Source organism: Benincasa hispida, chromosome 8, assembly GCF_027475165.1.
Source record: "Benincasa hispida cultivar pf3 chromosome 8, pf3_genome.v1.1, whole genome shotgun sequence".
In the NCBI taxonomy this organism is placed as follows: domain Eukaryota; kingdom Viridiplantae; phylum Streptophyta; class Magnoliopsida; order Cucurbitales; family Cucurbitaceae; genus Benincasa; species Benincasa hispida.
The window spans coordinates 36,596,344-36,668,432 of record NC_143485.1 but is presented as its reverse complement, the minus strand read 5'-3'; the positions used below and the strand labels follow the sequence as shown (position 1 = coordinate 36,668,432).

At 35.5% G+C, this 72,089-nt stretch overlaps 4 protein-coding genes and 1 pseudogene across 9 annotated transcripts; 1 reads left to right on the top strand and 4 right to left on the bottom strand.

Annotated features, from left to right (window-relative positions):
• Positions 1-32,981: 32,981 nt before the first annotated feature.
• On the bottom strand, positions 32,982-33,344 carry LOC150034549 (uncharacterized). The gene has a single exon (XM_090316778.1). The coding sequence runs from the start codon at positions 33,342-33,344 to the stop codon at positions 32,982-32,984; it is 363 nt and encodes a 120-aa protein (XP_090172904.1).
• Positions 33,345-33,722: 378 nt separating this feature from the next.
• Positions 33,723-45,072, bottom strand: LOC150034548 (zinc finger BED domain-containing protein RICESLEEPER 2-like; annotated as a pseudogene).
• A 1,786-nt stretch (positions 45,073-46,858) lies between these two features.
• On the top strand, positions 46,859-48,432 carry LOC120083291 (LYR family of Fe/S cluster biogenesis protein). The gene has a single exon (XM_090316200.1). It carries the CDS (start codon positions 48,045-48,047, stop codon positions 48,309-48,311), a length of 267 nt encoding a protein of 88 aa, XP_090172326.1. The 5' UTR covers positions 46,859-48,044; the 3' UTR covers positions 48,312-48,432.
• A 669-nt stretch (positions 48,433-49,101) lies between these two features.
• On the bottom strand, positions 49,102-51,942 carry LOC120083290 (SNAP25 homologous protein SNAP33-like). Of its 3 annotated transcripts, XM_039038966.2 has the most exons (7): positions 51,691-51,897; positions 51,480-51,540; positions 50,585-51,122; positions 50,294-50,387; positions 50,051-50,178; positions 49,485-49,582; positions 49,102-49,375 (listed from the first exon to the last, which is right to left on the bottom strand). In XM_039038966.2, exons 3-7 carry the CDS (start codon positions 51,044-51,046, stop codon positions 49,276-49,278), a joined length of 882 nt encoding a protein of 293 aa, XP_038894894.1. In that variant the 5' UTR covers positions 51,047-51,122; positions 51,480-51,540; positions 51,691-51,897; the 3' UTR covers positions 49,102-49,275. The 3 variants fall into 3 exon arrangements, with proteins under 3 accessions (XP_038894894.1, XP_038894895.1, XP_090172325.1); XM_039038967.2 differs by lacking the exon at positions 51,480-51,540 and having other exon boundaries at positions 51,691-51,942; XM_090316199.1 differs by lacking the exon at positions 51,691-51,897 and having other exon boundaries at positions 51,480-51,671.
• Positions 51,943-53,224: 1,282 nt separating this feature from the next.
• LOC120082552 (uncharacterized) lies at positions 53,225-57,215 on the bottom strand. Of its 4 annotated transcripts, none has more exons than XM_090316197.1 (5): positions 56,480-57,215; positions 55,197-55,322; positions 53,946-54,121; positions 53,762-53,852; positions 53,225-53,681 (listed from the first exon to the last, which is right to left on the bottom strand). In XM_090316197.1, exons 2-4 carry the CDS (start codon positions 55,204-55,206, stop codon positions 53,796-53,798), a joined length of 243 nt encoding a protein of 80 aa, XP_090172323.1. In that variant the 5' UTR covers positions 55,207-55,322; positions 56,480-57,215; the 3' UTR covers positions 53,225-53,681; positions 53,762-53,795. The 4 variants fall into 4 exon arrangements, 2 of the variants coding, with proteins under 2 accessions (XP_090172323.1, XP_090172324.1); XM_090316198.1 differs by having other exon boundaries at positions 53,225-53,617; XR_005483213.2 differs by lacking the exon at positions 55,197-55,322.
• Positions 57,216-72,089: the final 14,874 nt, after the last annotated feature.

Here is a 72,089-nt window from a genome sequence, read left to right as displayed (position 1 = left end):
CTAATGTATATGGAATAATGATTAGGAAAATTATGCATTATTTTAAGAAATCACAAACTATCCATGCTTTACCATTACAATCAAACATGATTGTTATTAAAACTTGAAGCTGGAAGACCTTAACCAAAATCAAATTATAATTGTCATCTATTCCACCCCTAAAGGATCTATTTGCAAGAATTTTTAATTGATAATGGTTTTAATCAGAATTTGCATTCACAGATGGATAAATTGTAAACCCTGTCCCTTGTTTTCCCCACTTAAGCATCATTAATTAAAAATATTGAGCATGGTTAACTTATGGTAATATTATGATTGTAGGAAATATTCGAAATGTTGAACCTAAAGCTCTTAGGTTTTGAAGTGTGTATGTGCCTAATAGGAAGAAGGAAATTCGGCTAAGAGTGGGAAACTAAGTATGGATAGCCTTCTTGCGTTGAAGGCCAGAGTATAGGTGTGCGGCAACCATATGCATCTAAGGAGGTTATGAGAGGTGTAAGTCATGTGTTGATGCAAGGCTAAGTCTAGGTGTGCATTGGCTAAGTGATGGCCAAGAATTAAGCCATGCAACAGCCACTAGTCTAAGGCATTGGCATGAGGAGGCGTTGAAGCATGCGCTGAGGTTAGAGAGCTGTTGGCCGCACGTAGCAATGGGCGAGGGTGCCTCAAGTGCTGATGGAGCAAGCGCATGCATTGGACGAGCAAGGGGCATACGTGCTAGTGAGCCATGTGATGGAAGGAAGGCCTTGCGTTGGTGAAGAAGTTAAGGATTTCAGCTTAAACGCCAACCTTAGTGAACCAACTGTCGTGATTAGGAGGTTTAATCTCACTTAGTGTGCAAGCTGGCACCTTAAGCTTGATTTGAGGCATGCATCTTCAACTATAAAAAGAGAGGAGCATAAGAGGCTTTAGGTTTGGCCATTTCACTCGTGCCAAGAGGGAAGTTCTTGAGCTAACTTGAAGATTGAAAAGTGCAGATAGTGATCTTAGGCTGCCATAAGCAATCTTCCAAGAAATCGAGTTGAAATTTGAAGTTTTCCTAAGTGGTTCAAGCTCTCGAGTAATCTTGAGCAATGTGGGAAGATTTAAGGTTTTCAGGCTAAATAAGAGGAATCTAAAGCTCAAATTTTAAGATAAGAGAGCTAAGACATTTATAAATCAGTTTGTAGAAGGAAGTTTTCTAAAATAGTGTCGGAAAAATGAGTTAATCGAGCTTAAAGTTGAAATTTGGAATTTTGGGTTTAAACAAGCAGGCAACTGCTTCAGTTGAACAAGCAAGTAGCTCATTGGCTAGGTGGAGGTGCTGGTAGGCATGCACGCAAGGGCAAGGTTGGGTTCAAGACGTTGTGCCATGTCGCGCACAAGGGTTGCATTGTGAGGTGCAGGCGTGCTGTGGTGTGCGAGGTAGCTCACGCAGCTGTGTTGAGGTTGTGTGCGTTGGCACATAGGTGAAGCACGCAACGCATAGGCGTGGTAAGTGTGGCATAGTGCAATGGATGAGCACATGTGACCCCAAAGCCTAGCAACTCAACCTAAGATGCTAAGGATGGAATTTGTTAGTTAGTATGCATTGAAAAGAGAGATTGGTACCTAAGTTAGATGTTAAACTTGTTCTTATATAGATGTTAAACTTGTTCTTATAAGTTAGGCTCATTAGGGAGCTAATGACATTGACCAAATTTGTTTGTCATTTTCATAAGACAAACACCAATAGGGAAGGCCTACCAACCATTAGAAGGATGCCCAAGATAGTGAGTGAAAAATTCAAGTATTTTCCAAATGCTTTAATGAACGCATGATTTCCCTTAAGATAGTTTAACACTTGTTTTTATTTCTAGTATAAAGAGAAAGATTTCCAAGCAAACTAGTTTGAAAAGTTCTTTTTTAACGCATGCTTAAGTACAATGATGATTCTATGAAAGCATGACTTAAGTCTTTCCATTCTTATGTTTTATGAGGCATGCATTGAAGATTTCTTAAGTTATGTTATCTTACTTATGTTTTCAAAGTATGCTTTTAATCCATGAATGAGTTTTATGTCGATTTGATGATGAACCCGATACTAAAGAATTTTGAGAAGGTATCCAGGCTCTAGTACCTAAAGTATGACAGTACTCAGTTATTACCACGTGCACGTAGGTAGAGTTGATGTTGGTTGTGTTGAGATTACTCCACACCAACTAAGGATTGACATTGAGGGATTGAGCAAAAGAGTTCTCTCTCAACTAAGGATTATGATGTCTAATGATTTTTAGTAGTTTTATGTTTAAAAGTTTTGAGTATGAATAAAGTTTGTGTTAATGTCATGTACATGGTTAGGGACTAGTAAGAAAGTGTTGGGATCCACTAAGTTTTGTGTTGTAAATATGTTATGTATGCTTGTGTGTTAAACCCTTGATGTTCTCAATTAGTATGAAAATGCTATTGGTATGTTTTATGTTGTGTTTGTATGGCAAGGGTTATTTAAGCAGTTCATGAAAGTTTAGATGGGTAGTGGATGCCATAAGAGGGCTGGTAATTCTTGCGTCACAGTCTCTTCTAGATTAAAAGAGTAATCTGAGAGGAGGTATGACAAGTTGGTATCAAAGCATAAGGTTTTGGGAGAAAGAATTCATGCATTAGTTCAAGATTTGTCGATGTTGTATGACCCTAATATGTGTACTTCATAATTAGGTAAAGATGCCAAGAACAAGTGACAGGCAAAGCAAGCAGACAACTAACGAGAACCCTGACCCTACCATTAGAGATCCCGAGGTTCGAAAGGATCCAAATCCAACCAAGAGAAAGGGTAGAGATCTAGTAGTGCAGGAAACAACGTTTGAGGGTGAATCGAGTATCCTACAGATTAAAGAAAATCCTCAATTAAAGGATAGGGTGCTTGATAGGATTGCCCAGCGGTTAGCGGCAAGTGTAGGATTTGTAAAGGCAGATTGAGAGAAGAAATATGGCATTGAAAGGCTAAAGGCCCTAGGTGCAACGACATTTAAAGGTGCAACAGATCCAACAGATGTTGAGGTCTAGCTTGACTTGATAGAGAAGTGTTTTAATATGATGCGTTGTCCTAATGACTGGAAGGTCGGGTTAACAGTGTTCTTACTTTAGAAAGAAACTAAAAAATGGTGGAAAGTTGTAGATGACAGAAGGAATACATCTGAAGCCCTAACTTGGGCAGAGTTTAGAAATGTTGGGTTTTATGTCCTAAAAATCATGGTTTGTAAACAATAAAACTTATTCTAAAAAAATTCAATAAGTTGTTATTGAATATATGAATTGCTTATTTTGTTTTAGAAATAAATCCATTAAACTAAAAAATCCATGACTATTACATGAATACTTGAACTTTATATAGAGACATAAAAGTGGACCAGGTTCGAATAAATAGTCAAAATGGTCTATAGTATATGAATAAGGTTGGGTGTCTTATTTTGGTAACATTATTGGATGCGACCCACTCTGTAGTTGTTACAAGAAGTTGTAAAGTGCTATAGAAGAAGTGATCCTAGTTCGTACATGTTATGATATGAGGACTGGGGGTGTCTTGTGTAATGGGTTTGTACAAGATCAGACCATAAAATAAGTTACTCTTACTTTATAACGTTGTTTACTGTTTAAGACTGGCTATTTCAAAGCGATGACCTAGGTAACTTGACCTTAATACTGAGCTAACTATGAACTCCTGTTTATTCAGAAATATCCTTAGATTTGCATAGGTGAGGGTTGGCTCAACAGTGCCGACTCAATAAACCTCCATTTCAAGGGTAAGACCGGGTAGATAGTCAAAGACATAGGGTGCAAGATGGAATTCACTCCTACCCACTTTTAAGGATAGTAGGGAGGTTGTTCCCTTAAGTACTGACTCATGGTCTTGAACAAGGGAGCCAACCCCCTTATTGGCCTGAGAGGGACTCGGTTTGATGATCGGATCGTAAATCAATTGTTCATTAGAGGATCAGCAGAACTTAAGGAACAAGAAGTAATCTTGGGGGTAAAATAGCCATTTGACTTAACCGTTATTACGAACAACCTATGAAGGGTTTAACTTACTAATTATGGTTATATCGAGTGGACATAATATATCTATAGTGAAGGGAGTGCAACTCTGTACTTTAATGGAGTGGCCCAGTAGTTAATGAATGTGGGTTAATTTGGTGTAAAGAGTTTGACCAATTAATCTCGAATCGTTGGAGCCCATGATGTGTGGGTCCACGAGGTCTCCCTACTAGCTCACAAATGGATTAGCCTTAAAGTAACGTGATAAGTTAATTTGAAACGTTCGAATTAGAATTAAGGAAATTAGTAATTATATGTGATATAATTACGCATTTAATTTTGTAATTAAACAAAATTGGAGAATCAATTAATATTTAAATATGATTTAAATATTGAACTCATGAATAGAGATTCATGTTGGTGGAATTAGTGTTAAATTAATTTAATATTTGATATTGAATTAATTAGAATTAATTAAATTGTTTAATTATTTATTTATTAATAATTTTATTAAAAATTAATTAATGAATTAATTTTGTAAAATTAATAAAGATTTTCATTTTTTAAAGCAAAATTTTATTTTAGAAATCAAATTAGAAATTCAAAATCGAAAAAGATAGAAAATGAAAAATCCCAAAAAATGGGATTTCTCCACTTTCTATTCAACTTGCTCACACATTCTTCACCATAAACTTGAGCCAATCTTCCAAGTATGAGCTGCAATACATGAAACAATCTCCTTTGCATGAAAGTCATGCAATAAATAAAGAAGATTGAAGTGGAAATCGGGGATGCAACTGAAAGGTTTTTGCTGAAAATTTTGAGGTTGAAGAAGGTCTTCAGCCATGATGATGCAGTAACCTCATCTCTAAATTCCCTCAATCCAAGCTTATTTTGAGTTCCACAACTCAATCTAAGGCACCAAGAGGATAGTAGGGAAGGCCTTGAGGTGGTTCACAAGCAGATTTGGAGGAGATTTGCAGCTAGAATTCGAGTTTTAAGTGGTTCTTAAAAGGTTTGTCATGAAACCCTCTTATTAGTTTATGAGCATGCTAAATTCAAAGCCAAAATTAATGAACTAGAATGCTTAATAATCTATTTTACTTTCACTGTGTGTTTTCTAACTCTAATAAGAAATGCCTTTGAGGACAAGTATTACCCCAATTTATTCAGAGAAGTCAAGAGAGATGAGTTACTTGGGTTAGTTCAGGGATCGATGACGGTTTTGAATACGAGCAGAAGTTTACTGAGCTGTCTCAGTATGCACTTTCGATCATTGTAGAAGAGAAAGAAAGACACAGACGATTTGAGAATGGCTTGAGAAAGAAGATCCACACTTCAATCACTTCTACAGCTAACTGGATGGATTTCACTCAGCTAGTTAAGACAACTATCAGGGATGAGAGCAGTTTAGCTGATGAGGAACAGTTGCATAAAGGAAAGATGGAATAGCGGAGAATTCCAGAAGAGTCGGGAGGTAAGAGTTTTAGACCTCGTTATTATGGATAGATAACCATGAGAGATCAAGCAAGAAGTGATCGAGACAGCCAGCTATTTTAGCCAATAGATCTGGGTTAGGCTATACTGGCGAGTCTGTAACTAGTACAGGTAGGAAACCCCCTTGTACGAATTGTGGTAAGCAACATTTGGGGACATGTTACAGTGGCAGAAATGTTTGTTACAGTGGCAGAAATGTTTGTTACCAGTGTGGACAGATAGGTCATTTTAAGAAAGATTGTCCTCAGTTAGTACGAGAGGCTCAGGTGGAACAGAAACTGACTTCTCAAACAATAGATCAACCAAAAGCAACTGGAGCCAGAGGTGAGAGTTCTAGTGAAGTCAAGTTGAAGGGAATAACAGGATGACCTCAACAACAGGGTAAAGTATATACAGTGACCCATCAGGAAGCTGAGGAGTCTTTAGACGTTGTAACTGGTAAAGTAACTTTGTGTAATCAATCTGCTTATGTACTACTGAATCTTAGTGCTACACATTTATTTATCTCTAGCATGTTTGCATTGCATATAGATAGAATGCTAGAAAGCATGCTTGATGAGTCATTTATCTCCATGCATGTTAGAGATGTAATGGTAGTGTGAGAATATTATAAGAACTATGAGGTAATGATTGAAAATTATAGCTTATGGGTTGATCTGATTCCTCTAGAATTACTTAATTTTGATGTTATTTTAGGTATGGATTTTCTGAGTAAATATTATGCCTATGTTGATTATTTTAAGAATGAGGTAGTGTTTAGAAGGCTAGGAGAAAAGGATATTATTTGAAGGAAGCATAAGACTTCTCTTTAACAGTTTGATATCAGCAGTTAAAGCTAAAAAAACTGTTGAGCAAAGGATGTGTAGCCTATCTGGCACATGTAACTATTTCACAAGATAAGAAGTTGAAACCAGAAGACGTACCAATCGTGCAAGAGTTTCTTGATGTATTTTCTGAGGAGTCGTCAGGATTGCCACCTGACAGGGAGGTTGAGTTCACTATTGACTTGATTCTAGATACAACTTCTATATCTCAAGCCTCATATAGGATGGCACCATCAAGCTAAAAGAGTTGAAAGTGCAGTTACAAGAGTTAGTAGACAAGGGGTATATCAGACCTAGTGTATCACCTTGGGGAGCGCCAGTTCTGTTTGTGAAGAAGAAAGATGGAACTCTCAGGTTATGTATTGATTACAAGCAATTGAATAAGGTGACAATCCAAAAAAAATATTCACTACCTCGTATTAATGATCTCTTTGATCAGTTAAAGGGGGCCATAGTGTTCTCCAAGATAGATCTATGATTAAGATACCATTGGCTAAAGGTTAAAGAAGTAGTTGTTCCCAAGACTGCTTTCAAAACCAGATGTGGACACTATGAATTGTTAGTAATGCTATTTGGTTTATCGAATGCCCCTGCAGGATTCATGGATCTTATGAATAGGATATTTCACCCTAATGTAGATCAGTTTGTAATTTTTTTTATTGATGATATTTTAGTATACTCTGTTAGCAGGGAAAATCATAAGGAACATTTGAGGACTTTACTTCAGGTATTACAAGAAAAGAAACTATATGCTAAGTTCAGCAAGTGTGATTTCTGGCTGGATCAGATTATGTTTTTAGGACATAGGGTGTCAGCAACAGGAGTTAGTGTAGACCTTCAGAAGACAGAAGTGATAGTAAACTGGGAACGACCTACTATAGTATCTGAGGTACACAGTTTTTTTGGGTTAGCAGGTTATTACAAGAGATTCGTGGAGGGTTTCTCAAAGATAGCTCTTCCATTAACTAATCTGACAAGGAAAGATGTGAAGTTTGAATGCTCACCAGAATGTGAGCTTAGTTTTTAGAAGTTGAAGCGAAGACTAGTGTCTGCACCGATATTTACTCTTCCTACCTAGGTAAAGAGTTTGAGATTTATTGTGATACATCTAGATAGGGTAGGATGTGCTCTAATGCAGGAAGGAAGAATAGTAACCTATGCTTCTAGACATTTAAAGAAGCATGAGCATAGCTATCCTACTCACGATCTGGAGTATGCAGCTATAGTATTAGCTCTGAAGATATGGAGGCATTATCTGTTTAGAGAGCGATGCCACATATTAATAGATCATAAGAGCTTGAAGTATATCTTTGACTAAAAGGAACTGAACTTGAGACAGAGAAGATGGTTAGAGCTGATCAAAGATTATAATTGTTCTATTGAGTATCATCTAGGTAAAGAAAATGTAGTAGTTGATGCTCTCAATAGGAAGTCGGGATCAGTGAAAGCTACCCTTTGTACTGTTCGAGGGGTGTTGTTGCAGGAGCTAAAAAGTGCTGACACTATTTTAGCAGTCGGCCAAGTAGGGAATCTGGTAGCTTTATTTCAGGTACGACCTACCTCAGTTGATGATATTCTTCGCGAGTAGTCAGAAGATTCTAGTCTCCAAAGAATAGCTAGGGAGATAAGTAAGAGTCAGAGATCAGATTATGAGTTAACAATAGATGTAGTTATGCAAATAAGTGAAGAAAGGATCTGGAGTTTGAGATAGGTGATCTTGTATTTCTTAGGTTATCTCCCTGGAAGGGAATACTCAGGTTTGGAAGGAAAGGGAAACTAAGTCCAAGGTATATAAGACCCTACGAGATAGTGGAATGAGTTGGCTCAACAGCTTATATGTTAGCCTTACCTATGGAACTATCTCGAATACATGATGTTTTCCACGTGTCAATATTGAGGAAGTATGAACCAGATCCTGCCCATATTCTACAAGAGCAACCAATGCAGTTAAAGGAAGATTTGTCTTATGAAGAGGAGTCGATGGAAATTCTCGATAGAAAAAAGCAAGTATTTAGTAAAGGTATTGTAGAGAAATCATGTGACTAAGGAAGCCACCTAGGAGATTGAGGAGAAAATGAAGAGTAGATACTCTCATTTATTTGTCTAATAAACTTGAAGCAAAATTTCGAGGATGAAATATTATAAGGGGGAGGTAAACTGTAAACCCTATGCCTTGTTTTTCCCACTTAAGCATGATTAATTAAAAATGTTGAGCATAGTTAGCTTATGGTAATATTATGACTATAGGAAATATTCTAAGTGTTGAAACCTAAAGCTCTCGGGTTTTGAAGTGTGTATGTGCCAAGTAGGAAGAAGGAAATTTGGCCAGCTGTGGGAAACCTAGTATGGATATCCTTGCAGCGTTAAAGGTCAGAGCATAGGTGTGTGGCGGCCATATGTGTCTAAGAGGTTAGGAGAGGTGCAAGTCATGTGTTGATGCAAGGCTAAGTCTAGGCATGTGTTGGCTAACTGATGCCGAGAATGAAGCCATGCGACAACCACTAGTCTAAGGCGTTGGCGTGAGGAGGCACTGAAGCATACGCTGAGGTTAGAGAGGTGTTGGACGCACGTAGAAACGAGCGATTGTGCCTCAGGTGATGATGGAGCAAGCGCATGCATTGGCCGAACAAGGGGCGTGCGTGCTACTGAGCCATGCGATGGAAGGAGGGCCTTGCATTGGTGAAGAAGTGAAGGATTTCAGCTTAAACTCTAATCTTAATGGGTCAGTTGTCATGATTAGAAGGTTTAATCTCACTTAGTGGGCCAGCTGGCACCTTAAGCTTGATTTGAGGCATGCATTTTCAACTATAAAAAGATGAGAACATAAAAGGTTATCGGTTTGGCCATTTCACTCGTTCCAAGAGGGAAGTTCTTAAGGTAGCTTGAAGATTGAAGAGTGTAGATGGTGATTTTAGGCTGCCGGAAGTGATCTCCCATAAAATCAAGTTGAAATCTGAAGTTTTCCTAAGTGATTCAAGTTCTCGAGTAATATTGAGGAAGGTGGGAAGGTTAAAGGCTTTCGGGCCGAATTGAAGCTCAAATTTTAAGATAAGAGAGATAAAACATTTATAAACAAGTTTTTAGAACGAAGTTTTCCAAAATAATGTTTGAAAAATGAGTTATTCGAGCTTAAAGTTGAAATTTGGAATTTTGGATTTAAACAAGCAGACAACTGCTTCGATTGAACAAACAAGCAGCTTGTTGGCCGAGCGAAGGTGCCAATAGGCATACGTGCAAGGGCAAGGTTAGGTGCAAGGCGTTGTGCCAGGTCGCATGCAAGGGTTGTGCTGTGAGGCGTAGACGTGTTGTGGTGTGTGAGGTAGTGTGCGCGGCTGCGTTGAGGCTGTGTACATTGATGCATTGGTGAAGCGTGCAACGCATAAGCGTGGCAAGTGTGGCAAAGCACAAGGGATGAGTGCATGTGATTGCAAAGCCTAGCAACCTAAGGTACCAAGGATGGAATGCGTTAGTTAGTATGTGTTGAGAAGAGAGATTGGTACCCTAAGTTAGATGTTAAATTTGTTCTTATAAGTTAGGCTCATTAGGGGGCTAATGACATTGAGCAAATGTATTTGTCATTTGCACAGGACAAACATCAATAGGGAAGGCCTACCAACCATAAGAAGGACGCCCAACATAGTGAGTGAAAAATTCAAGTATTTTCCGAATGCTTTGATGAACGCATGGTTTTCCTTAAGCTAGTTTGATACTTGTTTTTATTTCTAGTATAAAGAGAAAGGTTTCCAAGCAAACTAGTTTTAAAAGTTCTTTTAACGCATGCTTAAGTACAATGATGTTTCTATGAAAGCATGACTTAAGTCTTTCCATTCTTATGTTTTATGAGGCATGCATTAATCATCTCTTTATGTTATGTTAGCTTACTTATGTTTTCAAAGTATGCTTTTAATCCATGAATGAATTTTATAATGATTTGATGATGAACCCAATACTAAAGGACTATGAGAAGGTATCCGGGCCCTAGTACCTAAGATATGATGGTACTCAGTTATAACCATGTGCACGTAGGTAGAGTTGACGTTAGTTGTGTTGAGATTACTCCACACCAATTAAGGATTAACATTGAGGGATTGAGCAAAAGGGTTTTCTCTCAACTAAGGATTATGATGTTTAATGATTTTCAGTAGTTTTATGTTTAAAAGTTTTAAGTATGAGTTTGCTTGTTTTTCCAGTTCATGTGTTTTCAGATAATCACTCACTGGGCTAGTAGCTCATTCTTTTTAAATGTTTTTCTTTTCCCTAGGTAGTGGTCAACTCTTCGAAGGATAGTTGTGTTGCTGCTCTGTCACTCAAAAGACAGATTGAAGCGTAAAGTTAAAAGAGAAGTTATAGGTGTTTATCTTGGTTATGTTTGTATTAATGTCATGTACATGGTTAAGGACTAGTAAGGATGTGTTGGGACCCACTAAGTTTTGTGTTGTAAATATGTTATGTATGGTTGTGTATTGAACCCTTAATGTTCTCTGTTGGTATGGAAATGGTATTGGTATATTTTATGTTGTGTTTGTATGGCAAGGTTTATTTAAGTAGGTTATGGAAGTCTAGATGGGCGGTGAATGCCATAAGAGGATTAGTAATTGCTGTCATCACAGTCTCTTCTATATAAGAGAGTAATCTAAGAGGGAATGTGACATAAAACACTCATCAACCACTACGTTATCAAATTTAAGGTTATCCTTCAAACAGAATCACATAGACAAATTGATTAGCTTCGAAATTTAATATGATTCTAAAAGTGATTTCTCTGCTATAAGCTTTTCTTTCTCTTATCGATCTGGTGAGAGCAGTTTGTTAGTGTATATTTTGGAGTGATTTTGAAATCGTTAAAAACATTTTTGTCATCTTCAAAATCACTTCTAAACATGCCTCAATCAATTTAATATTTAATTTTACATTTTTATATTCAATTTTTATATCATTGAAATTGATCTTCAATTATTAAAAACATGTTCTAGAATGATTTTAAGACTATTTGAGAATTATTCCCGAACATATTCTTAGTGTCGTCCCTAAAGGAACACAAAAGAAGCATTTGAAGGGATATGAGAAGGTAATCATCCCTCCAATCCCATCAACACAAATGAAAACTGAAGAAAAGCTGGTAAGTCTTTTCTTTCTTTACTATTATTATTATTATTTTCTAAAAATAATTCTCTTCCAACCCATCTGTCTAAGGTCTTTTTGTTAGATTTTCAGAGTTCAGTTTAGTCTAATAATGGTGCCTGAAGAAGATAATCATTTCAGAGTTCAAATTTCAACATCTATTGTGGTTAATTCAAGAATAAATATTATGATTTTTTCTTTTTCTTTGAAAATTATATGGTGCGATTTGATGCCTACAGATTTTCATTTCAGTCAGGGAAAAATAATTTTGAACAAGTATTAATTACCTGATTCAGATTTGGGTTGCCAAATCCCTCAAAGTTTATCAAATATATAAGGTGCTATGCTACAAAGTTTATTGCAATCTTTCTATCAACATCTTAGAGGTATTTGTTTCCTTGGTTAGGTTTGGAATGAGTTAAGCATCATAAGTCCAATCTTTATTGGAGTAAGAGTTTAGGAAGCTAGGCTTCCTATACTCTTGCCCATTACTATTCAAACTCATGAGTTACACTTTTATTGTTCTTTTTTCTTTTGTCTAAATCAATCTAGGAAATTCGTCGGTCACCTCCAACAATTGCCGGCTGTCAATCTCCAATCATCATTTCCGACAACCCCGTCAGCAAACTTCCGGTCACCATGGGCCAACTTTGAAAAACATTAACAAAACCCCATTTAACATATAACAAACCAAACAAACTTGTATATAAAAATACTTCTAAAAAAGAGTTGTCAAATGTTTTTATTTTAAGGAATCTTTATCAAAAGTGTTTAAGTAAAATGAAATTAAAATATATATATATATATTCTTTTTCTAAGTCATTCCAAACAGACTCTAAATTATGATAATATTTTTAAAATACATTTTCTCTTTCTTTTAATTTTTTTTCTTTTGGAGTTTTTTTTTAAATTATCATTATTTATTAGATATCTTTTTTTAATTCTCTATCTTCTCTTCTTTGTTTAATATTATTTTTTTCTTTATTTTAGGAGATTTCATTTATTTTCTTTTATTTTATATAGCTGAAAATCGATCACCTATCTATAGGTTCTAAAAAAAAGCTGTTTTGGGAAGTTTATAACTAGAAGAAACTCCTTTTCATGCTTCTTTTCATATTAATATTGTTATATATATTTAATAAAAATTGAATAGTAAGAATGGTTGAAAAAGTAAATTGAGTTAGATTTTTGTGTACAATAATAACCAATTAGACTGCAATTGTGAAATTTGGTATATTTATTTAAGCTATATATGTAGAAAGTCCTAATTTAAATTAGTTAGAATGATAAAAGTCAGTGAAATTTTATTTCAAATTTAATAAAATCAAGATATCAAATTACTAAAATAATAAATTAAATAAAATTATAGTTCAAGTGAAATCTATATTTCAAAATTTAAAACAAAAACAAAAACAATTTTTTTTCTTTTTTTTTTTTTTTGTTTATTTTAAATTTATCTATATTAAATAAATTAGATGGTAGAAATTGCTCTATTATAATCTATTGAGATGTGTATATATTGAAGGCATTTAGAATATTCTTTATGCATTCTGTGTTTCTTTTAGCTTTACTTGTTTCAATAACCTTATTTTTAAGTTTTGATTCTGATGTATTATAAAATTCACTCGCATCTTATACTGTCAGTCTTCATTTGCTATCAGTAGGTGGTTGTCATTGGAGCAAAAAGCATAAGGTTCCAAAAGGAGGAGAAGAACTAGCAGGGAGCATAGGCACATTAGAATCCAAGACGGGTTGACAACACCATGTCAGCAAACAAACCCTCCACATTGGTGTCATCATGCCTCCTTTTAAGTTAGTATGTCACATCTCTATAAACAAATATTCTCCTTCTAGTAAGATCATATAGCCTATAAGCCTTCAAAACGCATGGAGTGGCCCTAGGGTCAAATTTTCACCTTTGAACCAACAAAGAAAGAAGAGGCTTAATAAAGACTTTCATTTTATTCTTAACCATGGTCTTGTGCAAAACAGTTAAAAGGAGAACTATCTAAGAAAAGAGGTATGGGAGTCCTACGGGTGTTCGTCGGTCGGTCGACATCGATTTTCGAGTTTTGGGCCAAAACTAATGCCAACCACAGATTGGTCGATTTTTGTTAGTCGGTGATGATAGATTTATGAAAGATAGGATGCGCCATTGGTTTCTACCTATTCTTTCCCTTTTTTTAAAAAAAAAAAAGATATTATTATTATTATTATTTAAACGTGGATTGATCGATTTTTTGGTGTAGCGAAGAAAAAATTGACTCCGACCAATGTTGGTTCAGTCTGTCGGATCGATCTTTGGTCCAATTTTGAACACCCTTATTAATGAGGAAGGAGACCGTCAAAACACAATCCTCCCAAAAATGAATAGGCATCTTGACTAAAAGAATAGAGCTCTTGCAACATTTAGAAGATGTTGACGCTTCCTCCCAACCACTGAATTTTGCTAGTGTCTTTCTACCCAAGAAACTAATGGATGGTACCCGTGGCAGCAAAACATTCCTCACGTCTAAATTATGGAGCATTGTTAGATCTAAAGGCCTTAATGACTTTGGAGAATTGAGTTTCTACTATGCAAAAGAAGTGAGGAATAATGGAACTAACATCACATTTATGTCCCATAAGGTACACTCAGGTAAATCTTGAACAGTCATGTACTAAGGCCAAAAAGTACTTAAGACCAACATAAGTTGGAACATTTAAAGGACCCCATACATCACAATGTATTAAATCAAAACAATGTGATGCTACATGATTATTGAAAGGAAAATTCAAACGCCTTTTCTTAGGAAGATAAGCAAGTGTGACTAGAGGTGAGCATCGGTCAGGTGGGGTTGGTTTTCAACGAAAAACGGTATCGAAACTGACGAAATCGGTTTAATATATTAAAAACCGATTTCGCTAAACCATTGAATGAAATCGATCGTCCGATTCGGTTCATTGGTTCGGTCAATTCTGCGTATTCGACCGATCTCTTTTTCCTTTTTTTAATTAATTTGGTACCTGGGCTGGGCAGCTGGGTTGTGGCCTTTTTAATATTTCTGGGTCGCTGGGTCTGTGGGTTTTTTTTTCTTTTTAGGTTAGTTGCAAAAATGGAATTCAAGCCTAAAATAATAGAATATATAGTATGATGATAAAATAATTTCATATATAGAACAAAAAATGGCAAAAGACTAAAAAGCTCACGCCTAGCCACCATTTTGCTCCCTTCTTCCTGATTTTCTCAAATTGAAAGCTATTAGTGATAGCCACTGATAGCCGCTATCAATTGCTATAACTGATAGTTGCTATTAGTGGTAGCTTTCAATTTAAGAAATGTTGATACAAATTGAAATATCATCTTTTAATTTGTTGTTGGTTATTAGTGGCTATCATGAATACACTTTCATCAATTGGAATCATTTTGGAAATATTAATAGTTGAAGCTATCAATGGCTATCAATGATAGACTTTTATAAGTAGTTATCAACATTGAAAGAAAACCAACGACTTTGAAAGATTAAGCTATACCAGTGATGGAAAACTATTAGTGGCTATCAATGATGGACTTTCATAGATGGCTATCAATATTAAAAGATTAACACAGTAGCTATCAATAATAATCTTCTATCGTGGCTATCACTGATAGTAGCTATCAATCACTATCGCTGATAGATTTTCATCAATTAAAATAAACCTTGAAATATTAACATTTAAGGCTAGCAATGACAGACTTCTATAACTAGTTATGAACTTTCAAAGAAACTCGATATAGATTTCACTTAACTTCTATCATCCATATCATTGATATCACTCGTATCGTGGTTATCAGTGATAACTTATTTCACTGATAAGATACTATCAATGATCTCACTGATATCATGCTATCAATGATCTTATTGATATCATGTTATTAGTGATAGCTCTTTGTCACCGATAACGTGCTATCGGTGGTAGCTTCTATCACCGATAACGTGATATCAATGTGTTGGAGTCAATAGAGTTAAAATAGCTGTAATTTCTTTATTCTGGGAGAGAGGACAGCACATGATGGAACTCGAGACATACGCAACGGAATAAGGACTAATTACACTCTAATTGCTTTTAATTTAAAGGAAAAAACATGCAATTTGAAGGAAAAAATACAGTAATTAACTTACCTTTGAAGCTCCCGAAAATTGCTTTTCCTCGCTGAATCTCTACCCGAACATTTTCGGACCACCACTAGAGTTGACCTACTATCCTCTGGACTCACAACCGGATTGTGGGACCCGATGGATGAAGAAAACGAGAGAGAGAAAGAGATGGAAAAGAAGATGGAATTTGGGTAGGGTTTGGGTTTTTTTTCAACCTAATTTTAGAAAATAATTTGGCAAAATTTTTTCATTCAAAATGAAAGTCCATTTTATAGAAAAAAAACCATGCAACAATTGCATGAACCAAATCCATAAAAACCCAACAGCTATAATCCACTATCTTAGTGGGCTTAATATCTCCACTATAAGCCAACACCTAACCCACTATTTTGTTAGTGGAATTATCCAACAAAAGTTCGGATTTTCCCACTAACTATGGTCAAAGGGCAAAATAGTCATTTGGTCAAAGTCAAACTTTGACCAAAAAGTCAACATTTTGACTTTTTATGATTTTTTCCGTGTTGACTAATTTTGACATCCCGAGCATGAATCCGCATTCATTTTCTCGAAATTCAAATCATATTTGAATATAAGGTCGGTCAAAGTTTGGCTTTTCAAAGTCAAAAGTCAATTCTTTAACTTTTTACACCTTTGACCATTTCCATTATTTCCAAGCTTCCGAATATGAACGTATCCATATTCTTGATATTTAAATCACATTTAAATATTAAAGCTGAATCTCTAAACTGAAAAACCCGATCATTATATCACATATACTTGTCGGTTTCTCTCTCTTAACCTAATTCGAACAATTCGAATCATTCTATCATACTGTTCTAAGTTTATTCCATATGAATTAGTAGGGAACCTAATGGACCTATAGATCATGGGCTCCAACGATCCGAGATTAGCTGGCTAAACTCTTTAGACAGAGCTAATAACCATTCGTTAACTAACGGGTAATTCCACTAGAGTCTCGTATTTGCACTCCCCTCACTATAGATATATTTGTGTCCAGTTGATATAACCATGATTAGTAAGCTAATCCTTCACAGGTTGTTCGTAATCTCTACTGAGTCATACAAACCGTTTTACCCCCAAGACTACATCTTGTTCCTTAAGTTCCACTGATCCTCTAATGAACAATTGGTTTAAGGTCCAACCTATAAACCGAATCCCTCTTGGGCCAAGGAGAGGGTGGGGTCCCTTGTTCAAGACATGGATTCAGTACTAAAAGGAACAACCTATCTAGTATCCCTATAACAGGTAGGAGTGAATTCCATCTTGCACTCTATGTTCCCAGCTATCCACCCGATCTTACCCCTGAAATGGGAGGCTTATTGGGCCAACGATGATGAGCTGCCCTCACCTATGCAGATCTAAGGATAATTCCAAGTGAACAGGAGTTCATAGTTAGCTCAAGATTAAGATTAAGTTACCTAGGTCATCAATTAACGAAATATTCAGTTTTATACATAAAACGGCATTTAGAACGTAAAAAGTGACTATTTCATGGTTCAGTCTTATGCAAACTCATTGCATAGGATGCCCCCACTCACATATCTCTATATGAACGATTCAGGATCACATCGTTTGTACTAACTACAAAGTGGGCCGCATCCATAGTGTCCCCAGAATAAGGCGCCCAACCTTATTCATATACTATAGACCATTTTGGCTATATATTTGAACTTGATCCACATTTATGTCACTACATAAAGTTCAAACTACATTAAATAGCCTCAGGACCTTAGTTTATTGGATTCAAGATTACAATTTCAATAACAACTTTATCAAAAAACAAAACAGAATATGTTTATTAATTTACAAACTACGAGTTTTAGGACATAAAATCCAACAAACTCCCACTTGGACTAAAACTCCTAGTGGAGTATCATAATGTTGAATTTAAGTGAGAAAAATATGAGTACAATAAACATATGAATACAATAAACTAGAGCATATACCCAAAAGTTCTCCCACTTGTCCTAGTTTACAAACTTCGTAGACCTAGACTCTATAGGTGACCTTCAAACACTTTAGCTATGAAGGCCTTTGTAACAGGATCAGCAATGTTTTGCTTAGAAGATATCTGGATTACTACAACGTCTCCACGATGTACAATCTCCCGGATCAGATAGTATCTGCGCTCAATATGCTTGTCACACTTGTGGCTTCTTGATTCTCTTGAATTTACAACTGCACCACTATTATCACAATATAGAATGATAGGCAGATGAATATTTGGAACGACTTCCTAATCTGTCAAGAATTTCCTCAACCAAATTGCTTCCTTTGCTGCTTCACAAGTAGCTACGTATTCAGCTTCTATTGTGGAGTCCGCAATACAGTTTTGCTTCACACTTCTCCACACTACTGCTCCTCCATTCAGAATGAACACTGATCCCGATGTAGATTTTCTTGCATCTTTATCGGTTTGAAAATCAGAGTCAGTGTATCCAGTAAGGATCAAATCCTCAGTACCATACACGAACATGTAGTTCCTCGTTCTCCTAAGATACTTGATGATATTCTTAACGGTAGTCCAATGATCATATCTAGGATTGGACTGATACCTACTGACTATCCATACTGCGTAGCATATGTCAGGTCTAATACATAACATTATATACATCAAGCTCCCTACTGCGGAAGTATAGAGAATGCGTCCCATATCCTCAACCTCTTGAGGTGTCTTAAGACATTGATCATTTGACAAATGAATTCCATATCTGTAAGGTAATAGACCTCTTTTGAAATTCTGCATCTTATACCTAGACAATATTTTGTCTATATAAATTGCTTGAGACATGGCTAGTGTTCTGTTCTTGCGGTTCCGAATAATCTGAATCTCGAGAACATACTGCGCATTTCCCAAATCTTTCATTTGGAACTGCGTTACTGGCCATTTCTTGATGTCAGTTACGTAACCTACTTCATTCTCAATGAGTAGAATATCGTCAACATATAAAACTAAGAACGTTATAGTAGAATTGACGATCTTCTTGTAAACACAAGGCTCATCAACATTGTGTTCAAAATCATAAGATTTGATCGCAGTATCAAATCTTATATTCCAAGATCTAGAAGCTTGATTCAACCCATAAATGGATTTTTGAAGCTTACAAACCTTTTGTTCTTGACCCTGTGCAATAAATCCCTCTGGTTGAGCCATATAGATACTCTTCTCAAGATCGCTGTTTACAAAGGTTGTCTTGATATCCCTCTGCCAAATTTCATAGTCATAAAAGGTGGCAATGGATAAGAGTATTCTAATCGACTTAAGCATAGCAACATGAGAGAAATTTTCTTCATAGTCCACTCCCTCTTTCTAGGTATAACCATTTACCACAAGTCGAGTCTTAAAAGTCTGTACTTTATCGGCTTGGTCTCGTTTTCTCTTGTAGATCCACTACAACCAATTGGTTTTACATCATTTGGTTTATCTACAAGTTTCCAAATAGAATTGAAGTACATAGACTCCATTTCGAGGTTCATGGCTTTGACCCACTGATCACAGTCCACATCCTTCATCGCCTGTTTGTAGGTCGATGGATCCTCTATGCTGTCATCAGGTATAACAACTTGTGTTTCTGTTAAACACAAGTAACGGTCAGGCTGATGAATAGCCCTCCCACTACGTCGAGGCATTCTCAACTCTTGAGAAGGATGTGATTGACCAGATGTACTAATTTTATCTACTACTTTAGTAGATGAACTAGTTTTATCTGAAGCGTCTTTGAAAATTTCATTCAATACTAGTCCACTGCGAGATTGATGACTTCTTATGTGGTCTTCCTCTAAAAATGTGGCATTTGTCGATATAAATATCTTATTCTCTTGAGGATCGTAAAATAGGCCACCTTTTGTTTCTTTTGGATAACCTACAAATAGGCATAGTTTTGAACGACGTTCCAATTTTTTAGGATTTTGCACCAACACGTGTGCCGGGTATCCCCAAATCCTAAAGTGACGTAAACTGCCTTTATGCCCTTTCCATAGCTCATAAGGTGTTTCTGAAACACTTTTAGAGGAAACGTTATTCAAAAAGACAGCAGTCTCTAATGCATGTCCCCAAAAGGAATCAGGTAACTTAGCAAAGCTCATCATTGAGCGAACCATGTCCAACAAGGTTCTGTTTCTTCTTTCAGATACACCATTCTGCTGTGGCATATTAGGTGTAGAGAGTTGTGACTTGATTCTGTGTTCTATCATATAGTCCTAGAATCTTAAGTCCATGTACTCCCCACCTCGATTTGATCGTAGTAGTGTCTTAATTGTTTTACCTAACTGGTTCTCAACCTCAGCCTTATATTCTTTGAACTTTTCAAAAGAATCAGACTTGTGATGCATTAGGTAAATATGACATACCTTGAGTAATCATCAATAAAACTGATGAAATATTCATACCCACCACGAGCTTTGACATTCATCGGCCCACAGAGTTCCGAATGTACAAGCTCTAAGGGTATTGTGGCTCTAAGACCTTTTCCAGTAAAAGATCTCTTAGTCATTTTTTCCTCAAGACAAGACTCACATGGAGGTAAAGAATTGTCTTCTAACTAATTTAGGAGTCCATTCTTAACCAATATCTCAATCCTTTTGAGATTTATGTGGCCAAGTCTTAGGTGCCATGATAGGCATTAGAAGAAACTTTTTGTCTTTTATTCTGAGTTTCGGCTGTTCTAAACATCTCAGTATTTAAGACAAATTTTTCTTTAATTAGTCTTAACTTATATAAGTTGTTTTCAAGTATAGCAGAACAAATTTGAATACCTTTTCAGAAAATGAACACTTCATTAACTTCAAAATATATTTTATACATTTGTTCCAATATACATGTGATAGATATTAAATTCCATCTCATTTTAGGAGCATACAAAACATCTTTAAGTATGATATATCTATCGTTGAAAAATAACTTCAAGTTTCCCACTGCTTCGGCCGAGACAACCTCTCCTATTCCAACCTTCAGAGTGATCTCGCCTTCTTCAAGCTTTTTCCAGGAACTAGTTTCATGAAAAGAGAAGCAAATATGATTAATGGCTCCTGAATCCAATATCCAGGTTAAGGTATCATCCTCCACTAAACATGTCTCAATAACTAGTAAATCATATTTACCTTGTGCTTCTTTCGAGGTAGGGGCCTAAGGCATTCCTCATTTAAGACAAATCTTAGGTCATCTATTACTAGTGTTGAATTCAGATTGTTTTTCCATGTTGAGTAACTATCGTCGTTTAGTTTCTCCGAAGCTAAGAGTTGATCTAAAGAGCTAGTCATGCTGAAAAGAAAAACATATCCTTTTTAGTAAAAAAAACATTAATCTTTTAAATCCAATAAGGTTTAGAAAAAAAATCTAATAATGTACCCTTCATTATTATATTTTGCAATGATACTTCAATGGTTTAGAATAATCTTCACCGAGGGGTGATCGACTATTCCTCCGTTGAACCAAGACTATCTTAACCAGATACTATCATCAGAATAATTCTTATTCCTATAGTAACTTAGTTATCGCTATTTTGGTCAAGAATTTACGAACACTTAGTAATTCTCGTAAGTGTGACCCTTCATTTTCAGACCTCAAATATTGGAATCATTATGCTCCTGAAATTGGAAAGACAAGACTGAAAATGGACCTGAGAGACCCTATCAATTTCTAAAGTTTGCGGAGTTCCGAATCCTATAATGCAGCCTCCGATTGGTAAGGTCACTCCAGGGCAGACATGTAGACGCATTATAGGAATCTCACGGTGCGACCTAATGGAAGAGACCGTAGGATGTATGTCAACACTTTCTTCTCCTACTTACTATGAACAACTTCCCATATTCATCTTGGTATTGACTCATGCAAATACTCTCCAAATGGAGTCCACTCCCAGGGCGGCCCAAAGCCAAGCATGAATCTCACAGTGTGAACTCTTAAGGATGCTAGAGCTAAAAGTACATTACTTCTCTCTAGCTGAAGTGTTCTAGACGGTTAGGGTATAAAATACTTAGCGATACATTTCGACTAACTAAACTTATTCTAAGTCTAGGTGATTCATCCGAGTATAACTTTTATATTGGATTTTTAACCTACGATATCTTGGTGATAAACAAATTTTATTACCTCACACCGCTTATGCATGCTCATAAAACCGGTTTAACCTAACTAAGATGCCGGCTCGATCTCCAGGTAGTAGGTGTTCCATGAACCGTCAACTTAAAAACCTTCAATCTTAGTTATTTTATCTGACTTTTTGCCAAGATCTTGTCGGGTGAGTTTTCTTGTAACTTCGGTTTTACAAGATATCAACCTATTTTCTATGAAAATTGGGATTGCGTGAGCATGCATCTTATCTTTGTTATAGATTTTAGAAGTCTAGGTTATTTTATAACAATTATAACCCTAGAGTATTCATCTATAACATGCTTTCTTTAATCAAACATGATTTAATATAACACTTATATTAAAATTAAGCATGCATAGTATATATTTATAACACTTATAAGATATAACAAATGCATGTCACATGCTTTTCCTATGGTGGGGTTTTAAAACTATATGGCATACTATATGCACAGAATCAAACAATATTATACATCACATGTATAATAGGTAAACAACACTAAAGTGGACCGATTTTAACATTAAAAACAAACAAATAACTAATTTATTACAAAATTCAGCAACCCGCTTCTCGAAATCGGCTTCAAACATTTTGAACCATCTGAAACCGCTCAGAAACCATCCGAACTGACCCAAAAACACCAAAAACCAAGTTGAACCGATCAAACTGGCTCAACCAGGTCAAACGGACCAGTCCAGACCATCTAGACCGGCTGGTCAACACTCGCTGGCGCAGTCAACGAAACGCGGACGGGTCAGGTCGAACGGAAATCGCGAGTCGAAGGCGAGGCGGCGCGTAAAGCAGTTTCGAACCGGGTCGCAGAACGGAGTGGGCGGGTGCTCGGGTCGGATCCGGTTGGGCAGGCGTGCAAAGCCAGGCGCGCGTGCAAGGCTTCTCCGAACCGGGTCGGATTGCGGGCTACGATCGGGTTTGGGAGCAGAATTCGGGTCTGTGATGCATTTTTCTTCAATTTTGCTATTGTCCTCTCTCTCGGAATCAAGAAATTAAAGCCTAATTTCAACTCTAATGACTCCAACAAATTTACAGACTTTTTTTCACACATCAATACTCATAAACATGTGAGCAATTACAAATTTCCACTAGAAATTTAAAGAAAAACAATGTCAAAATGATAATAAATCCACTTTAGTCCATATTTCATTCAACACTTGAATAGAAAGGAAAAAAACATCCACCAAAAGCAATTGAGCATAATTCTAGCATGCTCTGATACCACATGATGGAACTCGAGACATACGCAGTGGAATGAGGACCTAATTACACTCTAATTGCTTTTAATTTAAAGGAAAAAAACATGCAATTTAAAGGAAAAAACATAGTAATTAACTTACCTTTGAAGCTCCCGAAAATCGCTTTTCCTTGCTGAATCTCGACCCGAACATTTTTGGACCACTACTAGAGTTGACCTACTATCCTCTGGACTCAGAACCGGATTGTGTGACTCGGTGGATGAAGAAAACGAGAGAGAGAAAGAAATAGAAAAGAAGATGGAATTTAGGTAGGGTTTGGGTTTTTTTTCAGCCCAATTTTAGAAAATAATTTGGAAAAATTGGCAAAACTTTTTTCATTCAAGATGAAAGCCCATTTTATAGAAAAAAACCATGCAACAATTGCATGAACCAAATCCATAAAAACCCAACACCTATAATCCACTATCTTAGTAGGCTTAATATCTCCACTATAAGCCAACACCTAGCCCACTATTTTGTTAGTGGAATTATCCAACAAAAGTTCGGATTTTCCCACTAACTATGGTCAAAGGGCAAAATAGTCATTTGGTCAAAGTCAAACTTTGACCAAAAAGTCAACATTTTGACTTTTTATGATTTTTTCCGTGTTGACTAATTTTGACATCCCGAGCATGAATCCGCATTCATTTTCTCGAAATTCAAATCATATTTGAATATAAGGTCGGTCAAAGTTTGGCTTTTCAAAGTCAAAAGTCAATTCTTTAACTTTTTACATCTTTGACCATTTCCATTATTTTCAAGCTTCCGAATATGAACGTATCCATATTCTTGATATTTAAATCACATTTAAATATTAAAGCTAAATCTCTAAACTGAAAAACCCGACCATTATATCACATATACTTGTCGGTTTCTCTCTCTTAACCTAATTCGAACAATTCGAATCATTCTATCATACTGTTCTAAGTTTATTCCATATGAACTAGTAGGGAACCTAATGGACCTATAGATCATGGGCTCCAACGATTCGAGATTAGCTAGCTAAACTCTTTAGACAGAGCTAATAACCATTCGTTAACTAACGGGTAATTCCACTAGAGTCTCGTATTTGCACTCCCCTCACTATAGATATATTTGTGTCCAGTTGATATAACCATGATTAGTAAGCTAATCCTTCACAGGTTGTTCGTAATCTCTACTGAGTCATACAAACCGTTTTACCCCCAAGACTACATCTTGTTCCTTAAGTTCCACTGATCCTCTAATGAACAATTGGTTTAAGGTCCAACCTATAAACCGAATCCCTCTTGGGCCAAGGAGAGGGTGGGGTCCCTTGTTCAAGACATGGATTCAGTACTAAAAGGAACAACCTATCTAGTATCCCTATAACAGGTAGGAGTGAATTCCATCTTGCACTCTATGTTCCCAGCTATCCACCCGATCTTACCCCTGAAATGGGAGGCTTATTGGGCCAACGATGATGAGCTGCCCTCACCTATGCAGATCTAAGGATAATTCCAAGTGAACAGGAGTTCATAGTTAGCTCAGGATTAAGATTAAGTTACCTAGGTCATCAATTAACGAAATAGTCAGTTTTATACATAAAACGGCATTTAGAACGTAAAAAGTGACTATTTCATGGTTCAGTCTTATGCAAACTCATTGCATAGGATGCCCCCACTCACATATCTCTATATGAACGATTCAGGATCACATCGTTTGTACTAACTACAAAGTGGGCCGCATCCATAGTGTCCTCAGAATAAGGCGCCCAACCTTATTCATATACTATAGACCATTTTGGCTATATATTTGAACTTGATCCACATTTATGTCACTACATAAAATTCAAACTACATTAAATAGCCTCAGGACCTTAGTTTATTGGATTCAAGATTACAATTTCAATAACAACTTTATCGAAAAACAAAACAGAATATGTTTATTAATTTACAAACTACGAGTTTTAGAACATAAAATCCAACAAACTCCCACTTGGGCTAAAACTCCTAGTGGAGTATCACAATGTTGAATTTAAGTGAGAAATATATGAGTACAATAAACATATGAATACAATAAACTAGGGCATATACTCAAAAGTTCGAACGATTTTTATGACCCAGCCGATATTACGAACAACCTGTGAATGATTAGCTTACTAATCATGGTTATATCAAATGGACACAAATATATCTACAGTGAGGGATGTGCAACTACGGGACTTTAGTGGAATGACCCATTAATTAAAAAATGTTGATTAATTAGATTAAAGAGTTTTACCGGTTAATCTCAGATTATTGGAGCCCATGATCTGTAGGTCCATTAGGTTCCCCTACTAGCTCATATAGAATAAACTTAGAACAGTATGATAGAATGATTCGAATTGTTCGAATTAGGTGAAGAGAGAGAATCCAACAAGTATATATGATATAGTGGTCGGGTTTTTCAGTTTAGAGATACAGCTTTAATATTTAAATGCGATTTAAATATCAAGAATATGAATACGTTCATATTCGGAAGCTCGGAAATAATGGAAATGGTCAAAGATGTAAAAAGTCAAAGAGTTGACTCTTTTACTTTGAAAAGTCAAACTTTGACTGACCTTATATTCAAATGTGATTTGAATTTTGAGAAAATGAATGCAGATTCATGCTCGGGAGGTCAAAGTTAGTCAACGCGAAAAAAATCATAAAAAGTCAAAATGTTGACTTTTTGGTCAAAGTTTGACTTTGACCAAATGACTATTTTGCCCTTTGACTATAGTTAGTGGGAAAATCCAAACTTTTGTTGGATAATTCCACTAACAAAATAGTGGGTTAGGTATTGGCTTATAGAGGAGACATTAAGCCCACTAAGATAGTGGATTATAGTTGTTGGGTTTTTATGGATTTGGTTCATGCAATTGTTGCATGGTTTTTTCTATAAAATGGGCTTTCATTTTGAATGAAAAAAGTTTTTGCCAATTTTTGCCAAATAGTTTTTCAAAATTGGGCTGAAAAAAGGAAAACCCAAAACCAAAATTCCATCTTCTTTTTCCCATCTCTTTCTCTCTTCATCCACCAGGTCCCATAACCCGGTTCTGTGTCCAAAGGATAGTAGGTCAACTCTAGTGGTGGTCCGTTCGTGTTTGGGTCGAGATTCAGCGAGGAAGAGCGGTTTTCGGGAGCTACGAAGGTAATTTTAATTACTGTTTTTCCTTCAATTGCATGCATTTTTTCCTTTAAATTAAAAGCAATTAGAGTGTAATTAGGTCTTAATTCCGCTGCGTATGTCTCGTGTTCCATCATAATGGTGCTTCTATCACCGATAATGTGCTATCAGTGTTATGAGTGGTAGCTTCTATTCATGATAGCTACTGGCCTCCTTATTGTCCATTTCTTTGTCCTTTCCAAACATTCATACGTTCCCTTTTATTTTCAATACCTCTCAACGATACTTCTGTAGAAATAGCAAACTACCAAACCAAACCCTTCATCTTCGTTTGATTTTGTAAACAAATATTACGGTACACAAATACACAAATATTTCAATTTGTGCTCTTTATTTTGGCCCATTTATGTCATTTCTTTCAAGTTTATTTTTGTTAGACATCATACTCCTAAAGTCCTATAAACAAAAAAAAAAAAAAAAAAAAAAAATACTATTGGCTTGTATAATATTATATTGTTTGCATTTCTCATTTTTTGATAAATAAACTTGTTTAATAACTATTTTCGTTTCTTATTTCAAATTTTTAAGAAATGTTTTTAGAAATGGTGCAAATTTGTGGACTAAAAAAATAGTTTCTTTCAAATCTATTTTCATTTGCTATTTATATTTAATGTTTCGTTATAATAATCAAACTTGATGATTGGCTTGTTGGTGTTAAGTCACTCTTGAATTGAGTACTGACTAGTCAACACTCCCATGTTTGCAAAAATATGATATATTTTTAGATTTTTTACCCCTTATTTTGCTGTCTATTACGAATATATTCCCATTGTGTGGGCTTATAGGATTGTGATTTTGGGCTTTTTAGCTTATGAGTTGTACAAACTACAAACAATGTGCAAAATTTAATTAGAATTCCAACACAATATTTATAAAATCTAAAGTTTTAAAATCCAAAACTTCTATAAAGTTCTAAAATTCAATTCTAAAATCCAAAATTTCAATGCAATATTTATAAAATCTGAAGTCCGAAAATCCAAGGCTTCTACAATGTTCTAAAACTCAATTCTAAAATCCAAAATTCCAATATTTATCAAATTTAGCCATGACAACATGGAATCATATCCTAAACTTCCATCTATATCAAGTTCTAAAATTCAATTCTAAAATCCAATACTTCCATCTAGTTAATGTCTTTTTCCATATCCATGATAGTTTGGAATCATATCCTATGAAATGAAATTTTAAAAAGAAGAATAAAAATTAAAATTTCATAATTAAGAATAGAGAATTGAAAATTTAATTAGTACATTCTTAAAACTTTATATGTTTTCCAAACTCCAAAATTCTAATACAAAAGATAATCGAAACCAACATAATTATTTAAAATATTTCATCTTATCGACGTCTTTTTCTCCATCCACAATAACCCGGAATCCTGTGAAATTAGAATTTAAAAAGAAGAATTAAAAAATTACAATTAAGAACGGAAAAAAAACTCATACCTTTTTCATATTTTATATATTCTTCATGTCGGGGAAAATTGTACGGATGACCCAATTTTAGGATCCAAAATACCAAATGACCAATTTTTAAAAAATAATATCAATTGACCCTCTGCTTACGTCATCACGGGATGAGATTACAAAAATGCCCCTCTAGTCTATACGAGTGCGCTCAAACTCAACGGTCATCCCACTCCACTCAAAATTAGGGAAAATTGTACGTGCAAGTGTCGTTCATCTCACTCTGCAACGTCCATCTACTGCCGTAATCGAAGTTCTCTACTGGGTTACTGAATTTAATTTTTGTCTTCCACGTTATGTTGCGTCTGTTTAGGCTGGTCTCGTTTGATCGGTCGTCACATTCATAATTGGTTGAGGATGAAGTAAATATAGTTAGATGAAAAGTTAGTGGACAAGTTTTGTGAGAGCGAGATGGGATAAAGCGATTCTAGCTAAAGAGAGATCGGCTAGAGCGAGATGACCGAAAGCGAGATGTGCGAGAGCGAGATGAGCGAAAGAGAGATGGGCGAGAGCGAGATGGGCAAGAACGAGATGGGCAAGAGCGAGATGTGCGAGAGCGAGATTAGCGAGAGATAGCGAGAGCTAGCGAGAATATTAGCGAGATTAGCGATATTAACGAGACTTTTACAGTATATTTTGTTAGTGATTTTTTAGTATGGACCTGTTAACTGATAAATTGAATGTTTATACAATGCAGGAGTAATTTAAGATGTCAAAATATTTGAAAATTTGTGAAGTTGATAGGTTTCCCAGGCAAGTAACTTGCTTGGCCCATGTTGTCAATGCCAACAAGATTGTAAAGCAGAAGCTTACCGAAAGGCAGTTAGAGATGTTCAGGAAAAAAGTTTTTAGTCGCTTTTTAGACATTGAACTTGTATTCAACAACCCTCTAATCTACCATATGTTATTGAGGGAACTGTAGACTAAGGAATGGACTCAATTAGTTTCTTTTTCAAAGGAAAGGTCGTCACATTTTCGAAGAACAACTTTTTGTTGATCACTAGTTCGTGGCGGTCTCCTACGTGAGTTGGACGGAGTGAGGAGTCCTCACACGAACTTTTTACCAGGTACTTTGGTAGTCGGTTAACCTCAGACGCATTCCACTTGCATTTGCTTGAAGAAGAATACAAAGAATTGGTATTTGAAAATGATGATGATGCTGTGAAAATTACCCTAGTATATTACACAGAGGTTGCAATGATGGGTAAAAACAAGTAAAAGAATGTTGTAGATCGTACTCTATTTGATGATGTTGAGGACATAGACTACTACAACAATCTTGATTGGGGTACAATTATTTGGCAGAGAACACTCGACTCCTTGAAGACCGTATTTAAAGACAAGGTTAGTTTATATGAGGAGAAAATTAGGGGAAACAAAAATTATGTTGTGAAGTACTCGCTTCGTGGATTTCCCCAAGCATTCCAGGTAGATGTTCCTTAACTTAACTTTATCTTTGGTTTAACATTAACATAGTTATAAATTTGAGTTGTTTGGATTTAGGTGTGGACGTATGAGATCCTTTCGTCAATAGCAAGAAACGTTGCCACTCGAAAGAGCATGGTATCCATTCTTCATATATTACCGTGGTCATGATCCCACTCGATGTCATTCAAAACACTCGAGAAAGGCATTTTTTAGTCTGAAAATGTAAGTGTTATCTATGTAGCCACAATATGTTAATTCGGTGGTTAAATGTACACTAACCATTTTACTGAGTTCCTTAATGCAGACAAAAGTCAAAGAGGGTCTTGTCATGTAGGAATCCTGAGAAGGAGTTTCGGGACGCCCCAATTGATAGACGGGCCGTAAGATAAGGACACTCCGACACCGAGAGTTCAGGGAGCTCTAGTAGTTCAAATAGTAACAGTAGTTCAAATAATAATAGTTCAGAAGGTGGGGAAGGTGAACAGCAGGGTAATTCAAAAGGTGGAGCGAGGGATGAAGAAACTGATGGGGACCAAAACATCCACTAGTGTACTTACACTCCCAGTGAGGATATGTTTCATAATGTGCTGGTGGTTGGTGACGTACGTCCTGAGTTTGAGGAGGAGTGTTCTGTCCCGGAGGATTCGGGCCACAGGGAGGGAGGCAATGTTGATCCTGGTGTATATGCGTACCTGCGGAGCATTGACAGCTCAATATCGAGTTTGGATACCCGTGTATCAAACCTAGAGACGGACGTGAGAGACATGAAAGCACAATTGTCAACTATTTTGTCTCTATTACAGTCTATGAAAGGTTCCACAATGCCGACGAGGTCTCCAACTCCATAAACAGGCCATGATGCCACTATGTCCTCTATCCGAACTATATGTAGGTTATCGACCCCACCTGTACGTAGGTCACCTATCCCACCTGTACGTAGGTCAACTACCCCACCTCTATCTAGGTCACCTATACCACCTCCACTTAAGTCACCTACACCACCTCCACTTAAGTCACTTACACCACCTCCACCTAAGTCACCTACCCCACCCCCACCTAAGTCACTGATCCCACCTCCACCTTCATATGTACAGCTTGATATCACGACCTCCTCTAATACCCTACATCTTGATTCACAGGTATGTTCATTATGTGATTCGAAAATTTCTTTCTTCATATTTGTTATTCAACATGTTTAGCATTTTGTTATATTTCTGTAGGTTATGGTCGAGAGTAGAAAAACAAGACGTAAGAGGAAGATCGTTGATAAGTACACACCTCCCGTTGAACCAAAAAAGAAAATAACAAAAGAGAAGGAAGTTAAGGTTCAACTTCCTTTGGATCGTCCAAATATTAAGTACCCTCTCCCTAGGTACCTATGATACAGTTTAAAACGACGATCCAATACTCCTTGGAGCATGAGGTTCCAGCGGCTATATTGAAGGAAATGGTGAACTGAATTGCCGATAAGAATACGAACAACGAGGTTCTAGAAAATGCAGTTCAGCCATTATCCAAAACCTTTTTCCAGGAGTTGACGGAACCAAGTTCATGGGTTGAGTGTGACATAAGTTTACGATCCTTGTTCTTTTTACCAAGTACATATAGTTATAAACCCTCTTGTAACATATATCTTGTTCTGGATGCAGTTCCTAAATATCCTTTCTGAGTTCATGAAAGATAAATTCTATAGGCGACCAGACATGTGTATGGCTCGCTTCATCATCCTGCCAATTGGAATAACGGTAACCATTTACTGCAGTTTTGAATAGGAATACGTTGGTTGACTATTATGTGTTTTAATGTTCTTTTCGTTGTGTAGAGTCATCTAAATTCTCGAGATGGGGTCTACAAACATATTAAGAATAAGTCGACCTTGGATGCTACCATAGTATGGGCGGATGAGACATTACCAGATTATGTCATGGGTAAATTTGATGTCAAGTGGTCAGATGTGGACTTCATATACACGACAACAAACATTGATCAACATTGGATGTTGATAACATTCGATCTAAATAGAGGTCGGTTGTTCGTATTTAATTCACTACCTTCTATGACATCGAAGAAGAAGCTAGAGTCTTTCCTTAAATTGTTGACTTACACCTTACCATCGCTTCTTCACTACTGTGACCTGAAACGTTCGAAGTCGAACATCGAAAAATCTCATTGAAAGATAGCTCGACCTACCTCTACGAATACACAGCACGGGTCGTTAGATTGTGGAATATTTGTTGTAAAATTCTTAGAACATTTAGTGACTGGTAGTGACCCATCTGTAATAACTCAGGATAAGATGACTGACTATAGGATGCAATTGACATGTCAATTGTGGACGAACACTCCATATTATTGACTTACATATATATTAAGTATATTATTGATGTAATTTTACTAACATGTTATTTAAATTGTTATTGTAGAACTACCATGAATATAGAAGATTCATTCATGAATAACTAACAAGTTAAATTAAACTTAGATAAGCGAGACATCTGAAGGGATTCATTAATTCCACTTATAAAAGGGATTCATTAAGCCAACAAGTTAAATTAAACTCCGCTACATGATCGCTTAGAAGAAGTAAACGATAATCATTAATAACACTTATAAAAGGGAGAGCGAGATATGCGAAAGCGAGATGGGCGAGAGCGAGACATTTTCAAAATAGTTCACGAATAGCCAAACTCTAGTAATCAAACTTATAAGTGAGATGTCTGAAGAGATTCATGAATAGACGTCTAGTAATCAAACTTATAAGCGAGACATTTTTAAGGGGTTACAAGTGATAGCGAGATTAGCGATGGTGAGAATAGCAAGAGCAAAATTCACGAGAGTGAGACATTTCCCGAATGGTTCATGAATAGCCAACAATTTAATTAACATTTGAAGAGATTTGTGAATAGACAAGTGGCACATAAAAAATTACAGTTTTGAGGATTAAAGTGGCACATAGAATGTTACAATTACATAGACAAGTGGCACATAAACAATTACAAAGATAAGTGGTACATAGACAACTACAATCGACCGACATTTGAATCATTTGTATTAGAATCAATAGGTCACCCAGTCGTCAGCGGTTCACTGCAGTTTTGCCGATTATGCCTGTAGTTCCCACACCTACCACATTTTATTTGTCTGCCTTGTTCTCTTCTTGATGGTATTCTTTGTACTCTTCGCGCGCCCGACCTGTACCACTCTTCTAAGAGATGCAATATGCTTTTCCACATATCTCGGAGGTCTCTTCCATTCAGATATGTGACTGAGTGGATTTACAAGCTTTGCATAAGCAGCCATGAGGGAGTCAACGCTATAGAATGGACTGCATAAACCATGGATGGGGATGTTTCGTTCTCTCGCAGCCACAATTGCATACGAACATGGGATACCGAGTGAGTCAAATTCCTTGCATATGAATTCCTTCGTATGGAGGTTCACAATACCGTCCAATCGATTGTCCCGCACATAGATCCTATAACAATCAATCGGCTCAACTCGATATTGTTTGCCTTTGTCACACTCAGTTGCTAATCGGTTTTCACAGTAGTCCGAGTGTAACATCATTCGAGATGCCCAATAATTTCTCCGTTCATAAAACCATGACTGGATGAGGCCTCGAACGTGTTCCAACAAGCACATTGTGGGTAGCTATCGATATTCTTTGGTCAATGAATTGAAACACTCTGCAATATTGGACGTCATGTTATCTTATCTTCGTTCTATTTGGTAAACACGCGCCCACCTTTCAAGACCAATATCCTCCAAATATTTCGATACTGCACCATTTCAAAAAGTACGTAGTTGGTCCCAGTGTGCTTTTAACTCTGACATGCGAAATGCCCTGGCTGCATCCTTGAACATCCCAACAATCGTGTTGTCCTTAAAGTTGGAAAGAATATTATTTTCTAGGTGGTAGATGCACAGTCCATGAAATGTTGTGGGAAAAATTGCACGAATGGCATTGCTAATAGATACCGCTCGATCAGACACAAACACCAAGTTAGGGGGGTTCTTCAATGGCACACTTCAAGTTTGACATAAACCACTTCCAAGCTCGATCAGTTTCATTGTCCACTATGGCATATGCTAGTATGTAAACTTGGTTGTTGCCATCCATGGAGACGCCGACCAACATGGTCCCTTTGTATTTTCCTTTCAGATGCGATCCATCAATAATTATCACCGGCCGACAACTTGAAAACCCTCTAATACAAGGTCCTAATACCATAAACATATACTTGAAATGGACATCATTTTCAAGTTCGGTTTCAAACCTTGTACCTGGATTCTCCATCTTTAATGCTTCACCATATGCATATAGAACAGTGTATGACTCTTCTGGAATACCCCCTGGCGAGAGCATAAGCGGTTTCCCTTACACGCTACACTTTATTGTAACTTATGTTTATGTCGTACTCTTTCCTCATATCCTCGACGATGTGACGGGGTTTATAAACACATTCTATGCCTGTAAACTTGTCTTTGATTAGTTCACCAACTACTGCACCCGTTGCTTGTCTATGGTCATGATTTAAAATTCCAATAGAACATGTGTGCGACCGTATATACTTCGTGATCTTAAATATGTCACACCCTGGAATTTTAACCGTACGAAGGCTCCACTTACAATTATCCTCTATACATTTAACAGTAAACAAAGACTTAATTGACTTCCTTAGCTTATATTCAAAATTATTGTTTATGCATAGAATAGACAATCTCATTTTTAAATCACTTTTACTCAAAAAAATTGACCAACTTCAACATCTATCTCGGATGAAGAGATGCCAAGCATAATCAATTCCCCTCTACGACATAAAGACATGGAATTCAATCCTCCTGATCTCTCAGTAACAGCCACTGCAGGTCCATGCACCTCTAAAGGACCACAGTCCATAGAATTTAATCCTACTGATCTCTCATTATCGACCATGAAAGGATCACGCTCTTCTGAAGAACCACAATCCATAAAATTCAAGCCTGCTGATCTCTCATTACCAGGCACATGCCTGTTACATTGAGTTTCTCTTTCCAAGTCCACTGCACGAATGCTGTCATTGTCTATTGATAATGTTGATGGATGAGTGTTCATAGACAATGGAATATCACCCTATTCTCGATTAAGTCATATAGTGCCTCGTATTGTCTGTCTACACTTATACCATTATCATTTTTATTCACATTTTTATCGTGGTATGATTTTAGTGTTACATATAGCTGAATTGTAGAAAGATCATCCTAGCAAAGAAGGAAGTCAACATCACCATCATTTCATATGTAGTATGGAGGGGCTTCAAAGTCAAGCTTATATTTAACTCTCATAACAACATCAAACTATGAGCAACTTACATTTACAATCCTGTAAACGTGAGCTTTAAGTTCTTCATACTTCAAGGTAATAGGCACAACGATTCCTGTTAGCTCACCTCCAACATACAAATTTTGGTTCTCATCCCAATGACCTTCGTATCGAATTAGTACACACTTTCGTGTCATCCTACAAAGCAAGAGAATATTTTTTATTAAGCATATAGTAATACACATGGATCTCTCTCGCTGTCGCTCCCACGCCTCTCACTCTCGTGCCTCTCGCTCTCGCGCTCTTGCTGTCACTCAAGTTCACTCTCTCACTGATGTCGCTCAAGCTCACTCTCTCGCTGTCGCTCAATGTTGCTCTCTCCACCTTTCTCTTTGTTCTTCTTTCTCACACCCTTTTCGTTATGCTATTTTACAATGTCTATACATACTAGTTTTGAGACCACGTTTCTACAAACACCAATGAGACCAAGTTCAAGAAAAGTCTATTCCGTTCTGAAAACTCTGTTTGGTTCCGAAAAACTCCGCTCTGGAAAACCTCGTACAATAAATCTCCGTTCAACAAAATGACAGTTCAAAGAAGTTTAGATTTTAAAGAATACACCATTTTGCTGTGTGTTAACGATTTTAAGTTGTAGACAGATTTCGTGAAAATTGTCAAATCAATCGTACAGTGACAAACAATCACATCACGATGGAAGATGAACAGACAGCGAAAGCGAGAGGGTTATTAGGGGCAATTTTTGTAATCTCATCCCGTGATGACGTAAGCAGAGGGTCAATTGATATTATTTTTTAAAAATGGGTCATTTGACATTTTGGACCCTAAAATTGGGTTATCCGTACAATTTTCTCATATAGATGCCCTAGTTTATTGTATTCTCTCAATACTCAACATTGTATACATCTGTATATATGTAAATCCACTGGATTTTTAGTCCAAGTAGGAGTTTGTTGAGTTGTATGTCCTAAAACTCGCAGTTTGTAATGTAAACATTTTCTATTATCAATAAAGATGTTATTTACATTTATTCAATAAAACTGTTATTGAGTAGGTAAATTGTATTTGTAAAGACTAAATCTAATAAACTAATATCCATGATTATTACATGAATACTTGGACTTTATGTGGAGATATAAAGATGGATTGAGCTCGAGTAAATAGCCAAAACGGTCTATAGTATATGAATCAGGTTGGGTACTTTATTCTGGTAATACTATTAGATACGACCCACTTTGTATCTAGTACAAACGATGTGATCCTAAATCGTTCATGTGCAGACATGTAAGTGGGGGCATCCTATGTAAAGAGTTTGTATAAGACCAGAACCAAGAAATAAGTCACTCTTACTTTATAATGTTGTTTACTGTTTAAGACTACTATTTCAAATTGATGACCTAGGTAACTCGACCTTAATCCTGAGCTAACTATGAACTCCTATTTATTCAGGATTATCCTTAAATTTTCATAGGTGAGGGTTGGCTCAACAACGCTAGCTCAATAAGCCTCCCATTTTAGGGGTAAGATTGGGTAGATAGCTGGGGACATTGGATGCAATATGGAATTCACTCCTACCCATCTCTAGGGATAAAAGAGAGGTCGTACGTACTGATTTCAGGTCTTGAACAAGGAGCCCCACCCTCTCATTGGCTCGAGAGGAATTCTATTTAGTGACTGGATCACAAACCTATTGTTCATTAGAGGATCAATGGAACTTAAGGAACAAGGTGTAATTTTAAGGGTAAAATAACATTAGACCCAGTAATTATTACGAACAACCAATGAATGGTCGACTTACTGATAATGGTTGAATCAAGTAGACAGAAATATATCTATAGTGAAGAGAGGTGCAACCATCAAGCTATAGTGGTATGTCTCGGTGGTAAACAGATATTGATTAATTTGGATTAAAGAGTTTAACTAATTAATCTCAAATCATTGGAGCTCATGATTTGTAGGTCCATAAGGTCCATTTCTCTACTAGTTCGTAAAAGATTAAACCTTGGATTAGAAAATTGAGCAAATTTGAAGTGTTCAAATTCGAAATTAGGGTTTGCAGTTTGAAATGTTCAAATTCAGTTATTAGGGTTTGGATAATTATATTTGATATAATTAACATTTAATTTTGTTGAAATTAAACATAATTGGAGAGGATGCATTCTGAATTATTTGAAAATTCTGAAGTTTTTTTAAACTCTCTCAAACCCTCTTCAATCCCTTATCCAATCCATCTCAATTTAGAGTTTCCACCACTCAATCCAAGGCTAAGAATAGTAGAGAAGCTCCTCTTAGTGTTCTACTAAAGATTTGAAGGTCAAATTCGTGGAGTTTAGCAAGGATCAAAAGGGAATCTACAAAGGTATACATTCTAGAAACCCTTGTTTTAAAAAAAAAAAAAAAAAACTATTTTTTAGCATGCTTTATACTCAAATAAGTGCAATTAGAGTATTTAATAATTCTGTTGGCTTCCGCTTTATGCATCTGTACTCTATCACTTCAAACTCTTGATTATGAAGTTCAAGATTGATTGAGTCTGAATTTAACCAATTCTGAGTGCATACAAGAGCCTCCACCATTCTTTGAGCCAATGAACAATGATTTGAATTAACCACTCGTCCTTCTGTACTAAAAGCATACTCAGATGCTACAGTAGATATTGAAATCGTCAAAATATCTCTACTAATATGACTAAGAACCACAAACCGATGCCCATTTTGCTTCTACCAATGAAGGATGTCAAAACTACTATCATCATTACTATTTTAAGAGAATCCAACAAGTATACATCAATCCCTGACTCCCTATCAAAAGTTGTGGTCTCGGTAGTTCGAAACACATTTGTGTAGCCATAATCTGAATCCACTCTCACTTCCATTTCATCTTCCACATCCATACGCATAATTGTTTCTAAAATATTTGGAAAACTACAACCACGAATATGAGGATCATTAGTGGATTCACAATCACTAAAGCTTGTATAAACACTAGCACTAATAATGGTTACCGCTATCAAGTTCATTGTTGTACTCATGAAAACTCCGTCCTAAAACATTCTCCACCTTCCTAGTATTTGTCTTAGCAATTTATGGCCCGTAAAGGTCATTCCAACAATATGTTAAGCACTTCATCTTATAATGAGGATTGAACACCACAACAATACATAAGAGCACATTGCTTTTCTTCTCATCATTCCCCCAATACTTGTCAAATTTAGCCTTCATATTATTATCCATAGTAGAAAGCATTTTAATTCCACTACTGACGTTTAATTGTATGCAATTATGAATTCTACATATCTCATGGTAAGCCAAATTTGAAGTTGTAAATAAAGATCCTGAAAGTTTCAATGTGACATTATAAAAAAAAACTTTCTAAAATCTAAGCAACATCCTAGCATTTGCCCGATCATTCTTGGCGAATCATTTCTATAAGAATCATCATCATCCTCTAACCTAACAAAAGCTCTTGCAAACTTTGTAGCTGCCTCAAACATCAAATATATGTAGTTCCATCTATTGGGAACAATAAGACACACAACACTATTGCAAGATTTTCTTTCATTTTCAGCATACTTTTTAAACTTCATCATACGTGCAGGAGAATATCTTACATACCTAACAACATTTCAAATTCTACCTATGCTTTCATTATGTTCTTTCAAAGCATCACATTAAATAATATTTAATATGTGTGCAGAACATCCAACATGCAAATATTCACCATTATATATCAACCCCTTACTGAATGTCCTAATCATATAAGCAATAGCAATATCATTTGAACTAGCATTATCGATAGTTAAAGTCATGATCTTCTCAATGCCCCAATCTTTCAAAATCTTTTCAATATTCCTCCCAATGGTGTCCCCTCTTTGGTTATCGATAACACTGAAGCTAAGAATTCTTTTATGTAATTTTTTGTCACAATCAATAAAATGCGCAATCAATACCATATAGTTTACATACTGTCTTGAAGTCCAACAATCAGTAGTGAGACAAACTTTATATTTCATTTTAGGAAATATGTCCTTCAATTTTTGTTTTTCATTAACATACATCTTCAGAATATCCCTCGCCATGGTAAATCGTGATGAAACAACAAACTTAGAATCTTAGGAACATGTTAATGTACTAACAAAATTCTTAAAACCCTTACTTTCAACAAACTTGAAAGGCAATCCCTCTAGAATTAACAATTTAGCCAAAGTTTCTCGACAACTTTGTAAATTAAATTCCTCGCATACAAGTTGTGAATGACCATCCCCAACCCCTTCTTATTTTAGTTTTAAAGCTAAAGTCTTTTGAATTGGATCTCTCTTACTTTGGTAAAGGTATTTTTTTTACAATTATCTAAATGATTTTTCATCGTCCCAGTACCATTTCGCTTTGAATGACATAATAAGTAGCTCCACAATATTTACAACTAGTATAAGGGTCATTAGGATCACCTTTCAACCACTTAAAATGTTCCAAACTATGAATTTTTTCACATCCTTGCGCTTTTTTGTTGGTTTCTCAATGATTTCTCCTTGATGTTCATCAACGTTAACAATAGTCTCATCTATCTTCTTCGTTGTATTAATAGCTTTTTCTTTTCCACTTTCATATTTATCCTATAAATAAATCATAATAAAACTTTTACTTACAAAAAACTTCAAGTTCGAAACATTTGAAAGTGTAAAGAATGAGAATGGTAAACAAAAACTTGAACTTCAAAACAACGAAAATTTGAAAATATATGAAAAACTTTATAAAAAAATGAATATTCAAACCTAAAAAGTTTGGAACTTCTAAAAAATGCAACGGAAGATAAACCATAACTTGAACTCCAAAATAAAACTGAAAATATATGAAAAACTTATAAAGGAATCGAATCTTTAAACTTAAATTTGGAACTTTTAAAAAATGCAAAGAAGGATAAATTAAAACTTGAACCTTCAAAACAAAACTGAAAAATATATGAAAAACTTATAAAAAAAATCGAAACTTTAAACTTAAAAAGTTCGAAACTTTTAAAAAAAACTGAAAAATATATGAAAAATTTATAAAAAAAAAAATCGAAACTTTAAACTTGAAAAGTTCGAAACTTTTAAAAAAATGTAAAGAAGGATAAATCAAAACTTGAACTTCAAAATAAAACTGAAAAATATACGAACAACACACAAAAATTGAATCTTTAAACTTGAACTTTCTTTACACTTTCAAATGTTTCGAAATTAAAGTTTTTTGATTAATAAAAAAGTTTTATTACACTTTCAAATGATCAAACTCATAAAAAAGTTTTAAGTGTAAATAAAAATAAATTAAAAGCTCCAAACTTTTTAAGTTTGATTCCTTGTTTTGAAGTTCAGAACTTTTAAAAAGTGCAATAAAAAATAAATCAAAACTTGAAAAAATACGAAAAATTTATTAAAAAAAAAAAGAAAAAAAAATCTTTAAACTTAAAAAGTTTGGAGCTTTAAAAAAATGCAAAGAATGATAAATCAATACTTGTACTTCATGGCAAAACTGAAAAATATGAAGAGAGTAAGAAAAAAAAATGAAGCTTTTAAGTTTGAAAGATGGAAAAACTTAAAAAAAAAAAAAAAAAAGTTGTGGAAGGAAAAAAAAAAAGCTTATTGAGGAAGGAGAGGAGGAAGCCGCGCGAAGGAACAACAGAGGATGGAGGAGTCGCATGATTTGCTGAGGATAGAAGAGCTATGTGACTACACTCTACAGAGGAAGACGAAAAAGGAAGAAGAAATCTTAAGTTCGGTCGTTTGGGTTTGGCTGTCATGTCGTCTGCCGATTTGTCGTTTTCGTGAGGTGTAAGTAGTGGAGTTGGGGCTTGGGGAAGGCAAAACGGTGTCCATGCTCAGCCCTAAGTGTGACAAGTAGAATCAAAATGAGAAGGTAAAGATAAAAGGTGTCTTTTAACACTAATAATTGCTTAGGTGAGAGATGTCCCATGCATTGGTGCCAAGTAGTTGGTGAAACCATTGCATTGGCAGCAACAATAGAAACTAGGAAATAAGTATAATGCAGTCGAGAGAGAGAGTAATTTCCAAAGAAGTTCAAAGTTGATTTTATATTAAGGAAGGCACCCCTTTAAACAGGCAAGGGGCTGGAAAACATCTAAATTACAAGCTAAAACTAAACTAACTAACTGAACATCTAACTGAACATCTAAATTAAAGATTACAACCAATTAAAGACAAGCTACAAATCAAAGGACAATGTCCACCGAGAAAAAAACTAAACACAAGAACCTTAAAGAAAATACAAGGCTGCTAAGAACTATACAGGAACATAAAAGATTTCAAAGGCAAAAGATGCCCACATCAAAGTATCTTCGGTCAGCAGATAAAGCTCATTTAGACATCTAGCCCTACCAATCATGTAGCTCTAGTTATTACTAGTTGAAAGATTTCATTCTCATCTTAAATTTGGTATTGGTTTTCTCCATATCTCAATGGAATTCAGGCACATTTTCTCCATTGGAATTACCTATTAGCAGTGACTACAGTGACTACAGTACTGATCAATTAATAAGAAGAAAGTAGAAACAAGAGAGACCTTGATATGATTCAACGTAAAAGCAGATGGTACTACTAACTTCAAAACAAACAGATGTTTCGACGTAAAAGTAGTTTAGAGGCCTCAGTATTCAAACAGATGTTTCAGCTTAAAAGTATTGCAGAAAAATAAAGAAAATGAGAAAACACCATCCTCAATTTTCATACAAAATGTAAAAGCAGTCAGCCTCAAATTATTATCCTAAACATGATTGAGCATCCTCCTCAAACGTTAATCGAAGCCCGATACATCATATAAGCGTAAACATCAGCATGTTTTACCTGTCGGAGGTTGAGGAGTTTACTCAGAAACCATCTATGCTTCCGTCTTCTATACAGCGGCCAATATTCAACTCCAAGTACCTTCGCAGCAAGTCGTTTCAGTGAAATATCTTCCTCAACTTCAGCCATGTCAGACAATTCGATCCAGTTTTCTATCTTCAAACGCTCGGGAGTTTGCCAATCTGTTGCCTCATCCTGAGTCCCACAAAAATGTTGGACTCCGCCTCTAAAAATTGCTTCTAGTTTCCAAGAATTCCAAGTCAAAGTTGGATGATCAAAATTTGATCATCCACACACAGTTGAATAGTTACTGTCTCATCATTGTTGGATTCGGTATGGAATCCCACTATCAGTGGCTTCTCAGTTCCATCGTTCTTCCATTGCTTGTCCACCGCGCAGCTCTCGATCACCGACTCCACATTAGTCATAAGTACCATTATCTTCCTGTCATTGAATTCAACATTGAAATATTGAATAGCTTCCAGATCAGCAGGATTGATTTATTGTTCAGTCCGAACTTGGAAATGGAAATCCCCATGAAGAAACTGGGACTAGCATGTTGCACATATCAGGAAACTTACGAGCTTATTTGTTTTTTTTTTTTTTTTTTTTTGGGGTTACATAGAAGGCCTAAAAAAGGTCCCATATTTCATTAATGTCTTAAAATTTGAATTTTTTCAAATATGACTTTTAGTGTTAATTTTGGTCAATTGTAACTTTTTTCCATTTATTTATATCAATTTTTTATATATTTTTTTTCTAAAATTACCGAGAAAAAATGTATTTATTATGGAGAGATAAAATGAATTTAATATATATATTTTTTCCATTTTCAATTAAAGAGAGAATGCATTTATTATAATTTTTTTTTTCATTTTTCAATTAGAGATAAAATGTATTATTTTATTTTCCATTTCAAAGCTTCTTTGATTTTTAATATTTTGTGATATATACCCTTGTTTGGTTTTTAATACTATGTGATATATACTCAAGTTTGTTTTGAGTATTATTTTTTTTTATGTAATATATTCCATTGTTTATTTGGTATCACTTATGATGATTTCCCCATATTCTGATATGTATATCAATATACCTTGAAACATTGTCAATATAGCTTAGAACATATACAAATAAATTGATACAACTCTCATTTATATCAAATAAACGAATACATGTATCACAATTATATGAATACATATAAATTGACCCAAATCATATGAATTTACAATATACAGTCGAATGTAACATACTAATTATTTAAACAATAGTATATATTTAAGCAAGAGTGGTAGATGCTACTATAGCCGCAATAAATCCGTATATATTTCAATTTGAAACTGAAAACAAAATGTACATTCGGATATATGTAGATTATTTTAAACAAATTCAGATATATGTGGATTATTTGAAATAAATCCAGATATATATGGTTTATTCATATTTGAAATAAACCAGATCTGTCAAGCCTTTACTTCAGTTTTCTCTTTTTTTTATCCTATGTCAAAGTTTAACCTTCATAAGGGGTATTTCGGTATTTTACATCATATTTGGCTCTTTCAAGTCCAAATTCTCATTTCCTAAAAAATAAGTAAATATAGCAACAAAGAGCTCATTTATGCAACAAAACCAACTAAATTATAAGCCTAAGAAAGCATTTCTTCAAGTACTTCTCAATAGGGAGCACCGACAAGTTGCAAAGGTGGGGTGTTGTGGTGGGAGAAGGAGAAGAATAAGAGAAAAATACGAATTAGGGCGAAGAAGAGAAGAAATTAATTAGAAAACAAAGGATATTAGCATTTTAAAATAAAAATATACAATCAAAGGTACATCTTCTTCGAAGGTTTGTTACCTTTGATAAAAAGCTTTTCAAGGGATTATAATAACCTTCGAAAAAAAGGCATATTTTTTAAAGGTTTTTTTTAAAAAAAAAAAAAAAAAAAAAAACTTTTGATTAAAAAAAAACATATTTATCCAAGGTTTTTAATAATATTCCATAAAAAAATATATATTTATCAAAGGTTTTAATGTCCTTTGTTAAATGCATGTATTTTTCAAAGATTTTTAATAATCTTTGATAAAAGATAATATATTTCTCAAAGATTTCGAATGTTGTTTGATAAATGTACACTTTTCTTTAAAGGTATTTAATAATCTTTGATAAAAGTTCGATATTTTTCAAAGATTTTCTCAAAGCTTTTGATAGAGGATAATTATTTTTCAAAAGTTTTTAATCTTCTTTGATGACTGTATATCTTTTTCAAAAGTTCTTATTAACTTTCACCAAAAAGTAGATATTTTTCTAAGGTTTTTTAAAAACCTTCAATAAACATATAACTTTTTTCAAAGGTTTTTATAATCTTCAATTAAAAAGCCCCAAGGAAGGAAGTGGCAGCCCCACCTCCCTCTCTTACTTGACAATTATAGGTGGCAGACCCACTTTTCGTTGGTTCATTTAAATCTTAACTTTTTTATTACGAGTATATGTATTAAGACACTTAGCTGTTACTGTTATTGTGAAGTTGGATTGCATAATTGTTATTGAACTTGATTTGAAGCTAAGATATCCTTAGAACTACTAGACAAAAGTTCAATAACCTCCAAACAATTTGACTCCACAATAACATGATGAATATTGAGAGAGATAATGATAAGAAGACCTTCACAAATTGTCATGACTTCAAGGACCATGACTTCGTTGCATTTTTTGATAAACTTGAGACCAACAAGACGAAGTCAATCCAGGTGGTCCCAAAGCACCCAACCTAAGCCGTAAAAACATTGATTGGGGCTCCAAATAGTATTAGTGTTCAACTTTCATTGGTTTCTCAACGATGGATACTAGCCAATTGGGTAAAGAAGAGAATGAATTAAATAGTTCCCTACAACATTACTAGCAGATGCCACATAAAGAGATTGTTTTTCATGGATACATCTTGGAAGTAGATTTTTTTTCATCATTTTGTAGTTTTAAGGAGTAAATGAGTAATCTTGGAAGTAGATTTTAGAAACGTGCGAGGTTAACAAAAGCTTAATCTAGTATAAAGAAAAGACACACCAAAAACGAGTTAACTTCACAACTTTCTATACAAAACCAATCCAAAGCCAATTATCAAGAGTTCATACTTTACTTATATATAAACAATGAATGGCAATATTGACTAAGAACGTTTGATAAACAAACACAAATATCAAACATAGACTTGACTTCATAACTTCAGACTATAAAATAAACACGTAAACCAATTAAATAACAAAAATGTCAATATGTCTATCTTAAAGAAAGTAACATTTTCAACACGAGAATGAAACAAAGAATTGTCCTTGGTTTTGTTTGTTTCTCAACATCAAAGGCATCCACCATATTATGCACATGGTCCATTCCATTCAACGATAAACCCAACTAGCTTCTCCAAATTGGAATTTTCATTTACTTCTCACATCCATATCCTTTTCAACTAGTTATACCAATCTCTACCCCCTCCATTAAATACAATAATAGACATGAGAGTACATAAAAGTATATTACTATTGGAAATAAGGTACTTTGTTGATAGTTTATAGCCTCAAGGGTATTTTAGTATTTTATTTTACCTGATTTATTTTATTTTCTATTTTAGGGCTTTCTAGAGCCTATAAATATGACTTCTATTGTAAATTTCATTGTGTGTTAAAAATAATAAAAGAGACTCTATCGTGGTTTTTTCTCCATGTTCTAGGGTTTTCCACGTAAACCTAGTGTTCTCTATTTTCTATCTTTTAACATGGTATCAGAGTGTGGTGACAAAATCCTAGCTGAATCTTAGTTCTGCACCAGTCCCGCTACTGTTGATTCTAACCACTGTCGTCACCATCGCCATTGCTGCTGATTCTGCCACCGTCGATACCTTCGTTGTTACTGCTGTCCAAGTCGTGGTTAATTGGTACCTTCTGTCCTTGCATATTCGTCCAACTCTAGTGCCGCCACAACCCTTTTATTGAAACCCTAGCATCGTCGTCCTTTTTTAGAATGCCGTCAGCATTCCTTGCTTGTTATCGAGAGCTTTCGTTGCCTATCCCTCCAACCTCACTGCCAATAGTCGAAACCTACACCTTGAAGCCGAGATTGGTGAGTCGTTCGCCTACCACATAGGTAAATCCCCTACTGAGGGCAACGCTGGGAATTCCCAACTCATTTCCCTTTCAGCCGCAAGCAATAAGAACCTATTTGCAGTCATCGAGCCTTCCTCATCATAAGCCGCCTAGTTATGAACACCAAGTTTCGATTGGTTTATCTTTGGTAATGGTTCGACGAAAGTTGGCTAATCTTCAGGCAAGTTTTTAACAACAAATCATTGCTTTTGAGGAAGCCCTAAGTGCTTCCACAAACTTAAATTCTAGTACAATGAATTCTGATCTTACTTCTGGTCTACTGATGTATCCAGAAAATCCAGTAATCTCTTTTCCTGCTTTAACTACTACCAAATATTTGTCTGAATCTATGAAAAATTTCATAGGGTTAATTATAGAAGAAAAGTTGAATGTTCAGAATTATTTCTTCTAGTCTCGGTCCATTAAAATGACTCCTAAGGGGCGTCACAAGTTTGGGTATCTAACTGGTGAGATACTAAGACCTAGGCTAGGGGATCCTCAGGAATGCATTTGGAAAGGAGAAAACTCAATGCTTCAATCACTGCTGCTTAATAATATGGAATCTTAGATAGGGAAACCGTTGTTGTATGTTGCGATTGCTTGAGATATCTGGGATGCAGTTCATAAATTATATTCTAAGAGGAAAAATGTGTCTCATCTTTACACTCTACGTAAACAGGCTCACAAGTGCAAATGCAATCTGGCAGGAGATGGACCTGTATCGTGAAATTGTCTAAGATTTCCCTTGTAGAGGTGTTCAATATTCCAAGATTAAGAAAGTTGATCGTGTTTATGATTTCCTAGCTGGTTTGAACTCCAAATTTGATACGGTGCGAAACCATATACTGGAACAAATGCCTATACCTTCTCTTATGGAAGTGTGTTCTGAGGTTCATCTAGAAGAAGACAGAGCCAGTGCTATGAACATCATGTTTGTATCTGCTATCGATTCTACTATTTTCAGCACGAAATTATCTGGTTTTGATAGTACAAGCAAAATGGGAAACAGACCCCGGTGTATGAACATTGCAAGAAATCTTAGCATACAAAAGATCAGTGCTGGAAGTTACATGGTAGACTACCGAATGGCAGAAGACGTCCTCCAAATGACAGGTCTAATCCTGGTTAGGCCCTTATGAGTGAATCTGCAAGTGCCCCTGGTCACACCTTAGGTGAATTGCCAAAGTGACCCCGATGTCTCTTCCCTGGGGGTTGTTGCTCAATCAGGTACCTCTCAATCCTTAAGTCTCCTCAGCATAAATGGTAAGAAACTATGGATACATGATTTAGAGGCTACAGATTATTTGACTGGATCTTCTGATAATTTTTTATAATATCTTCAGAGTGCTGGTAATGAAAAGATTCGGTTGCAAATGGGTCATTTGCTTCTATTGCAGGCAAGAGTCATATTCCTCCTTTTGATGGTTTAACTTTACAGAACGTGCTGCATCTATCCAAAATATCTTACAACTATTAGTAAGATAACTAGGGATCTGAATTGTTAAGTTGCTTTCTCATCAGATAATGTTTTCTTTCAGGACTTGAGCTATGGGAAGATGGTTGGCACTGCCCGGCACAATAGGGGACTCTGTTTTTTATGATGATGCTTTCTCTAGGAACTGTTACAGGACTAGTTTGTCGTCTTCTTATTTTCAACTTCAAAAAAAGATTGTATATTGTGCCATTTTTGCCTTGGTAACTAAATTTCAAATATATGAAATATTTATTTCCTCATTTATTCAATAAAGTTTATGTCTATTATCTATCTTGTGATATGTGCATTTGTGCAAAACAGCATAAAATCACCTTTCCGTCTCAACCTTACAAACCTTCTCAGCCCTTCACCATTATCCATAGTGATGTTTAGGGTCCCTCGAGTATTACCACCTCTTCGAGGGAAAACGGTGGTTTTTGATATTTATTAATGGTCATACCTATCTTACATGGGTTTTCTCCTCACTGATAAATAAGTTTCATCGGTATTTCAACAATTTTACACTTCTGTTGAGACTCAGTTCAACACCAAAATTGTTATTCTTCGTAGTGACAATGGTTGCGAGTTCCTTAATAATAATCTTCGTGATTTTCTGTCTTCTAAAGGCATTGTCTACCAAAGTTTGTGTGCTTGTACACCTCAATAGAATGGGGTGGCTGAAAGGAAATCCTCTCTCTCTATTTTTTTTTTTTTAATTTCTTTTCAATCAACGTTTTCATTATTCTTCCAGAGCTCATTGCTAAAACAAACTGATCAAATCCAACTGTGCACTCGATGGTCGGCGTTTGGCCTATCTCTGAAACTGATGGAAGCCGCTCAATAAAACCTATGAGTTTGGTGACTAACGGCGATTTTTGTCCAAAACCGACCACGCCCGCCCAATACTCACCCTAATTTTCAAATAGGCTACCTTTTATTTTAAAAATACCTCTACACTTTCAATTGCGATATTACCCTCAATTTTCATAAATGTTTCAAAACTATCCTTGGAGTATAAATTCTATAGAATTTTCTAGAAATCGAGACTTAGAACTGTATGGTGATGACTTAAAATGATGTGGTGATTCAAATTTTCGTCTATGTCACCTCCTACGATATTTCACATCTCAATTTCCATCCAAATTCTAAAGAATTTCTATTTAGAATATTTTTGCAACGTTCATGAAAGTTTTTTTTAGAATAAAAAGAATAATGGTATTTTTTTACCTCAAATATACCCAACAAAAGCAGAAGCTTCGGCATTTTATCCTCTGCTTCTTCTCTCTATCCCTCGTCTCTTGCGTCATAGATGGCAACTCCATCTAGGTCTGAGGTCCTCTCGCTCTTTCGTTCTCTCCTGCGAACGGCGCGTCAATTTCCCGATTATAACATCAGAGAATACACCAAACGCCGCACAATTGATGCCTTCCGAGAAAATCAGAGCCTCTCCGACGCTTCATCCATCTCCTCCGCCTACGCCGGCGGCAAAGCTCAGCTCGAGGTTGCGAAGCGGCAGGCCCTTGTTTACTCTCTTTACGCGCCTAAGGTCAAGAGCATCATGGATGTAAACCTCTGATTTCCATTTTTTTTGGGTTCAATGAATTTGTAGTATTTGAGAATTTTTGTGAGAATCGAACTGTAAATTGACATTCTGTTGTTATCAACAATGAGCAAAGTTCTTTCCTTCGCCTTCTGAAGTTCTCTTGCGAGCTTAATTTCGAAAGGGAAATTAGGGATTTTTTTTTTCCTTTTCCCCAATTTATCAAGTATTTGAGTTCTATTATGATGGATTGGTGAATTTTCTCTTCTGGGTTTTAAATAATGTCCGATGCCTTTGAAGATTATCAGAATGACAATGAGCCATGTTCTATGCAATGCTAAAAAAGAGGAAGTTCTGTGGACTTGGATGGCACCCCTGTTACTTGATAAGAAATGCTTTGTCTTATAGGCATTTCAACATCTAACTCAATCGAAATTTGGTTGCTTTGAGTTGCTTGTATCTTGCAATTGATTTCTTGCAAGACGCTTATGATTTAGCTGATATGTTCATAGTTTCTCACGTATCTTGAACTAGAATTGATTTGCCCCCGTCTCCAGGAACTTATTTGACCTTGTTTTGCGCTCATATCAGCTTGAAAGTATGGAGAATACTTGTTTGCTTAGATTATATTGGCAAAAACTTCACATTTCAGTTGTTTCTGAAGATAGCATTACTGCATCTTTGTTCATATCATTTTAGACTCATCAGAACTTGAATTGTCAAAGAATCCCGTGTTCGAAAATGCACGATTCTAGTTTATTAAACTGGAATTGTTCGAATACGGTAGCTTGGAACTCCCAATTTTTGAATCAGTGCAGTTACGTTCTAGTACTAATGAAGTATTTATTGATCTCAAATAAAAAAAATGTCAGCAAGGACGGGGCATAATATCAACTTCTGGAAGCAAAAAGAATACAAAGCCAGGAAAATGGAGTAAACGAGAGATGGAAGATGCAAATAAGCATCAGTAGACCAACCCCAAATGTGAGGGCCTTGAACTCTATCTTCCAAGCAAACGACGACCGCGTCGGTTGGCATCTTTAACTCGGTCACCAAGCACCTCGACATCATCAGAAGCACGATCCAAAACATTATTCTGCCTGTAATAAGCAACAAAATCATCTCAGGTTCTAATATACACCCAGTCCTTTTGTCCACTTGCCAGAACAGGCACAAAAGTTTTCTGGAATATAGAAGATAGAAACTAACCTATCAATTTCACAACCCATGTCAACAGCCATTTCCTTCAGCTCTACCAAGATATCACTCATATCAGATAGTGCATCATCTTGCTTCACCTTTTCTACCTGTTTCATGTATATTTTTGAAACACAGCTTATGTGAAATGAATGATTCTGCGTTTTGGAAATGATAAATATGCCTCTCTATAATGTTCTCTTACTACATTCTTTGCTAGCTACTCTTCTCAGGACCCCAATCTCAACTGTCGGCCTTTTTATTTCCTTATTAGTTCGGCTTTTGTTCACTTTGTTGATGTGTAATTTTTGCTTATGGAATTTTTCCAATTATGTTTTACTAGTGATTCGTCTCTTGTTTTTTTTTGCTCCTTCATGTAATTTGGTATTATTGAGCATTAATCATTCTTATCATTTCCATAGAAAAGTTTTGTTTCTCATTAAAAAGAAGAAGAAAGATTATAAAGCAAAAAGAATGAAGAAATAATTAGTTCGACGGAGTAAATGCAACAATTCATGCCCTGTTTAGATGTCAATGTACTGTTTTTAAGTAATTATTTACAGAGAGCAAATACAAACCTCGACTTTTTGAATTGCACTGGTAGGTTCAGCAAATGCAGTTTTTGTATTGGTCCGCCCCTTATGATGAGTCAATCCCAACCTTTCCTTTTGCTCCAAGTGGTTGCCCTTTCTTCTTACTAAATCATCTACAAATTACGCATAAACGGATCAGTTGCACAGGATTTCAACAAGTGCCATAATCTAACCCAGAGTCTCATGAGCAGAACCGTCATGGTAAATCTCCAAAGAAAAGAAGCTAACCTGAGTTTATAATAGGTCCTGATATTGGTCGAGTTTTCTTTGGCTTCCAAGTCTTGGAGAACATTCCCCCTAGATTTCCAAGCAGTTTCTCTCCCTGATATTGCATTCATGAAAAGAAAAAAGTTCGCTTAACACATAACATTACAGGAGATTCATTCATCAAACAAATAAAGAAATGAAAGAGCTTATACTTCTACAGGCAAAGTTAATGCTGATAATTTTCTAAACCATGGAACACCAAGATCAAATCATTAAAATTTCAAAAATGAACAAATAGTAGTTCGAACATACCCGACTGAGATCGTAATCGATGTCAGCAGCAACCATATGAGTCCTGGTAATTTGCTCTCCCTGGTGATGCAAGGTAACCAAAGTTTGGGTAGCATCCTCCCTTATCTCTTCAGCAATCTTTAGACAGCCATTTACTGCTTTTGTTGTCTCCTCAGCTTTATAAACAGCATAATTTTCCAGTTCCTGCACTGATTGGTTTTCTATACCTCCTGAATCACGAAAATCATTCTTGTACTTGTTCCTTTCTGACCAAGTTAGAGAACTTGAAGAAGAGGGGGCATGTCCATGATCATCATCAAAAGGGTTGGAGCTAAAGTTCTCTGTCAATAATGAAGGGTCTGAGGAAGTCCTTTGTGAGGAAACCTGGTTTTGCTGAGCTTTAACACCATCATCGGACTCAAAAGGGTTTGGGGTAGAACTATGTTTTCCTATCCTAAAATGAGCCTTCCTTGAACCAAACATTTTCCCAAGAGCTAGAATGCCAAAATTCGATTTAATGTAAATGGAACAAAGTAATCCAACAGGTTAATGGTTTTTCCTGGAAAAGTAAAGCATCACAATCATATTAGCAGAAGAAACAAAATACAACAAGGGAAAAATCGATCATAACAATCAATTTCATTCAAGGTAAAACGAACAGTGCCAGTGGGATGTTATAAGATTTAGATTCTTGTTCAAACAAAACATCAAACAGGTTAGATACAAATTGATCTAATAAGCACATACAAATGGATGTAAGAACAGAACAGTCGATGGCACGATCAAAAACAGAAACAAGCTAACTAAGAACATCATGTAAAGGCGAAGGAGAAAGTTGATGATCAAAACCCAGATACAAAAATCCAAGAAAGAAAAGAACTATGTGAAAAAAAAAAAACAAAAAAACCTCGAGTACCTTGAGAGAGTTCAGAGAACGAAGAGAACGGAACTATTTCACAAACCCAAAAGCAAAGAAACTGCAAAAATCAGAACCCAATTCTAGAATTTAAAGGCGCCATAGTAGACTTGGGCAACGAGAAAATCAATTAAGAAACCGCGTTTGAGGAAATTGTTGAAAAGGAAATTAGCATCCACGAAGAAAGAAGTTGAACAATTAAGAAGACAACCTTGACCTCATGAACCGCTCCATTGACCTTTTGGATTAAAAAAAGGACCAAATAGCGCCGATGGGTTTTGTCAAAAGTTAGGGAGCGATCAATGATGTCCAGTGTGAAATTCAGCTTTTGATTGCTTCTGAAACACAATTATTTCACTTTAAGCGCTTGGAAGGTTCCACCCGTTGCAATTTTTAACCATCAGATACAAGAAATTCTGAAAAGTCTTATTATTATTGTTGTTATTTTTATTTCTTTCTTTCTAATTTCAACTTTTGGCATAATCCAATGGATAATAAGACACAAATGCTCACTACAAAAGTGCGCTTTTAGTTTAAAATCGGGACAGTACTGTAGAAAAAACATCGAGCTAGGATGGGTGTCCCTCATGGGAGGTGATGCTGAATGGAAAAAGTGATGATGTCGTGTTGACCCATGACATCGGGTTAGGATAAGCCACCATCGAGCTGAGAAATTCATTCTTAAGACGATGTCACTTACAAAATTGATAGTGTTCTCTGATGTAAGCATAAAATTAGATTTTATATATTTGTGGGGTGAGTCAAAAAATATAAAGGCCCTCAATAGAGGGTTATTCGTACAAAAACTCCATTGATAAGACATAAATACTCATTACAAAGGTATATGAATGAATTTTCCATTCCACGATTGGTGAATTGAAAAATACAAGTTAAATTACAAATTTAGTCTTTAAACTTTATAATATGTGGTCTATTTAGTTTTTGAACTACATAATTTCAATTTTATATCTAATAAAGCCATAAACTTTCAATTTTGTGATAATAGGTCCATGGATTTTAAAGATTTTTTTTACAAATTGGGGGATAGATAGAACCGGTGACCTTTAGGGATGGAAGTCATATTAATATCACTAAGCTAAGTTCACTTTGACATGAATTTTAAAGAATTGGATAGAAACTTCATGGTAATAGAATGTTACAGGTAGTCATGCAAGGTTTTGAAATTATTAATATTATTGCTTATAAAATACTAACATTAAAAAAAAAAAAAAGTTGTTTTAAATGACAAAACTGCTGAGAATATTTTTAAATATAGCAAAATATCACAATATATCTACGATAGACATTAATAAATATCTATCAATAATTGATGATTGTAGTCTATCAGTGTTTATCATTCATAGATAATGACATTTTACTATATTTATAAATATTCTGATTCATGTGATTCATTGGTATTTCACGACAAAAGAAAAAAAGGAAAAAAAAAAAGACTTTAAGACAGTTGGGTCAATTAAAAGAAAAACCATTTTATCATTTAATCCTTCAATTTTAATATTGTACTCTGTAACAATATATGAACTCACTTTTTTTTTTCACCATCTTTATTTCTGATCCTACCTACATGAAAAAAGTCCTATTGAATTGAAATCCCACTAGCCTAGAATCACTTATCACTAGACTCACCACCAGTTTTCCCACATTATTAATTGAAGCCACTGAGTTTAATTTGGCAAAACAAGATGAGCAGAAGTAATGAGTGAATTAAAAATACATGGAATGGGTGCATACAAAACTTCCCATTTTATAAAATACACAAATCCAGCATTCTTGTTTCAAATACAAAATACATATATATCTATAACAGTGATGAAACTATGACAAACAAACACACTGTTGATAAATACACGCTTCACATAACTCCTGAGAAAGGGCCGCTCAGATCAAAGATTCAGAATCAGAGCTGCCAGATAGAACTATGGCAAAGCAAATCTACTTCATATTCCCGATTGCAGCAACAATGAGTAAAACTTTATAGCACAACTCCATTTATGGAACCTACTAACCTTTATCATCATCTACAAATGCATGTGTATTTGCTCTGTAAGAAGCTGAATTGGCTGAGTGTAGTTGGTACAAAGTTGGGTTGCAAAGTTTTCTAATCAACACAGCGACATCTGGGAAAACCAAGAGGAAGATATAGGAGGTCATTGTTTTGTTTTGCAATGAAATTCACCAGTCCTGTACCAGAGGCACTCAGAAAGTAAGCTACTCCATTGCAAATGTTACAAGAATCATGACATTAGTAAAGCAATGCAAACCTCTTATTTACGTTCTTTCTTTCTCAAGCAGCTTTTAATTAATTCGCCAGCACCTTGCAACAGGAAATGATCTGTTTTGTTCTTTTAGAACCTGTAAATCAGAAGCTGTTAGTTAAAAAAATAATAATAAATGGATTTGGTGCTCCAAGTGGGATATAAGACACTTCAAATCCAGGCATAAAACCTGTGCCTCTAACTGGGCAATCCTCTGTAAAAACGCCTGTTCAATGCAAGCCCGGCACTTGACACAGTTGCACTCTTCTTCAAGCAAACCAGTAATTTGGTACCTTAGCTCAGCCATTTCTTGAGCAAGATCTTCTGCTTCTTCTTTTGCTTTAACTTCTCCTCTCTTAACTCCTCCTGTCAACCACCAGAACGTTAACACCTGGAGGCTTTATATATCCTGGTTTAATCAGATACAATTTGAAGGCTTTTGTAGGTTCGTTAATCAAGGCTTAACAGAAGACTTTCTAAGTTAAACAGAATCATATTGGCTAAAAGAAGAACCAATCGACTAAACCAATTGGATTCTATAGGCAGCTCAAAATTAGGAAAAAGAAAATGGGATCTCCATAAGAATCTTGCATCTTTCTGTTAGATATCAGAGACAAGCACATGCATCATCATAGCTTGAGTTGCTTCACAGAAAGTTAATAATCCTGTATCTGCTTTGCCATCACATCCATTTTGACTTTTGAATTTGCATCTGCAAATAGTGCAACTGCTAATTTTCATCCACTTTTGAACTAGCATTTCAAAAGTTAGTAATGGATTCTCTAGGACCAGATATGATGGAAAGCAGGTACAGAGTAAACAAATATATGATGGCACCAACAAAAAGTAAATTCATCAGGATTATAACTCAAAATAACTAGCAGCCAAGCCAACAAATAAAACCTGGACCCTACATTATCTATTTAAACTCTGTCATTCCTCATAGTATTTTCTGATCTCTCCTTGTTTTCAACCAATTTCTCAACACTTCGACAAAATGTGGAGGCATTTCTTGTTGACATATCCAGCTCTCTTCGAAGTTCCTTATTTAGGGTTATTTTCTTTCTCCAGGACTTAAACATTTTTCTTTCTTCAGCCGCATAATTAAAAATGATACCAATTAAAGAAAAAGCTTAAAGGAGATGAAAAAGGAAAAGGCTTAAAGGAGATGAAAAAGGCACGAACCTATCAAATTTACACAAAGATGCAGGACACATATAATACCTAGGAACATAATGTCTTTTCTTATTTTGAGAAAAAGGGACTTTATGTCCAAACTTGAGCCAATACTACAGACATTTAAAAAATCTCAAGTGGAATGTGAAATTATACGGGTCACAGGAAGAATATTTCCTACAACTTGAAGCAACCACTTCTAGTAATTTTAATTTCCAAACCCGTGTCACGAGAGAAACTTTCAGCAGGTATATAGAAAACATACCTGCCGACATCTTGTCTCAATCTCTAGAAGTTCCTCTAAATCAGATGAACTATAGCTATTGATCCTGCGACTCAACATTGATGAAATAGAATCCTGACTTCCGAGGAATGCACTGGGGACAAGTACCTGGATAGATTTACTAAAACCATCAGAAAACATGAAAAAACACAAAATTATTTGTAACAATTGCTAAAGCGTGACCATTGTTATGGATTTAACGAGGTAGGCAAAGACCGAGAGCCTAGTGGAAGTTTTGAGGGCCCATGAGAAGAGCCCAGAGTAAGAGCTTAGATGACCCATGAGAGAGCCTAGTGGAGCTCAGACGACCACTGAGGAGCTTAGAGGGAGTTCAGATGACCTATGAGGCAGCCTAGTGGAGCTCAAAAGACCCATGAAGAAGCCTAGTGGAGCTCAGAGAACTCAAGGAAAGCTTAGATGGATCTTAGAGTACCCATGAGAGCTTAGAGGGCCCATGGGAAGAGCCTAGAGTCCCATGACAGATGTCGGAAGACCAATAAAAGGCCTTTGCAAGACCTCGGAGGACTCATGGGAGGCCTCAGAGTGACTAAGTTTGAAACTGCCCAAATTCTCCATGAACAGCCACAAACGAAAAGTTGAGAATCTAAGTGCGTGATGGTGTAACTGCCCTGGAATTATTAATTGTTCCAGAAAATTAAGAAGGGAAATTATGAGCTTGTATGTCAGTTATGTGTTACTATCCTATAATAAAAGACTAAAGTCATTTGTCGAAGGTGCCAAAAATCCTATATTATTTCTATTATCAAGTTATTCGCAAACTGATGCCTAAAATCCTATACTATTTTATATTATCAAGTTACTCGTAAACCCGTGCTTAATCTCTTTTGTCTTCTATTTCCTCCGGAAAATTTATAGTTAGATCCATTCTTTTGGCATCAACAACCATGAACAAATTCCCATAAGGAAGCTAAGAGAATAAAAGGGAAAACTCAAATACAGTTTCCATTCACAAATGGAAATTTTTTTAAAAAATGTCAATTTCAATTTCCAAAAAGGAGGTCCACGGCTAGGAAACAAGAAAAGTAATTATATACCTCCATCCCTTTCCTGCTGGCAAACAATAACAGGTCCAATTAAAGATAAAGGATAATACGGTTCAACAAATTCATCGCAACAAGTTAAAATCCCCTTCAACAAATTTCTGGAAACGTTAACCAAGTAATTCATACACAAAGTATACTGAACAATAAGCAATACTCTGCTTTTATCTACCGGAATCTGAAAAAGATTACACGGGAAAGTACCTCAACGAAAGCGAACTTTATCCTCCGACGGTGAGTTGTACCTGAGAATATCGATGATGTCGTATTTTCGGATCGATTTTGAAAAAATGGCTCGCAGAAAACATACAAGGAAGGGAATTTGAATCCTCGAAAGCAATTCATCAACAGTACAAAAAAAAAATGCATTGGTTTCCATTTTCCAATAATGGTCGGGTCCCATCCCATCGCCAGCAAAAAAAATAGCGGAGATTGTAATATACTTAAAACTGAAATTTAGTTTCCGGAAAATTGGGAAGAAGATATGATGAAATACTTTAGTTTTGGAAAGATTTGTAAATGCTTCATCTTTGAACACAAACGGTTCGGTTATGGCTTCCTAAATCCGGGGACCTTTGTCACGATCCGACCCGGAAACAACTCGTGATTTCCTGTTCCGAATCTAGCTTGAGTTATCGGTGAATTCAAGATCTCCAATGGTTGCAGCTTTTGATATCTCTTTGACAATGCTAGCATTGAATTTCTTCAGCCGTCCAATCCTCTCGATCACCTGCTGCAAATTTGCCGTCGAGGCCCACAATTCAAATTTCATACACGATGAAATCGGAAACGGCGGCGGCGATTTCATCATGTGCGAAAATAGAAATTGTTCGACGGCGAATTGCTGCAGTTGATCGAGAGGGTCGGACGGCTGAGGAATTCAATGCTAGCAATGTGAAAGAAAGGTCAAGCTGCAACGATTGGGAATGTTGAATTCACCGAGAACTCAAGCTAGATTCGGAACAGAAAATCACGAGTTGTTTCCGGGTCGGATTGTGAAAAGGCTCCGGATTCAGGAATCCATAACCGAACCGTTGGAGATAAGCATTTGCAAATCTTTTCCAAAACTATAATAAAAAAGTTTCCAAGTACAATTAGAGTTCAACCCCTTTAAAAGAAAAAAGATCAATCAGGAAATTTCTCATTTCTCCAAGTTTAGGTTCCAATTAGGATAATTTTTCATTTCAGGCTCAGTCTGCCCTATTTTATGAGAAAATTGATTAAAAAAACCCAAATCTAAAACCCAAAATGCTTTTTGCCTCATTTTTTAGAAATTAAGAATTTTTGCTCTTAGCTTAAATCATCATCAAACGATTTCATGAAACTACCCTTCATTTTTTTTTTTCCTTTTCTTGAGTGTGAGAGAGCCAAAGAGCCAAAGGTAAACGAGAGTCTCATTTTGATCCTTTCACTCGGATTTAACGTTAAGAAGGACTAAAAAAAGAGGTCCCTACATATCCTTAATTATAGTTTCATATTACATTGTTGTCTTTTACACATAATTTATTTAAAAAAAAATAGGTTAATAGAATACAAATTTTCACTAATGTTGGTGTCTATTCATCATTAAAGCCCCATCCATGTTTTTCATAGAACAAAAACATTAAATATATATATATATATATATATATATATATATACCTAGGATTTTGATTCTCCCTCTCCCATGCACAACCTTAAAATTTCGTGCTGGTTGATGTTCATTTTTAAAAGAAAGAAAAAGAAAAACATTGGAATCCCTATTCTTTCTCCTTCTAATTGAAGCATTTCTTCCTCCTCCCTCTTTTTTTCTCCTTCCCAATAGCGTGAGTTGTAGGCAGCTGGTGATGAGAAACGAATGGCGTGGGGCGAATCTTCCGACGTGGGGCAAGTAGACCAGATCAACGACACAGGTCGAGCAAATTCAGTCAACAGTGCAAGTTCTGGACGAGAGGCAAGCAGTCCGGTTGACAGTGCGGGTTCTAGACGAGATGAAGGTGGAGATGGGAAGAAGAAAAGATGAAGGTGGGGAAGGTTCTTACATATACAAACCAAAGAAAGAATGTGTGTGTGTATATATATGTGTGTATATATATGTGTGTATATATATATATATACACATTCTTTATATATATAATCGTTTATTTTATATAAACGAAGATGGTTGTTTTTATTTGTATTTCTTGTTTTATGATATATACGCTTCTATATATGTTCCATGTTGAACATTAAGTCAATCTCTGATTTATACACTATGGTAGATATTTTTTATTTATTATCGACTACTTTAAGTTTATGATATATACTGTGATATAAATGAAATTTATGATATATACCGTAACTTATTTTGTACTGTCATATGGATACGATTATATCAAAAATTTTGAATGATACAATCATCGATTTGAGTACATTTATATTTCATATATTGGTAAGAATATTTGCAAGCATTTATGTTCTAAGGTATATTTAAAAATAACTATGAATATACTAGAAAAACTAACAAGTTGTCGTGAAACCAGTTGTATATGAGTACATATTAAATATATTTACCAATATATTTCATATATTTGTTAGAACATTTCCAAATAAACAATGAAATATACTACAGACAAACGATATATCACATAAATACTCAAAACAAACAATGAAATATATCACATAATATCAAAAATCAACATGAAAAACGAAATGGAGAATAAAACCATACTAAATGTCATTTTCTCTCTAGAAAAAGGTCATATTAAAATGTATTTTCTCTCTCCAATTGAAAATGAAAATCATATTAAATGCATTTTCTTTCCTCATAATAAATGCATATTATCTCTCCAACATTAAGGGAGCTTCGTAACTATTGGAAAAAAAATATAGAAAAAATGATGTAAAGAATTGGTAAAATTATACAAAATAAACATTAAAAGCTTCTTTGAAAAAATTCAAACATTTTTAAAATATATGATCCAAAAATGATTTTTTATGTTAATATCTTTAGAATAAAACCTCATTTTCAAAAAGCAGAGAAAATCACTTTTTTTTTTGTCTCTCAATTTGGGTCATTCCTACAAAAAAACCTCAAATTTCTCTCCATTTATAAAGTTTTCAACCAAATTCTTGGGACCTCCATGTGGATCTGCTTTCCATTTTATTGGCATAGAAATCTTAATTTTTACCATTTTTTGATATATTTGGAATTTGAAGAAATATGTTTAATAGATCTTTGTAATGATCCAACTCACTAAGATGGCTAAAGGATCATTACTACATGTATACATAAAACACAAAATGACTTTTTCACAAAATTTTTCCAAATCCAATAAAGTTTCATAAAATGGATTTCTAATAATAATATCCAAAGCAAATAATTTCACTATTCGCGGTACCCCTAAATCCAATTGGAAAACAAATTAAATAAATGTTCGAATAAATAAATCAAGAATTTAAATGTTCAACTTCTAAATTAAAACATGAAAATATGAGAAAATAAAACATAGGCTAAAGCGTATGACAAGTCCCAATGGCTTAGTCACGGATCCTTCTTGTCATTCGTTATTCTGTCCTTTCCTTTATCTTTAAAAAAAAAGTAAAAACGTAGATAAAAGAGTGAGTATAAAAATAGCCAGTAAATGACCCACTACTTGGCCCACTAGGTGTACATATTAGCCTTCCTATCGAGACAAAGGTGTGCATCTCGAACATAGGCATAGGCATAGGCATAAGGGACGAACCCGAATGCACGCATTCATAAGAAGTGTCTATGAAGAGTCACTAAAATCATAAGCATAGGTGGCGATACCATAAGAACGTCGAAGCATACATAGGGGATGTACACAATCCGATAGGAATGTTAACAGTCAGCATTGGTCTATCTTGCAACAGACAGCGTCCAAATTCATATCAAGTCATATCATATTATAACAATCATAGTAACACAACTCAGGAGTTTCCATAATAGTCTCAACAATTATCCATCAGTCAATCATGGCAGAACTCCCATCACAATAGAAACATGTACTCACAGTCTTAACGTCAACTTCGGGTTCGAAGGTAAACTGGTAATAAATCACTTTCCTTAAAGTAATTCAAAATGATTCTATCCCTTTGCTTGTAAAAACTTCTTGACCCAAAACCTATAATATAAAACATAATCAGTTTCACCCACACAAAGCATAAATTCACAACACACTTTACCTCAAGTGTCCTTAAATCACTTACCCAAATGGAGGTCAAACCAAGAGTCAATCCAAAATTTCACTCAAAGACTTCCACCGAATCCTAAGTCAACAATAAAGAATTAACCCAAAATTTTCCAGCAATACATTAAATAACCCAATGGAGACCCATCCTCATAAATTACCAAAGAAAAAAATCATCAACAATGAATTGCAACACTGTTGGACTGCCTCAAAACACCTCGAACCTTCAACTTATAACCAAAATATTGTGGTTAATTCAAAATCCAACAAAACCCAAAACTATAACCACATTGGTATTTGAAATCCTTCAAAAAAAATCTTCCAATTGTTGGGGTTGATACCCTAAATCTCGTAGGGTCCTATAGTTTGTAATTGTATTGTACAAACATTTTATTAATGTAATAAAATATATGATGTTTTATTTCAAAATTAATTGCATTAACCATAAACCAATAAACTAACATCTAAGGTTATCTTGTAGCTTAAATATGTATGTAGAAACATACAGATGGATCATGTTTAAGTGGTAACCTAAATGGTCTGTAGTAGATGGATAAGGTTGGGCACCTTATCCTGGTGACACTACGAGTATGACCCGCTTTGTAGGTGTTACAATTGTTGTAAAGTACTACAGATGATCTGATTCTGATCATTCATGTATTAAACATGCGAGTGGGGATATTCTATATAAAGAAATTTGTATAAAACCGGACCACGAAATGTTTAGTCTCATTATATAACACCATTCATAATAGAGACTTGCATTTCACCAGGATGACCATAGGTAACATGACCTGAATCCTGAGTGAGTTGTAAACTCCTGTCTATGAGGGCGATCCTTTGATTTGTATAGGTGAGAGTGACCAGATCACCGACTCAATAAACCTACTCTTTTGGGTATTCGTCTGATTGAAGAGTTAGGAATACAGCTACACAAAAAGAAATTCATTCCTTCCCAACGTCGGGGTAAGTACATAAATTTCTCCCTCAAGGGCTGATTTCGGGGCTTGAACTGTCACACCCCGCACCAGATTACCCTCTTAACCTGGATGGAATGGTGACTGCAACAGTTACCAACCTTTTTGCTGGCACTTACTACCTATCTAACCTGTTAAATTTTTCTCAAACCCTGAATACATAATATCATCAATATACCAACATATTAACTTAGAACTTAACACATTTACATTACAAGGTTTCGCAGCATTATTCATACATGAATAATACAACTTAGTGAGCCCCATCTAGAATACTAGCCACTAGACAGACACATGTATACTAACTAATACAGGTCTTCAATACACTTCCTTCAACCTGTTTCTTTGAATGGCAGAGCAACAGCAGAAAAGTCTTTTAGAAACTGACTGCTACCTAAAAGGAAACAGTTGAAAACGTGAGCTAGAAGCCCAGTAAGTGACTTAATAAAAACATAAATCTCATGTTTAAACTGAAAGCTCGAAAACAGAATAATAGAATTAAATTATACCAAGCAAACGTGTACATAAAACCTTTACAATCATTGTATTTGAAACCTGAATCTTAATTGAGACCCCTACTTCGATCTCTTCATACTAAACTATGGCTAGGAGAGACCCCTATGTCGATCTCGTTAAAAATATATCGATGGGCATCTCAAGCAACTTCCTCTAAACATCAGTATTGATAACTACTCCTAAGCACCATTAAACATCATTATTCCTTAGTTGAGAATGAGCATACCTCGCTCTAGCTCCCAACGCTGTTATCAGCTATGAGAACCATGCTTCGGCCTCTCTTTGTTGATTTATGGTCTAGGAGACCCATACTTCGGCCTCTTCTTCAAAACTACCCACGTGTACGTGGAGGTTTCTATGTACCGTCAACACCTTAGGTACATTTATTCAGATATCTTTCTTACCTTCAGTACTCCTCTTCATTGTGTTTAGAAATATCAACGCATGTACTTTAGCAATCTTAGGTATATAAACATAGCACATCAAGCTTAGTTTTAACCCTAACGCATGCTTCATACTTTATAAAATAAGTTGGCTTAAATCGTGGTGAACTAGCTGGTAAAAACTATTAGCATGCATTAGATATGGAAAACATACTTAGAAAACTCATAAATTAGTAACATCATGCGTTGATAAACATTCATAAGCATTAGCAATTCCAAACTATCCTTCTAGCCTAGGAGAAGATATGATTGTCTTTATCCTTAATTGAGAGTGAACTACTAGATCTAACCCTTAACGTCAACCTTAGTCGGGGATAACCCTTTTGCTCAATCCCTCGACGTTGTATTAACTATGTGCAGTGGTTATAACTGAGTACCGTCATACCTTAGGTACTTCTGCTCAGATACCTTCTCAAGTGTCCTTCAGTATCGAGCTGCTAAGATACCTTCTCAAATGTCCTTCAATATCAAGTTGGTCCGATACCTTCTCGAATGCCCTTCAGTACCAAGTTGGTCAGATACCTTCTCAAATGTCCTTTGGTATCTGATTGGGCGGATACCTTCTCAAATGTCCTTCGATATCGCGTTTTAAGTAAAACTAGTCATAAACATTTAGTTGAACACTAAGGTTTAGTGCTCAAATCATCAACTAGTTCATCCATCATACTAGTTCATCATAAAAATGGAGTTACTTAAAACATGCTGAAAGTATTTGGACAAGATAACATATTTAAATCATGTCAATTTCCATGGAGAACATGTTTTACTTAGCCTGAGAAATAGTTTCAAACATATGTTGCTTGGCACTTCATATAAACACTTAGCATGAGAAATAACTTCAAAGAAATCATGGTTTCTAAATCATTAAAGCATTAAATTATCACATAGTCACTCATAGGTCCTTTAAGTTTTCTTCCTTAAGGCTTGATAGGCTTTTCCATGGGAGTTGAACCTACACATATAAGCATACTACTTAGTGTTTACATTAGTCTTCCTTTTAAGCCTACTCAATAAATCAAGCTCACATGCTAAACCATCACATTGTGCCTCCTACCATTCACTTTGAGGGTTGGACACCTAGCCAATTTGGAGGGATTGAGTGCCAAAAGAATGCACCCTTTGATCGCCCATACTCCCCACACTTAGAAAAAATTTGGACCATCAAGCTACAGATTAAATTTCAATAAATCATAACCAAATTTTCAGAATTCATCTCAAGGAACTTCCTTCTACAAACTTTCTTAGAATCTCGTAGCAAAATTACCTTAAAATTTAAGCTCAAAATCCGTCGTTTGATCTGGAGATTCAAACTTTCACCATTGGCCCTAATTCAAGCAACTGCCTGCTTGTTCAACAATTTCCAGTTTAAAATTCAAAAATATATAACTCGATTTCTAGGCCTCATCTTAAAAAGTTTCATTCTACAAAATTGTTTATAACTAAGTTAACAATATTGCCTCAAATTTTTAGCTCAAAACGCTTCGTAATTCGTCCCGGAGCTTCAATTCTTCACTAATGGCCTACATTCATCCGAGAAACAAACCCTTCGTCTTTATTTTGCCCCTCCAGCCTTATTCCAGCGAGTTTTCCTTCCAGCAGTATAGCCACAGAAAATAGACACATAGAGCTTTCAAATTCCACTGAAATTATACAAATAGCTTATGTAGTTTGTCCAAACCGACCCAATGAATTCGACCTTTTTGCTTATATCACCGCCCAAAATTCTGCATGAACCCTCCTTGTGCCACCTTGCCTACTATTGGTGATGAAGGGCTAGGATTTAGCAAATTTTCTTTTGCTAACTACACTCACAATATTACTTCAGCATACACCTCATTAGATGGTATGGTCTCATCCATATTCTTATTATGCATTCCATCATCAAGCATGACCTTCCTTAGCTTAACCGAATTTTGTCCTACTTTTACACTTAGCTACCCAAGAGCTTATTTCTTCTTGCTTCCATCTTCTATCCTTTCTAAGACATGGCTTCATTTAGCTCATTAGAAGACATCACATTACTTACTCTTACTTAAAGTAATTAGGGTTTGGATTTTACATGAACAATGTAGCGTCACACCCTCTCCTGGCTTGAGAGGGGTCTGATCATAGTTGGACTATGATTTATTGTTCATTAGAGGGATTAGTGGTACTTAAGAAGTTAGATATAACTACAGAAGCAAAATGGTATTTTTGGTCTAGCTGTACTAACGAGCAATTTGTGAAGGGTCATCGTACTGTTGACTGAATATATCCAATGAACACAGAAATATATCTGTAGTGCGAAGAGTACAGCTGTCGGTCTTTAGTGAAGTGCTCGATAGTTAATGGATGGTGAATAATTCAATTAAAGAAGTTTAATTAATTATTCACGTAACATTGGAGCTTCAAACTACAGGTCTATGAGGTCCCCTTTGTAGCTCAACGGGAATTATTGAGAATCAATTTTTGGATTAATTTGAATTATTCAAATTAATTGAGGGAATTAATTATATGTGATATAATTAATTTTATCTAATTATATATGATATAGTTACTATAATGTATTTTGATACATTATAATATAAAGTTTATTTGAGAGAAAATAAATATTTTAATATGATTCAAATATTAATTATATGAATTTGATTCACAAAATTAAATTTAATATAAATGGGATTTATGTTAAATGCAATTGGTGAGAGAATAGAAACTATAGGTTATATTGTATTTGATACAATATAGAAACGATAGATTATGTGTTATATTTGATGTAACACACACACACACACACACACACATATATATGATAAGGTAGTTACCATATAAATATATATTAAAGTGATTTATGAAAATAAATAAATTTATTTTATTTTATTTTAAAAACATTTTTGGGAGGGAGTCAACTCTCTCCCTCTCTTTTCTCTCTAAAACGTGTTAGTGGGGTAGAAAGAAGAGGTTCTTCTTCTTCTTAGTGTGATTTCATAAGGTGTGACACATATCCACTGAATAACTGCTGAGATAATTGAAATGTTATCACTTCCTCTCATATCTCTCCAAACCCCTCACTTCCAAAATAGCCAAAGCCCACAAAACTCCTAAATTCTCACCCAGAGAATATAGAGGTAACATTCGTGGTGGTGCCCTCATTGATGGTTAAAGGGTTCGAGATTGTTCGTGACAAGTTTCAGAGAAGGAATCTCGAGAAGAAGAGTTCTTCAAGGATAAGGTTTCTTAAACCCTTTTTCTTTTATGTTATCTATTTTAAAGCATGCTACATTTATCTTTTAAATGTATAATCTGTATGTTCTTACTTTAAAATTTATGTTCTGTAAATTTTGGATTTTTTGTCTAATCCCATGCTTCCACTCAAGGATCTTCAATGGTTCCTTCGATTGGTATCAGAGTCAAGTTTCTGGCCCAAATTTTTCCAAAATTTTGGATTGATTTTACAGTGTTCTAATGGGATTTTGCATTTTGTAATTCATGTGATGAATGTTCTATGGAATGTATAATTTTGCGATTATTGGATGTTTTCGGGATTGGACTGTATAGATTTATTACTTTCATTTTACAAATTGGTTTGTAAGCGCCCATGTTTTTTGGATATTTAAATGCAATCGAGTATGTATTCAAAGTTTTGAGTCACTCATGTTGTTCTCTGTGTGTTTTCTGGAGAAAACGAAGTCATTTTTGGAAGAACAAGATAGTTTGTTCGTTCGTTGTGAAGGAACTCTTATTCAAGAGTACCTACGAGCGGAAGCGGATCTTTCCAATTCATTATGACAGAATTTCCACATATACATTCAAACATACTAAAATGCATTCATAATGCTAAATTATTGACATGCTCAAAAGAACAATAAATAAGAGATCGAGAGATCATACCAGTTGAATATTATTCTTCACAGTACATCTCGTTTTTTGCTAAGACGGTAAGGTATTGCTCAGCAAAACCCAATTTTCTACCTTGAACAGTCTCCATACGAACATAAAAAAAAATGGGGATGACACCACCACTCGAACAGTATTCTTGGAGTGAGAATGCAAAGGTTAGGCTTTATTCAGATTTGGTAAAGGGATGGAGGAAGGGAGATCGTATACAACGATCAAGCAAGTGGGAGATAGGCTCGTCTATCGTATAGATAAAATGCTTGATCGTTTAGGTGAAGTATACAATTGTGTAGGAAAAGGTAAACGATCGTCTAAACGATCGTGTAGGAAAAACTAAACGATCGTATATACAATCGTTTAGTAAATATCGGGCACTAAACGATCTCTTAGGAAAAGGTAAATGATTGTTTAGTAAATAGCGCGCACATTTAATCGTTAAGCAATCGCTTAGGAAAAGCCCTCATTGATTTTAGACCCATTCATCTCCACCACGTTAAAGTGGACCATCATATTCAGCACGTGTACATGAACAGAGGTGCCTTCCTCCGTTTTGGAGCGAAGATGTGTTTCAAAGCCTCATGCTTGAGCTATCCAGACAGCTGTCCGAACATTCCCCACAAGGACTCCATGATCTCACATGCTGAGCCATGGACTCATGATTATTGGCCAACACATCACTAAGATTGACCAAGATATAGGCTCGGGCCTTCTCGTTTGCCCATGTTTAACGCTCGTGCGCTGCCCAAACATTTCGAGTAGCATCCTGAGGTGGAATAGAAGGACAGTCCTCCGTAAGGAAAAACTTCAGATCCTCGATGATGAGTATCGTCGTGAGCATATGTTTCCAACTTGAATAGTTTTGGCCATTCAATTTTTCGACGCTAAGTAAACTAATAGTGGTTGTAGCCATTTAAAACCGTTGCTGAAAAACGAATAAACTTTTATAAGACTTTTCAAAAATCATGTTTTTATCCAATTAATTTTAGCAAAACAGATTCCAAGTACCCTAAGTGATAAGACTTCTATTTTGTAATGATGCCCCAGCGAGGCAGGACAAACTTCATCGGTGGGGTGATCAGATGTCCCTTCACTAAGATGAGACATTCTCAACTATTAGACAGAACCAACTCTTGGAACTGAACCTTACAGACACCATTTGTTCGGTCCAGAACTGTTAACCTGTAACAATTATGCGTAAGTGTAATCCTTCGTTTTCGAACCTAGAGTTTCGCCCTAATGCGCCCACCGTAGGAAAAAAGAAGATTAGGACAAGAGACTAAGAAAACTTATCCTCTTACAGGAGATCAAATAAAGAAACATGAAAAACAACCATATTATAGGGGGCACACCCAGGGTGCCTTGAGGCGATGCGCAAAAACTTTATTTAATCCAACGAGAGAGACCGTGGGATATGCTGTCACACTTCCTGCTCCCACTTACTATGAACATTCTCTCCATCCACCTTGGTATTGACCTACCTAAACACCATCCTTTAGAGGGACACTCCCAAGGTGTCACAAGGCCGAGGATAGATCTCACGGTGTGGACTATGAGGAAGAAACACGAGAGGTGTAAATGAAGTATCAAATGCCCTAAGTACCTCCGACTGAATGTTCTACCTAGGGGTTTATTAACCTAGACAATCCAGCTGCTGATTATAATCTAAGTCATTTATTAAGTTTGCTCAAAAACAATTTTTGTCTTTAAAATAAAACAAGTCCAAGTAGTCACATTAAACTCTTTAATGGACTGTTCTTAATTTGTGTGCATGCATCAAATCTATCTAATTCACCTTTTTAGGTAGGTTCCTAGGTAGGGGTGTTTCGTTGCCGTCAACTTAAATACCCTAGCCTAGACAGAACCCGCCTTAGACAAAAGGTCCCTTATAGATAGATTTGCTACACTTTAACCTTTTACTAATTATTTTTGTTCTAGTTTCATTTTATAACCATCTATAAAATAAACAACTAAAACACATATGCCACATAACGAAGTATTTATAATGCTTATAAATATTACGCTAAATAAATCATGCATACAACCTTATATTATATGACGCATGAGCATGCACTTACGTAAATCAAATCATGTTTCACTAAATCATAACATTTATAATAAAGAGAATATGCATGACCAATGCATAACCTAAGGTGGGATTTATCTATATGTGCATACCATATGACATAAAAAAATATGTACATGTACATCACATGTATAAAACCATGGATTAATGGACCAGGATGAACTAATACAAAACTGGAATGAGAAAACTATCTATTACATTATTCTGTCAAGCAAACCGGTTCACAAGCGAATCGAGTCTTAAACTGTCGAGCGAAGCTCCCATTGTTTAGTAAACGCCTCCAGGTAAACGATCGTGTAGCGCACACTAGATGGCACAAAAGTTAAACGATCGTATAGACAACAATGAGGCCGCAAAGCCTGATCGTCTAGACGATCACGTAGTACGTAAAAGGCAAATGATTTACCATGCTATTATTTCGCGATCTTATACTCAATACTAAGTGATGAGGCTTGCTGAGCTATACGATCGTCTAGTGCGCGCACGCGTTAAATGACAATCGAGCATCTGATACACAGCGATCGTATACCTCATCATCTACATGACACGACCAACGCTTGATTGTCTTCTTCTTCAAAGAACAGCAACCCTTTCTCTGAACTTCATCTCGAACGAATCAAGACTCAAACTAACTCTGAATTTACAAACTCGATAGTAATTAATAGTGCCCAAAAACGTAGGGACCTTAACAATTAACTCGAGAATTCAACAAACTGATGTTACATCCCATAAAAATCCATTAACCCACATATCCACAAACGAATTAACAATTAAAACAGAGAGTAGACATGTTGCACCCACCAAGAATGTAAATGCAATTCTTTTGCAGCAATGAACTGGAATATCAAAAACCTTATTCACCAATTGCACCAAGGCTCTGATACCAATTGAAGGAACTCTTATTCAAGAGTACCTACGAGTGGACGCAGATCTTTCCAATTCATTGTGACAGAATTTCCACATATACATTCAAACATATTAAAATGCATTCAATAATGCTAAATTATTGACATGCTCAAAAGAACAATAAATAAGAGATTGAGAGATCATACTAATTGAAGATTTATTCTTTACAGAAAATCTCGCTTTTGCTAAGAAGGTAAGTTATTGCTTAACAAAACCCAATCATCTACCTCAAACAATCTCCACACAAACAGAAGAAAACGGGAATGACACCATCACTCAGAGTCCTCAATATTCTTGGAGTGAGAATCCAAAGGGTGGACTTTGTTCAAATTTGGTAGAGGGAAGAAGGAAGGGAGATCGTATTCAACGATCAAACAAGTGGGAGATAAGTTCGTCTATCGTATAGACAAAATGCTTAATCGTATAGGTGAAGTATACGATCGTGTAGAGAAAAGGTAAGCAATCGTCTAAACGATCGTGTAGGAAAAAACTAAACGATCGTCTATACGATCGTTTAGTAAATATCAGGCGCTAAACGATCACTTAAGAAAAGGTAAACGATCATTTAGTAAATATCGGGCGCTAAACGATCACTTAGGAAAAGGTAAACGATGGTTTAGTAAATAGCGTGTGTGGGTGTAATTGTTAAGCAATCGCTTAGCACTATCGTATAGGTAAGTGATCGTTCAAGCACTATTGTATAAGGGCAGGTTTTCTAAGCGATGACACTCTTCAACACAATGTCCGCGCATCCCATGCTTAACACACCGTGAGCTATTTAAGCGTCTCAAAGTGATTTTTCAACTTACTCATCCGTTATAAAACATAAGAGATGTCGTTCTATTACTTCTTTAACCATCCAATTAATAGACAATGAATATGATCACATCATATTCATAACTTATGAATTAATATTATATATTAATCATAGTATTTTTCCTCCACTAGATATAAATCATATTTATATCCAATTTCTTCTAAATTAATGTATCTCATACATAAAATTAATTATATCATATATAATTAAGTAGTTCGATTATATCATAAATAATCGAACTCCTTCTTGTCAATTTGATCATTTCAAACTGACCCAAAAACTGATTTTCAACTTGTATCCAAGCTACCAAGGAGATCTTATGGACATAAGGCTCGAAGCTCCAATGGTACGTGAATAGCTGACTAAACTCTTTAGCCACGATATCCACCATCCGTTAACTGCCAGGCATTCCCCTAAAGACCGACAGTTGAACTCTTCTTACCATAGATATATTTCTATGTCCATTAGATATAACCAATCATCAATACAATGACCCTTCACAGATGCTTGTAATTACAGCAGGCCAATTTATCGTTTTGCCCCTGTAGCTACATTTTACTTCTTAAGTACCACGGATCCCTCTAATGAACATTACAACATAGTCCTACTATGTGTGAACACCTCTCGGCCCATGAGAAGGTGTGTGGCGCCACATTGTTCAAGCCTCGGGATTAGCCCTTAAGAGAGTAATCTATCTACTTACCCCTACTTCGGGGAAAGAGTGAACTTCATCTTGTGAAGCTGAGTTCTCAGCTCCCAAATCAGACGAATCCCCAAAGTGGTAGGTTTGACTCGGCGCTCTGGCTACTCGCACCTATATAAATCAAAGAACTGCCCTCAATGGCAAGAGTTCCCAACTCATTCAGGATTAAGGTCATGTTACCTATGGTCATTCTAGTAAAGTGAAGTCTCAGTTATGAACGAAGTTATATGATGAGATGTTAACACTTCGAGATCAGGTCCTATAAAAACTCTTTTTCTAGGGTGCCCCCACTCGCATGTCCCCTACATGAATGATCAGGATCAGACTATCTGTGACAAGTCACAACACTTGTAATAATTCCACAAAGCGGGCTGCGTCCAGTGTTACTAGGATAAGGTTTTCCTCCTATATACATATACTACAGACCAGTTTGGTTGTCACTTAAGACATGATCCACTTGTATGTCACTACATACAAGCTTAAGTTGCATAAAGACAACAAGGAATAATAAGTTTATTGGTTTGTGGTAAAATAAAAAACATCTAGATGTGCAAAGTCAAGAAGTGAAGTTAATATCATATCTATTATACATCACAAACGTTCTTACAAAGTTGTTTACAAACTACATGACACGAGACTTTAGGACACAAATCCCAACACGTTACTAGGTGATGTCTGCTATGCGATGGCACTTGGTGTGAGTTGCTATGCGATAGCACTATGCGATCGTGGCTATATGATAACACTATGTGATTGTGGCTTTGCGGTAGCTTTGTGCTATCGTTGCTATGCAATAGCACTGTGCGGTTGTTGCCATGCAATAGCACTATAGGATCACTGCTAGGCATGACATTGAATCATCGTTGTTATGCGTTGGATGTACGCGATCGTTGTTAGGCGGTTTGGGTCGAGCGGTTCAAGACCCGGTTCACTTGTTTCAAACCGAATGACTCTTAATTTGTATTTGTTTATTTTTGTTTGTTTTAGGTGTCCAAACCCAGTCCATTAATTGTCTTCAAATTATGCATGTGATGTATGATTTTTTTTATTATTATATGCCATATTGTATGTCATATAGTATAAAATCCCACCATAGGTTATGCATTTAATTTCATGCATCATTTATATTATAATTGTTATAATATATGTTTAGATGCATGTTTTAATATTATAGCATGCTCATACATCATATAGTATAAATGTTATAATATATGCATGCAGGCATTAATAACATATACATGCATCATTTATATTATAAGAGTTATAATACAGTATGAATGTATGTTTAAAGTACGTTATTAATAATTTCATTACTTTAGTATAT

Coding starts and splice junctions, on each gene's coding strand:
- LOC150034549 (XM_090316778.1), bottom strand. CDS start 33,344: ATGCTCTCGCCAGGGGGTATTCCAGAAGAGTCATACACTGTTCTATAT.
- LOC120083291 (XM_090316200.1), top strand. CDS start 48,045: ATGGCAACTCCATCTAGGTCTGAGGTCCTCTCGCTCTTTCGTTCTCTC.
- LOC120083290 (XM_039038967.2), bottom strand. CDS start 51,046: ATGTTTGGTTCAAGGAAGGCTCATTTTAGGATAGGAAAACATAGTTCT. Junction 50,388..50,584: donor TCGATTACGATCTCAGTCGG/GTATGTTCGAAC, acceptor ATGCAATATCAG/GGAGAGAAACTGCTTGGAAA. Junction 49,583..50,050: donor GTGCAATTCAAAAAGTCGAG/GTTTGTATTTGC, acceptor TACATGAAACAG/GTAGAAAAGGTGAAGCAAGA.
- LOC120082552 (XM_090316197.1), bottom strand. Junction 53,853..53,945: donor TTGCCCAGTTAGAGGCACAG/GTTTTATGCCTG, acceptor TCTGATTTACAG/GTTCTAAAAGAACAAAACAG.